Consider the following 72,089-nt stretch of genomic DNA (forward strand, 5'->3'; position numbering starts at 1 on the left):
CAACGGGACACAGCGGGGACACAGCGGGGGACACAGCGGGGGACACAGCGCGACACAGCGGGACACAGTGGGGGACACAGCAGGACACAGCATGGACACAACGGTACACAGCTTGGGACAGAGAGGTGACACAGGGGGACAAAGCGGGACAAAGCGGGGACACAGCAGGACACAGCGGGACACAGCGAGGACACATCGGGACACAGGGGGGACACAGTGGGGGACACAGCGGGACAAAGGGGGGACTCAGCTGGACACAGCGTGGTATACAGCGTGACAGAGCGGGGACACAGGAGGAACACAGCGGGACACTGTGTGACACATCGGGGACACAGCGGGACACAGTGGGACACAGCGGGACACACCAGGGGACATAGCGATACACAGCGGGAAACACAGCGAGGACACAGCGGGACACAGCAGGGTACACAGTTGGTGATACAAAGGGAAACAGCGGAGACACAGCAGGAAACTGCGTGACACATCATGGACACAGCAGGACACAGCCGGACACAGAGGAGACACAGCGGGGGCACAGCGGGACACAGCGGTGTACACAACTGGGGACACAACAGGACACAGAGTGGGACACAGCGGGACACAGCGGGACACAGCAGGCACAGCGGGACACAGGGGGACACAGCAGGGACACAACGGGACATAGCCGGACACAGCGTGGACACAGCGAGAGACACAGTGGGAACACAGCGGGGAGCACAGCGGGACACAGCGGGGGACAGAGCGGGGACAGAGCTGGGACACAGCAGGACACAGCAGGGTCACAGCAGGACACATCGGGGGACACAACGGGACATAGCCGGACACAGCGTGGACACAGCGAGAGACACAGCGGAAACACAGCAGGGAGCACAGCGGGACACAGCGGGGGACAGAGCGGGGACAGAGCGTGGGACACAGCGGGACACAGCGGGGACAATACGGGACTAAGCGTGGGACACAGTGTGGACAGAGCGGGACAAAGGTTGACACAGCGGGACATCGCGGGACACAGCGGGACACAGCAGGGACACAGCAGGGACACAGCGGGGGAGACAGCGCGACACAGCGGGACACAGCGGGGGACACAGCAGGACACAGCATGGACACAACGGTACACAGCGTGGGACAGAGAGGTGACACAGGGGGACAAAGCGGGACAAAGCGGGGACACAGCAGGACACAGCAGGACACAGTGAGGACACATCGGGACACAGGGGGGACACAGTGGGGGACACAGCGGGACACAGGGGGGACTCAGCTGGACACAGCGTGGTATACAGCGTGACAGAGCGGGGACACAGCGGGGACACAGCGGGACACTGTGTGACACATCGGGGACACAGCGGGACACAGCGGGACACAGCGGGACACACCAGGGGACATAGCGATACACAGCGGGAAACACAGCGAGGACACAGCGGGACACAGCAGGGTACACAGTTGGGGATACAAAGGGAAACAGCGGAGACACAGCAGGAAACTGCGTGACACATCGTGGACACAGCAGGACACAGCCAGACAAAGCGGAGACACAGCGGGGGCACAGCGGGACACAGCAGTGTACACAACTGGGGACACAACAGGACACAGAGTGGGACACAGCGGGGCACAGCGGGACACAGTGGGACACAGTGGGGACAAAGCGGGAGACACAGCGGGGGACAGAGCGGGACACAGCGGGGACACAGCGGGGACTCAGTGGGACACAGTGGGACACAGCGGGGACACAGCAGGGACACAGTGGGACACAGTGGTACACAGCGGGGACACAGTGGGACACAGCAGGGGACACAGCGGGGCCACAGCGGGGCCACAGCGGGACACAGCGGGGACACAGTGGGACACAACAGGGACGCAGCGGGACACAGGGGGACACAGCGGGGACACAGCGGGACTCAGCAGGGACACAGCGTGGACACAACGGGACATAGCCGGACACAGCGTGGACACAGCGAGAGACACAGCGGAAACACAGCGGGGAGCACAGCGGGACACAGCGGGGGACAGAGCGGGGACAAAGCTGGGACACAGCGGGACACAGCGGGGTCACAGCAGGACACAGTGGGGGACACAACGGGACAGAGCAGGACACAGCGGGACTAAGCGTGGGACACAGCGGGACACAGCGGGACACAGTGGGGACACAGCGGGACACAGACGGACTCTTCGGTGAACACAACGGTACACATAGTGGGACCCAGCGGGACACAGCGGGACACAGTGGGGACAAAGCGGCAGACACAGCGGGGGACAGAGCGGACACAGCGGGGACACAGGGGGACTCAGTGGGGGACTTAGCGGGGGACAGAGCACGACACCACGGGACACAGCGGAACACAGGGGAACACAGTGGGGACACTGTGGGGAGACAGCGGGACACAGCGCAGGACACAGTGGGACACAGCGGGACTCATCGGTGAACACAACGGAACACAGCGGGGGACACAGTGGGGGACACAGTGGGACACAGGGGGGACTCAGTTGGACACAGCGTGGTATACAGCGTGACAGAGCGGGGACACAGGGGGGACACAGCGGGACACTTTGTGACATATCGGGGACACAGCAGGACACAGCGGGACACAGCGGGACACACCGGGGGACACAGCCCTACACAGCGGGAAACACAGCGAGGACACAGTGGGACACAGCAGAGACACAGCGAGAGACCCAGCGGGAACACAGCGGGGAGCACAGCGGGATACAGCGCGGAACAGAGCGGGGACAGAGCTGGGACACAGAGGGACACAGCGGGGTCACAGAAGGACACAGCGGGGGACACTATTGGACACAGTGGGACTAAGCGTGGGACACAGTGGGACACAGCGGGACACAGCGGGAACACAGCGGGACACAGCGGGACTCATCGGTGAACACAACGAAACACAGCGTGGGACACAGTAGGGGACACAGCGGGACACAGCAGGGACTCAGCTGGACACAGCGTGGTATACAGCGTGACAGAGCGGGGACACATCGGGGACACAGCGGGACATTGTGTGACACATCGGGGACACAGCAGGATACAGCGGGACACACCGGGGAACACAGCGCTACACATCGGGAAACACAGTGAGGACACAGCGGAACACAGTGGGGTACACACTGGGGACACAAAGGGAAAAAGCGGAGAAACAGCAGGACACTGCGTGACACATCGTGGACACAGCAGGACACAGGAGGCCACAGCGGAGACACAGCGGGGCCACAGCGGGGGACACAGTGGGGGACACAGCAAGGACACAGCGGGACACAGCGAGGACACAGAGGGACACAGCGGGGCACACAGTGAGAACACAGTGGGACAAAGCAGAACACAGCGAGGACACATCAGGACACCGAGGGGACACAGCGGGGGACACAGCGAGACACAGCGGGGGAAACAGCGAGGACACAGCGGGACACAGCGGGACACAGCGGGGGACACAGCGGGACACAGCGTGTCACAGCGGGGACAAAGCGGGACACAGCGGGGACACAGAGGGACACAGCAGGACACAGTGGGGACACAGCGGGACACAGTGGGACACAGCCAGGACACAGCAGGACACAGCGGGGACACAGCGGGACACAGTGGGGGACACAGCGCAACACAGCGGGACACAGCGGGGGACACAGCAGGACACAGCGCGACATAGCTGGGACACAGCGGGGACACAGTGGGGAGCACAGCGGGACACAGTGGGGGACATAGCGCGGACACAGCTGGGACACAGCGGGACACAGCGGGGTCACAGCGGGACACAGCGGGGGACACAGCGAGGACACATCGGGACACAGCGGGACACAGCGGGACACAGCGGAACACAGCGGGGAACACAGCAGGACACAGCCCGACACAGCTGGGACACAGCGGGGACACATCGGGGACACAGCGGGGAGCACAGCGGGACACAGTTGGGGACATAGCACGGACACAGCTGGGACACAGCGGGACACAGCGGGGTCACAGCGGAACATAGTGGGGTACACAGCGAGGACACAGCGGGACACAGTGGGGGGCAAAGCGGGAGAGAGCAGGGGACACAGAGAGGATACAGCGGGACACAGCGGGGACACAGAGGGGACTCAGCTGGGGACACAGTGGGGGACAAAGCAGGACACCACGGGACAAAGTGGGACACAGCGGGACACAGAGGGGACACTGCGTGGACACAGTGGGACAAATTGGGGGACACAGCGGGACACAGCGGAACACAGCGGGGGACACAGCCAGACACAGCGGGGGACAGAGCTGGGGACACAGCGAGACATAGCGGGGACAGAGCGGGGATAAAGCGGGTCACAGCAGGACACAGCAGGGACAGAGAGGGACACAGAGTGACACAGCGGGACACAGCATGACACAGCGGGACAGAGCGGGACACAGCGGGGACTCAGCAGGGAAACAGCGGGACACAGTGGGACACACAGCAGGCCACAGCATGGACACAGCGTGGGACAGAGCGGGGACACAGCGGGAAACAGCGGGACACAGCGAGAGACACAGCGGCAGACACAGTGGGGACACAGCGGGGGACACAGCAGGGGACACAGCGGGGACACAGCGCGGCCACATCGGGACACAGCGGGGACACAGTGGGACATAGCGGGGACACAGCGGGACACAGCGGGTCACAGCAGGGACACAGCGGGACATAGCGGGGACACAGCGGCGACACAGCAGGACATAGCGAGACACAGCGGGGACACAGCGGTACACAGCGAGAGACACAGCGGGACACAGCGGGGAGCACAGCGGGTCACAGCGGAGGACAGTGCGGGGACAGAGCTGGGACACAGCGGGACACAGCGGGGTCACAGCAGGACACAGCCGGGGACACAGTGGGACACAGGAGGACACAGCGGGGACACAGCGGGACACAGCGGTGTAAACAGCTGGGGACACAACGGGACACAGAGTGGGACACAGGGGAACAGCGGGACACAGAGGGACACAGTGGGGACAAAGCGGGAGACACAGCGGGGGACAGAGCGGGACACAGCGGGGACTCAGCGGGGGACATAGTGGGGGACAAGCAGGACACCACGGGCCAGAGCGGAACACAGCGGAACACAGTGGGGACACTGTGGGGACACAGCGGGACACAGCGGGTGACACAGCGGGACACAGCGGGACTCATCGGTGAACACAACGGAACACAGTGGAGGACACAGCGGGGGACACAGCAGGACACAGCGGGGACTCAGCTGGTCACAGCGGGGTATACAGCGTGACAGAGCAGGGACACAGGGGGGACACAGCTGGACACTGTGTGACACATCGGGGACACAGCGGGACACAGCGGGACACAGCGGGACACACCAGGGGACATAGCGATACACAGCGGGAAACACAGCGAGGACACAGCGGGAAACAGTGGGGTACACAGCTGAGGTTAAAAAGGGAAACAGCGGAGACACAGCAGGAAACTGCCTTACACATCGTGGACACAGCAGGACACAGCCGGACACAGCGGAGACACAGCGGGGACACAGCAGGACACAGCGGTGTTCACAACTGGGGACACAACGGGACACAGAGTGGGACACAGCGGGACACAGCGGGACACAGTGGGGACAAAGCGGGAGACACAGCGGGGGACAGAGCGGGACACAGCGGGGACACAGCGGGGCCACAGCGGGGCCACATTGGGACACAGCAGGGACACAGTGGGACACAGCAGGGACACAGCAGGACACTTGGGGACACAGCGGGGACACAGCGGGACACAGCACGGACACAGCGTGGACACAACGGGACAAAGCCGGACACAGCGGGACACAGCGAGAGACACAGCGGGAACACAGCGGGGAGCACAGCGGGACACAGCTGGGGACAGAGCGGGGACAGAGCTGGGACACAGCGGGACACAGCGGGGTCACAGCAGGACACAGCGGGGGACACAACGGGACACAGCAGCACACAGCGGGACTAAGCGTGGGACACAGCGGGACACAGTGAGACACAGCGGGACACCGCGAGGACACAGCTGGACACAGCGGGACACAGAGTGACACAGCGGGACACAGCGGGACACAGCGGGACACAGCAGGGACACAGCGGGAAACAGCGCGACACAGCGGGGACACAGCGAGAGAAACAGCGGGGGACACAGCGGGGACACCGCGGGGGACACAGCAGGGGACACAGCGGGGACACAGCGCGGCCACATCGGGACACAGCGGGGACACAGTGGGACACAGCGGGGACACAGCAGGACACAGCGGGACACAGCGGGGACACAGGAGGACACAGAAGGGCCAGAGCGGGGACACAGCGGGACATAACGGGACACAGCGGGGACACAGCGGTACACAGCAAGAGACACAGCGGGGACACAGCGGGGAGCACAGCGGGACACAGCGGGGGACAGAGCGGGGACAGACCTGGGACACAGCGGGACACAGCTGGGTCACAGCAGGACACAGCTGGGGACACAGCGGGACACAGCAGGACACAGCGGGACAAATGTGGGACACAGCGGGCCACAGCGGGACACAGCGGGAAACAGTGGGGACAAAGTGGGAGACACAGCGGGGGACAGAGCAGACACAGCGGGACACAGCTGGGGACATCGGGAACACAACGGGACACAGCGGGACACATCGGGGACACAGCGGGTACACAGCTGGGGACACAGCGGGGCATAGGGTGGACACAGCGGCGACACAGCAGGGACACAGCTGGACACAGCGCGATACACAGCGGGACACAGCGGGGACACAGCAGGGACACAGCTGGACACAGCGAGACATATCGGGGACACAGCGGGACACAGCGGGGGACAGAGCGGGGACAGACCTGGGACACAGCGGGACACAGCTGGGTCACAGCAGGACACAGCTGGGGACACAGCGGGACACAGCAGGACACAGCGGGACAAATGTGGGACACAGCGGGCCACAGCGGGACACAGCGGGAAACAGTGGGGACAAAGTGGGAGACACAGCGGGGGACAGAGCAGACACAGCGGGGACACAGCGGGTACTCAGCGGAGGACATAGCGGGGGACACAGCAGGACGCAGCAGGGAACACAGCGAGTGCACAGTGGGACACAGAGGGACACATAGGGGACACAGCGGGACACAGCTGGGACACAGCAGGGGAGAGCGGGGACAGAATGGGGCACAGCGGGACATATTGGGGACACAGCGGGGACACAGCGGGGGACACAGCGGGACATGGGGGGACACAGCGGGGACACAGCAGGGACACAGCTGGACACAGCGGGATACACAGCCGGTCACAGTGGGGACACAGCAGAGATACAGTGGGACACAGCGTGGAACACAGCGGGGACACAGCTGGGGACACAGCAGGACACAGGGTGGACACAGCGGCGACACAACAGGGACACAGCTGGACACAGCCCGATACACAGCGGGACACAGCTGGGGACATCGGGAACACAACGGGACACAGCGGGACACATCGGGGACACAGCGGGTACACAGCTGGGGACACAGCGGGGCATAGGGTGGACACAGCGGCGACACAGCAGGGACACAGCTGGACACAGCGCGATACACAGCGGGACACAGCGGGGACACAGCAGGGACACAGCTGGACACAGCGAGACATATCGGGGACACAGCGGGACACAGCGGGGGACAGAGCGGGGACAGACCTGGGACACAGCGGGACACAGCTGGGTCACAGCAGGACACAGCTGGGGACACAGCGGGACACAGCAGGACACAGCGGGACAAATGTGGGACACAGCGGGCCACAGCGGGACACAGCGGGAAACAGTGGGGACAAAGTGGGAGACACAGCGGGGGACAGAGCAGACACAGCGGGGACACAGCGGGTACTCAGCGGAGGACATAGCGGGGGACAAAGCAGGACACCACGGGACACAGCATAACACAGCGGAACACAGTGGGGACACTGTGGGGACACAGCGCGACACAGCGGGGGACCCAGCGGGACACAGCGGGACTCATCGGTGAACACAATGGAACACACCGGGGGACACAGCTGGGGACACAGCGGGACACAGCGGGGACTCAGCTGGACACAGCGTGGTATACTGCGTGACAGAGCGGGCACACAGCGTGCACATAGCGGGACACTGTGTGACACATCGGGGACACAGCATGACACAGAAGGACACAGCGGGACACACCGGGGGACACAGCACTACACAGCGTGAAACACAGCGAGGACACAGCGGAACACAGCGGGGTACACAGCTGCGGACACAAAGGGAAACAGCGGAGACACAGCAGGACACTGCGTGACACATCGAGGACACAACAGGACACAGCGGGACACAGCGGAGACACAGCGGGGACACAGCGGGGGACACAGTGGGGGACACAGCGAGGACACAGCGGGACATAGCGGGGAACACAGCGAGGACACAATGGGACACAGCGGGGGAGACAGCGGAACACAGCGAGGACACAGCGGGACACCGAGGGGACACAGCGGGGGACACAGCAAGACACAGCGTAGGAAACAGCGAGGACACAGCGGGACACAGCGGGTCACAGCGGGGACACAGCGGGACACAGCGGGGACACAGAGGGACACTGCGGGACACCCCGGGGACACAGCGGGACGCAGTGGGACACAGCGGGGACACAGCAGGACACAGCGGGGACACAGGGGTACACAGTGGGGGACACAGCTGGACACAGCGGGGTACACAGCAGGACACAGTGCGACATAGCTGGGACACAGCGGGAAAACAGCGGGGACCACAGCGGGACACAGTGGGGGACAAAGCGCGGACACAGCTGGGACACAGCGGGACACAGCCGGGTCACAGCAGGATACTGCGGGGGACACAGCGAGGACACAGCGGGACACAGCAGGACACAGTGGGGGACAAAGCGGGAGAGAGCGGGGGACACAGCGAGGATACAGCGGGACACAGCGGGGACACAGATGGGACTCAGCGGGAGACACAGTGGGGGACAAAGCAGGACACCACGGGACAAAGTGGGACACAGCTGGACACATAGGGGACACTGCGTTGACACAACGGGACAAATCGGGGGACACAGCGGGAAACAGCAGGGGACACAGCCGGACACAGCGGCGGACAGAGAGGGGGACACAGCGGGACACAGCGGGGACAAAGCGGGACACAGCGGGACACAGCAGGGACTGAGCAAGACACAGCGGGACACAGCGGGGACACAGCGGGACACAGCGGGACACAGCGGGACACAGCGGGGACACAGCAGGGACACAGCGGGGGACACAGCGGGACACAGCGGGACACAGCGGGGGACACAGCAAGACACAGCATGGACACAGCGGGACACAGCGTGGGACAGAGCAGGGACACAGCGGGACACAGCGGTACACAGCGGGGACACAGCGGGACACAGCGAGAGATACAGCGGGGTACACAGCGGGGACACAGCGGAGGACACAGCAGGGGACACAGCGGGCACACAGCGGAACCTTATCGGGACACAGCGGGGACAAGTGGGACACAGCGGGCCACAGCGGGAAACAGTGGGGACAAAGCGGGAGACACAGCGGGGGACAGAGCAGACACAGCGGGGACACAGCCGGTACTCAGCGGAGGACATAGCGGGGGACAAAGCAGGACACCACGGGACACAGCATAACACAGCGGAACACAGTGGGGACACTGTGGGGACACAGCGCGACACAGCGGGGGACCCAGCGGGACACAGCGGGACTCATCGGTGAACACAACGGAACACACCGGGGGACACAGCTGGGGACACAGCGGGACACAGCGGGGACTCAGCTGGACACAGCGTGGTATACTGCGTGACAGAGCGGGCACACAGCGTGCACATAGCGGGACACTGTGTGACACATCGGGGACACAGCATGACACAGAAGGACACAGCGGGACACACCGGGGGACACAGCACTACACAGCGTGAAACACAGCGAGGACACAGCGGAACACAGCGGGGTACACAGCTGCGGACACAAAGGGAAACAGCGGAGACACAGCAGGACACTGCGTGACACATCGTGGACACAGCAGGACACAGCGGGACACAGCGGAGACACAGCGGGGACACAGCGGGGGACACAGCGGGGGACACAGCGAGGACACAGCGGGACACAGCGGGGACACAGCGGGACAAAGCTGTATACACAGCTTGGGACACAGCGGGACACAGTGGGGACAAAGCGGGAGACACAACGGGGGACAGAGCGGGACACAGCGGGGACACAGCGGGGACTCAGCGGGGGACATAGCAGGGGAGAAAGCAGGACACCACGGGACACAGCGGAACCCAGCGGAACACAGTGGGGACACTGTGGGGACACAGCGGGTCACAGCGGGGGACACAGCGGGACACAGCGGGACTCATCGGTGAACACAACAGAACACAGCGGGGGACACAGCGGGACACAGTGGGGACTCAGCTGGACACAGCGTGGTATACAGCGTTACAGAGCGGGGACACAGGGGGGACACAGTGGGACACTGTGTGAGACATCGTGGACACAGCAGGACAAGGCGGACACAGCGGAGATACAGCAGAAACACAGCAGGACACAGCGGTGTACACAACTGGGGACACAACGGGACACAGGGTGGGACACAGTGGGACACAGCAGGACACAGCGGGACACAGTGGGGACAAAGCGGGAGACACAGCGTGGGACAGAGCGGGACACAGCGGAGACACAGCGAGGACTCAGCCAGACACAGTGCGACACAGCGGGGAAACAGCAGGGACACAGCGGGACACAGTGGGACACAGCGGGGACACAGTGGGACACAGCAAGAGACACAGAGGGGGACAAAGCAGGACATAGCGGGACACAGCGGGGACACAGCGAGGACTCAGCCGGACACAGTGGGACACAGTGGGACACAGCGGGACACAGCGGGACACAGTGGGGACAAAGTGGGAGACACAGTGGGGGATAGAGCGGAACACAGCGGGGACACAGCGAGGACTCAGCCGGACACAGTGGGACACAGCGGGGAAACAGCAGGGACACAGCGGGACACAGTGGGACACAGCGGGGACACAGTGGGACACAGCGAGAGACACAGAGGGGACAAAGCGGGACATAGCGGGACACAGCGGGGACACAGCGGTACACAGCGAGAGACAGCGGGGACACAGCGGGGAGCACAGCGGGACACAGCGGGGGACAGAGCGGGGACAAAGCTGGGACACAGCAGGACACAGCTGGGTCACAGCAGGACACAGCTGGGGACACAGCGGGACACAGCAGGACACAGCGGGACAAAGCGTGGGACACAGCCGGACACAGCGGGACACAGCGGGGACACAGCGGTGTACACAGCTGGGGAAACAACAGGACACAGTGGGGACAAAGCAGGAGACACAGCGGGGGACAGAACGGGACACAGCGGGGACACAGGGGGGACTCAGCGGGGGACATAGCAGGGGACAAAGCAGGACACCACGGGACACAGCAAAACACAGCAGAACAAAGTGGGGACACTGTGGGGACACAGCGGGACACAGCGGGGACACAGCGGGACACAGCGGTGTACACAGCTGGGGACACAACGGGAAACAGTGGGGACAAAGCGGGAGACACAGTGGGGGACAGACCGGGACACAGCGGGGACTCAGCGGGGGACATAGCAGGGGACAAAGCAGGACACCACGGGACACAGCAAAACAGAGCGGAACACAGTGGGGACACTGTGGTGACACAGCGGGACACAGCGGGGATTCAGCTTGACACAGCGTGGTATACAGCGTGACAGAGCGGGGACACAGGGGGAACACAGCGGGACACTGTGTGACACATCGGGGACATAGCGGGACACAGCGGGACACAGCGGGACACAGCGGGGGACATAGCAATACACAGCGGGAAACACAGCGAGGACACAGCGGGACACAGCGGGGTACACAGTTGGGGATACAAAGGGAAACAGCGGAGACACAGCAGGAAACTGTGTGACACATCGTGGACACAGCAGAACCAGCAGGACACAGCGGAGATACAGCGGAGACACAGCGGGACACAGCGGTGTACACAACTGGGGACACAACGGGACACAGAGTGGGACACAGCGGGACACAGCGGGACACAGTGGGACACAGTGGGGACAAAGCAGGAGACACAGCGGGTGACAGAGCAGTAAACAGCGGGGACACAGCGGGGACTCAGCGGGACACAGTGGGACACACCGGGGACACAGCAGTGACACAGCGGGACACAGTGGGACACAGCGGGACACAGAGGGGACACTGCGTGGACCCAGCGGGACAAATCGGGAGACACAGCGGGACACAGCGGGGGACACAGCGGGACATAGCAGGACACAGCGGGGACACAGCGGTACACAGCGAGAGACACAGCGAGGACACAGCAGGGAGCACAGCAGGACACAGGGGTGGACAGAGCGGGGACAGAGCTGGGACACACTGGGACACAGCTGGGTCACAGCAGGACACAGCAGGACACAGCAGGACACAGCGGTACAAAGCGTGGGACCCAGCGGGACCCAGCGTGACACAGCTGGACACAGCGGGGACACAGCGGGACACAGCGCTGTACACAGATGGGGACACACCGGGAGACAGAGTGGGACACAGCGGGCCACAGCGGGACACAGCGGGACACAGCGGGGGACAGAGCGGACACAGCGGGGACACAGCGGGTACTCAGCGGTGGACATAGCGAGGGACAAAGCAGGACACCACGGGACACAGCAAAACACAGCGGAACACAGTGCGGACACTGTGGGGACACATAGGGACACAGCGGGGGACCCAGCGGGACACAGAAGGACTCATAGTTGAACACAACGGAACACATCGGGGACACAGCTGGGGAACCAGCGGGACACACCGGGGACTCAGCTGGACACAGCGTGGTATACAGCGTGACAGAGCCGTGACACAGCGTGCACACAGCGGGACACTGTGTGACACATCGGGGACACAGCATGACACAGAAGGACACAGCGGGACACACCGGGGGACACAGCGCTACACAGCGGGAAACACAGCGAGGACACAGCGGAACACAGCGGGGTACACAGCTGGGTATACAAAGGGAAACAGCGGAGACACAGCAGGACACAGTGTGACACATCGTGGACACAGCAGGACACAGCGGGACACAGCAGAGACACAGCGGGGACACAGCGGGGGACACAGCGGGGGACACAGCGGGGGACACAGCGAGGACACAGCGGGACACAGCGGGGTACACAGCGCTACACAGCGGGGAACACAGCGGGACACAGCGGGACACAGCAGGGGACACAGCGAGAACACAGTGGGACACAGCGGGACACAGCGAGGACACAGCGGGACACCGAGGGGACACAGTGGGGGACACCGCGAGACACAGCGTAGGAAACAGCGAGGACACAGCGGGACACAGCGGGACACAGCGGGGGACACAACGGGACACATCGGGTCACAGCGGGGACACAGCGGGACACAGCGGGGACACAGAGGGACACTGCGGGACACCCGGGGACACAGTGGGACACAGTGGGGGACACAGCGGGACACAGCGGTACACAGCGGGGGACACAGCAGGACACAGTGAGGGACAAAGCGCAGACACAGCTGGGACACAGCGGGACACAGCCGGGTCACAGCGGGACACAGCGGGGGACACAGTGAGGACACGGCGGGACACAGCAGGACACAGCGGGGGACAAAGCGGGAGAGAGCGGGGGACACAGCGAGGATACAGCGGGACACAGCGGGGACACAGAGGGGCTCAGCGGGAGACACAGTGGGGGACAAAGCAGGACACCACGGGACAAAGTGGGACACAGCGGGACACAGAGGGGACACTGCGTTGACACAGCGGGACAAATCGAGGGACACAGCGGGACAAAGCGGGACACAGCAGGAGACACAGCCAGACACAGCCGGGGACAGAACGGGGGACACAGCGGGACACAGCGGGGACAAAGCGGGACACAGCGGGACACAGCGGGGACTGAGCGGGACACAGTGGGACACAGTGGGGACACAGTGGGACACAGCGGGACACAGCGGGGACACAGCAGGGACACAGCGGGGGACACAGCGTGACACAGCGGGACACAGCGGGGGACACAGCAAGACACAGCATGGACACAGCGGGACACAGCGTGGGACAGAGCAGGGACACAGCAGGACACAGCGGGACACAGCGGGGACACAGCGGGACACAGCGAGAGACACAGCGGGGGACACAGCGGTAATACAACGGGACACAGTAGGACACAGAAGGGACAAAGCAGGACACAGCGGGAAACAGCGGGACACAGTGGGGGACACAGCGGGACACAGCGGGACACAGCGGTGACAAAGTGGGAATCACAGCGGGGGAAATAGAGGGGCACAGTGGGGGACACAGCGGGACACAGCGGGGACTCAGCGGTGGACACAGCGGGGGACAAAGCAGGACACCATGGGACACAGCAGAACACAGCGGGACACAGTGGGGAAACAGCGGGGACACAGCGGGACACAGTAGGGATACAACGGGACACAGCTGGGACACAGCGGAGACACAGCGGGACACAGCGGGGGCCACAGCGGGACACAACGGGACACAGAGGGGGACACAGTGGGCACATAGAAGGTGACCCAGCTAGGAGACAACGGGACACAGCGGGACACAGCGCGACACAGTGGGGTACATAGCAGGGAACAGCAGGGACACACCGGGGGACAGCGGAGACACAGCAGGACACAGTGGGGACAGAGCAGGACACAGCGGGGACACAGCGGGACACAGTGGGGACACAGCGGGACACAGCGAGAGACAGAGCTTGTACACAGCGGGTAACACAGCGGGACACAGCGGGACAGAGCGGGGACACAGCGGGACAGAGCGGGGCACACAGTGGGACATAGCGGGACACAGCGGGACACAGCAAGGGACACAGCTGGGGACACAGCGGGACACAGTGGGGGATACAGGGAGGACACAGAGGGACACAACGGGACACCAAGGGGAACACAGCGGGACACAGCGGGACACAGCATGGACTTAGCGGTGGATACAGCGGTGGACGAAGCGGGACACCACGGGACAAAGCGGGACCCAGGGGGGCACTGCGGGGATACAGCAGGACAAAGCTGGGTACACAACGGGACACAGCAGGTGACACAGCGGGGACAAAGCGGGACACAACGGGGACACAGCGGGGACACAGTGGGAAACAGCGGGACACAGCGGGGGACAAAGCGGGAGACAGCGGGGGACACAGCCGGGGACACAGCGGCGACACAGCGGGACACAGCTGGGTACAGAGCCAGGACACAGCGGGAAACAACGGGGGACACAGCGGGACACAACGGGACACAGAGAGGGACACAGTGGGCACATAGAGGGGGAACCAGCGAGGAGACAACGGGACACAGCGGGACACAGCGGGACACAGTGGGGTACATAGCAGGGAACAGCAGGGACACACCGGGGGACAACGGGGACACAGCAGGACACAGCGGGGACGGAGCAGGACACAGCCGGGGACACAGCGGGACACAGCGGGGACACAGATGGACACTGCGGGACACCCCGGGGACACAGCGGGACAAAGTGGGGGACAAAGCGGGACACAGCGGGACACAGCGGGGGACACAGCAGGACACAGTGCGACATAGCTGGGACACAGCGGGGACACAGCTGGGACACAGCGGGACACAGCCGGGTCACAGCGGGACACAGCGGGGGACACAGTGAGGACACAGCGGGACACAGCAGGACACAGCGGGGGACAAAGTGGGAGAGAGCGGGGGACACAGCGAGGATACAGCGGGACACAGCGGGGACACAGAGGGGACTCAGCGGGAGACACAGTGGGGGACAAAGCAGGATACCACGGGACAAAGTGGGACACAGCGGGACACAGAGGGGACACTGCGTAGACACAGCGAGACAAATTGAGGGACACAGCGGGACACAGCGGGACACAGCCGAACACAGCGGGGGACAGAGGGGGGGACACAGCGGGACACAGCGGGACAAAGCGGGGACTGAGCGGGACACAGCGGGACACAGCGGCGACACAGCGGGACACAGCGGGACATAGCGGGACACAGCGGAGACACAGCAGGGACACAGCGGGGGACACAGCGTGACACAGCGGGACACAACGGGGGACACAGGAAGACACAGCATGGACACAGCGGGACACAGCGTGGGACAGAGCAGGGACACAGCGGGACACAGCGGGACACAGCGGGGACACAGCGGGACACAGCGAGAGATACAGCGGGGGACACAGCAGGGACACAGCGGGGGACACAGCAGGGGACACAGCGGGACCACAGCGGGACAACATCGGGACACAGCGGGGACATAGTGGGACACAGTGGGGACACAGCGGTACACAGCGAGACACAGCGGGGACAGAGCGGGACACAGCGTGAGACACAGCAAGAACACAGCGGGACACAGCGGGACACAGCAGGGAAAACAGCTGGGGAGACAAGGGGACATAGCAGGGAACACAGCGGGACACAGCAGGGACAAAGGGGGGGACACAGTGGGGGACAGAGCGGGACACAGCAGGGGACTCAGGGAAAACAAAGCGGGACACAGCGGGGAAAAAACGGAGACTCAGGGGTGGATACAGCGGGTGACAAAGCGGGACACCACGGAACACAGAGGGACACAGCGGGGACACTGCGGGGACACAGAGGGACACAGCTGGGGACACAACCGGACACAGCAGGTGACACAGCGGGGACATAGCGGGACACAGCTGGGGACAGAGCCAGGACACAGCGGTACACAGCGGGGGACAAAGCGAAGACACAGCAGACACAGTGGGACACAGGGGGACACAGCTGGACACAGCGGGATACAGCAGGAGACATAGCGGGGACACAACGGGACACAGCGCGGGACATAGCGAGACACAGCAAGGACACAGCGGGACACAGCGGGGACACAGCGGGGACACAGCGGAGACAAAGCGGGACACAGCGGGGGCCCCAGCGGGACACAACGGGACACAGCGGGGGACACAGTGGGGACATAGAGGGGGACCCAGCGATGGCACAACGGCACACAGCGGGACACAGTGGGACACAGGGGGACACAGCAGGGACAAAGCAGGAATCACAGCGGGGGATAGAGCGGGACACAGCGGGGGACAAAGGGAGGAAACAGCGGGCCACAGCGGGGACACAGCGGGGACTCAGCGGGCGACACAGCGGGGACAGAGCAGGAACACAGGAGGACACAGCGGGGACACAGCGGGACACAGCGGGGACACAGCGGGACACAGCAGAACACAGCCGGAATACAACGGGACACAGTAGGACACAGAAGGGACAAAGCAGGACACAGCGGGACACAGTGGGGGACACAGCGGGACACAGCGGTGACAAAGCGGGAATCACAGCGGGGGAAAGAGGGGGACACAGTGGGGGACACAGCGGGACACCATGGGACACAGCAGAACACAGCGGGACACAGTGGGGAAACTGCGGGGACACAGCGGGTCACAGTAGGGACACAGCGGGACACAGAGGGGACACAGCGGAGACACAGCGGGACACAGTGGGGGCCACAGAGGGACACAACGGGACACAGAGGGGGACACAGTGGGCACATAGAGGGGGACCCAGCGAGGAGACAACGGGACACAGCGGGACACAGCGGGACACAGTGGGGTACATAGCAGGGAACAGCAGGGACACACCGGAGGGACAGCGGGGACACAGCAGGACACAGCGGGGACGGAGCAGGACACAGCGGGGGACACAGCGGGGGACAAAACAGGACACCATGGGACACAGCAGAACACAGCGGGACACAGTGGGGAAACTGCGGGGACACAGCGGGTCACAGTAGGGACAAGCGGGACACAGAGGGGACACAGCGGAGACACAGCGGGACACAGTGGGGGCCACAGAGGGACACAACGGGACACAGAGGGGGACACAGTGGGCACATAGAGGGGGACCCAGCGAGGAGACAACGGGACACAGCGGGACACAGCGGGACACAGTGGGGTACATAGCAGGGAACAGCAGGGACACACCGGAGGGACAGCGGGGACACAGCAGGACACAGCGGGGACGGAGCAGGACACAGCGGGGGACACAGCGGGGACACAGCGGGACACAGCGGGGACACACTGGGACACAGCGAGAGACACAGCTTGTACACAGCGGGGAACACAGCGGGACACAGCGGGACAGAGCGGGGACACAGCGGGACAGAGCGGGACACAGCGGGACACAGCAAGGGACACAGCTGGGGACACAGCGGGACACAGTGGGGGATACAGGGAGGACACAGAGGGACACAACGGGACACCAAGGGGGACACAGCGAGACACAGCGGGACACAGCAGGGACAAAGCAGGGACTCAGCGGTGGATACAGCGGGGGACAAATCGGGACACCACGGGACAAAGCGGGAACCAGGGGGGCACTGCGGGGATACAGCGGGACACAGCTGGGGACACAACGGTTCACAGCAGGTGACAAAGCAGGGACAAAGCGGGACACAGCGGAGACACTGAGGGGACACAGTGGGAAACAGCGGGACACAGCGGGGGACAAAGCGGGAGACAGCGGGGGACACAGCAGGGGACACAGCGGCGACACAGCGGGATACAGCTTGGTACAGAGCCAGGACACAGCGGGACACAACGGGGGACACAATGAGGACACAGCGGACACAGCGGGACACAGCGGGGACACAGCTGGACACAGCGGGACACAGCGTGGTACACAACAAGGACACAGCGGACACAGCGGGACACAGCCGGATACAGCAGGAGACAAAGTGGGGACACAATGGGACACAGCCCGGAACACAGCGGGATACAGCAGGGACAAAGCGTGACACAGCAGGACACAGCGGGAAACAACGGGACACAGTAGGACACAGCGGGACACAGTGGGGGACACAGCGGGACACAGCGGGGACACAGCAGAACACAGCGGGACACAGCAGGGACACAGCGGGACACAGTGGGACACAGCGGGGACACAGCAGGACACAGCGGGGACACAGCAGGACACAGTGGGGGACACAGCAGGAAAAAGCGGAAAACAGCGGGGGACACAGCAGGACACAGCGCAACATAGCTGGGACACAGCAGGGACACAGCTGTGAGCACAGCGGGACACAGTGGGGGACACAGCGGGACACAGCGGGACACAGCTGGACACAGCGGAACACAGCGGGGGACACAGCAGGACACAGCGCGACACAGCTGGGACACAGCGGGGAGCACAGCGGGACACAGTGGGGGACAAAGCGCGGACACAGCTGGGACACAGCGGGACACAGCGGGGTCACAGCGGGACACAGCGGGACACAGCAGGGGACAAAGCGGGAGAGAGCAGGGGACACAGCGAGGATACAGCGGGACACAGCGGGGACACAGAGGGGACTCAGCGGGTGACACAGTGGGGGACAAAGCAGGACACCACGGGCCAAATTGGGACACAGCGGGACACAGAGGGTACACTGCGTGGACACAGCGGGACAAATCTGGGGACACAGCGAGACTCAGCGGGACACAGCGGGGGACACAGCTGGACAGAGCGGGGGACAGAGCGGGCGACACAGCGGGACACAGCGGGGACAAAGCGGGACACAGTGTGACACAGCGGGACACAGCAGGGACAGAGCGGGACACAGAGTGACACAGCGGGACACAGCAGGACACAGCGGAACACAGCGGGGACACAGCAGGGAACAGCAGGGGACACAGCGCGACACAGCGGGACACAGCGAGACATACAGCAGGCCACAGCATGGACACAGCGGGACACAGCGTGGGACAGAGCGGGGACACAGCGGGAAACAGCGGGACACAGCGAGAGACACAGCGGTGGACACAGAGGGGACACAGCGGGGGACAAAGCAGGGGACACAGCGGGGACACAGCGCGGCCACATCGGGACACACCGGGGACACAGTGGGACATAGCGGGGACACAGCGGGACACAGCGGGACACAGCGGGGACACAGCAGGAGACAGCGGGGACACAGCGGGGACACAGCAGGACATAGTGGGACACAGCGGGGACACAGTGGTACACAGCGTGGAGCACAGCGGGACACAGCGGGGAACAGAGCGGGGACAGAGCTGGGACACAACGGGACACAGCGAGGTCACAGCAGGACACAGCTGGGGACACAGTGGGACACAGCAGGACACAGCGGGACAATGCGTGGGACACAGCGGGACACAACAGGACACTGCGGGGACACAGCGGGACACAGCGGTGTACACAGCAGGGGACACAACGGGACACAGAGTGGGACACAGCGGGACACAGCGGGACACAGTGGGGACAAAGCAGGAGACACATGGGGGACACAGCGCGACACAGCGGGGACACAGCGGGGACTCAGCGGAGGACATAGCGGGGGACAAGCAGGACACCACGGGACACAGCGGAACATAGTGGGGACACTTTGGGGACACAGCGGGACACAGCGGGGGACACAGCGGGAAACAGCGGGACTCATCGGTGAACACAACGGAACACAGTGGGGGACACAGCGGGGGACACAGCGGGACACAGCGGGGAATCAGCTGGACACAGCGTGGTATACAGCGTGACAGAGCGGGGACACAGGGGGGACACAGCAGGACATTGAGTGACACATCGGGGACACAGCATGACACAGAAGGACACAGCGGGACACACCGGGGGACACAGCACTACACAGCGTGAAACACAGCGAGGACACAGCGGAACACAGCGGGGTACACAGCTGCGGACACAAAGGGAAACAGCGGAGACACAGCAGGACACTGCGTGACACATCGTGGACACAGCAGGACACAGCGGGACACAGCGGAGACACAGCGGGGACACAGCGGTACACAGCGGGACATATCGGGGACACTGCGGGACACAGCGGGGACACAATGGGGGACACAGTGGGGGACAAAGCGGGATACAGGGGTGACAAAGCGGGGACACATCAGGGACACAGGTGGACACAGTGGGATACACAGCGGGACACATCAGGGAAACAGCGGGGGACACAGCGGTACACAGGGTGGACATAGCGGCGACACAGCAGGATAAAAAGTGGGACACAGCGGGACAAAGCGGGACACATCAGAGACACAGCGGAACACAAGGGGACACAGCCGGGTACACAGCGGGGGACACAGCGGGACACAGTTGTGACACAGCGGTGACACAGCAGGGACACAGCTGGACACAGTGGGATACACAGCGGGACACAGCGGGGACACATCAGGGACACAGCGAGACACAGCGTGGTACACGGGGGGACACAGGGGGACACAGCAGGGACACAGCGGGGACAGAGCGGGGGACACAGCCGGACACAGCGGGGACACAGCGGGGACACAGCAGGGACACAGTGGGGACACAGCGGGGACACAGAAGGACACAGCGGGGACACAGCGGGGAACACAACGGGACACAGCTGGACACAGAAGGGAAACAGCGGGACACAGCGGGGTATACAGCGGGACACAGCGGGGGACACAGCGAGGACACAGCGGGACACAGCGGGACACAGGGGGACTCAGAAGTGGGCACAGCGGGGGACAAAGCGGGACACCACGGGAAACAGCGGGACACAGCGGGACACAGCGGGACAGAGCGGGGGACACAGCAGGACACAGCGGGGAACACAGCGAGTAAACAGTGGGACACAGAGGGTCACATCGGGGACACAGCGGGACACAGCTGGGACACAGCAGAGGAGAGCGGGGACAGAACGGGGCACAGCGGGACACATCGGGGACACATCGGGGACACAGCGGAGTACACAGCGGGACACAGCGGGGGACACAGCGAGGACACAGCGGGACACAGCGGGACACGGGGGACTCAGAGGTGGACACAGCGGGGGACAAAGTGGGACACCACGGGAAACAGCGGGACACAGCGGGACACAGCGGGACACAGCGGGACAGAGCGGGGGACACAGCAGGACGCAGCAGGGAACACAGCGAGTGCACAGTGGGACACAGAGGGACACATAGGGGACACAGCGGGACACAGCTGGGACACAGCAGGGGAGAGCGGGGACAGAATGGGGCACAGCGGGACATATCGGGGACACAGCGGGGACACAGCGGGGGACACAGCGGGACATGGGGGGACACAGCGGGGACACAGCAGGGACACAGCTGGACACAGCGGGATACACAGCCGGTCACAGTGGGGACACAGCAGAGATACAGTGGGACACAGCGTGGAACACAGCGGGGACACAGCTGGGGACACAGCAGGACACAGGGTGGACACAGCGGCGACACAACAGGGACACAGCTGGACACAGCCCGATACACAGCGGGACACAGCTGGGGACATCGGGAACACAACGGGACACAGCGGGACACATCGGGGACACAGCGGGTACACAGCTGGGGACACAGCGGGGCATAGGGTGGACACAGCGGCGACACAGCAGGGACACAGCTGGACACAGCGCGATACACAGCGGGACACAGCGGGGACACAGCAGGGACACAGCTGGACACAGCGAGACATATCGGGGACACAGCGGGACACAACGGGAACACAATGGGGTCACAGTGGGGGACCAAGCGGGATACAGGGGTGACAAAGCGGGGACACATCAGGGACACAGCTGGACACAGTGGGATACACAGCGGGACACAACGGGGAAACAGCGGGGGACACAGCGGTACACAGGATGGACATAGCAGCGACACAACGGGATAAAAAGTGGGACACAGCGGGACACATCGGAGACACAGCGGAACACATGGGGACACAGCGGGGGACACAGCGGGACACAGTGGTGACAAAGCGGTGACACAGCAGGGACACAGCTGGACACAGTGGGATACGCAGCGGGACACAGCGGGGACACATCAGGGACACAGCGAGACACAGCGTGGAACACGGGGGGACACAGGGGGACACATCGGGGACACAGCGGGGACACAGCGGGGGACACAGCCGGACACAGAGGGGACACAGTGGGGACAGAGCAGGGACACAGAAGGACACAGCGGGGACACAGTGGGGACAGAGCAGGGACACAGAAGGACACAGCGGGGAACACAACAGGACACAGCGGGACACAGAAGGGACACAGCGGGACACAGCGGGGTACACAGCAGGACACAGCTGGGAACACAGCAAGGACAAAGCGGGACACAGCGGGACACAGGGGGACTCAGAGGTGGGCACAGCGGGGGACAAAGTGGGACACCACGGGAAACAGCGGGACACAGCGGGACACAGCAGGACAGAGCGGGGGACACAGCAGGACACAGCGGGGAACACAGCGAGTGCACAGTGGGACACAGAGGGACACATCGGGGACACAGCGGGACACAGCTGGGACACAGCAGGGGAGAGCGGGGACAGAACGGGGCACAGCGGGACACATCGGGGACACATCGGGGACACAGCGGGGGACACAGCGGGACATAGGGGGGGCAGAGCGGGAACACAGCAGGGACACAGCTGGAAACAGCGAATTACACAGCAGGACACAGCGGGGTCACAGCAGGGACACAGTCGGACACAGCGTGGAACACAACAGGACAAAGTGGGGACTCAGCTGTGACAGAGCGGGGACAGAGCGGGACACAGTGGGGACAGAGCGGGGGACATAGCAGGACACAGCGGGACACAGCGGGGACACAGCTGGGAAACATCGGGACACATCGGGGGACACAGCAGGGGACACAGAGAGACACAACGTGGGACACATCGGGACACAGCGGTACACAGCGGGGACACAGCGGGGGACACAGCGGCGAACACAGGGGGACACAGTCGGGGACACAGCGGGGACACAGCGGGACAGAGCGGCGACACAGCGGGGACTCAGAGAGGGACACAGCCAGACACAGCAGTGGACAGAGCAGGACACAGCGGGGGACACAGCGGGACACGGAGGGACACAGCGGGGACTCAGTTGGGACACAGCTGGACACAGCGGGATACACATCGGGACACAGCGGGGTCACAGCGAGGACACACCGAGACACAGCGAGGACACAGCGGGACACTGCGGGACACAGCGAGACACAGGGAGGACACCGCTGGGACACTCCAGGGGACAGCGGGTACACAGGACACAGCAGAGATACAGCGGGACACAGCGTGGAACACAGCGGGGACACAGCTGGGGACACAGCGGGACACAGGGTGGACACAGCGGCGACACAACAGGGACACAGCTGGACACAGCGCGATACACAGCAGGACACAGCTGGGGACATCGCGAACACAACAGGACACAGCGGGACACATCGGGGACACAGCGGGGACACAGCTGGGGACACAGCGGGGCACAGGGTGGACACAGCGGCGACACAGCAGGGACACAGCTGGACACAGCGCGATACACAGCGGGACACAGCGGGGACACAGCAGGGACACAGCGGGACACAGCGGGACACAGCGGGGACACAGTGGGACACAGCTAGAGACACAGCGGGACAGAGTGGGGACACAGGGCTACACAGCGGGGAACACAGCGAGGACACAGCGGGACACAGAGGGGACACAGCGGGACACAGCGGGTCACAGCGAGGACACAGCGGGACACAGCGAGGACACAGCGGGACACAGCATGGGACAGAGCGGGACACAGTTGGGGACATAGCGCCGACACAGCTGGGACACAGCGGGAGATAGCGGGGTCACAGCGGGACACAGTGGTGGACACAGCGAGGACACATCGGGCACAGCGGAACACAGCCGGGGACAAAGCGGGAGAGAGCGGGGGACACAGCGAGGATACAGCGGACACAGCGGGGACACAGAGGGAACTCAGCGGGGGACATAGTGGGGAACAAAGCAGGACACCACGGGACAAAGTGGGAAACAGCGGGACACAGAGGGGATATTGTGTGGACAAAGCGAGACAAATCAGGGGACACAGCGGGACACAGCGGGATACAGGGGGGACACAGCCGGACAAAGCGGGGGACAGAGCGGGGGACACAGCGTGCCAAAGCTGGACAAAGCGGGACACAGCGGGACACAGTGGGGACAGAGCGGGACACAGATTGACACAGCGGGACACAGCGGGACAAAGCGGGACACAGCGGGACACAGCGGGACACAGCAGGGACACAGCAGGGACACAGAAGGGGACACAGCACAACACAGCGGGACAAAGCGGTGGACACAGCAGGACACAGCATGGACACAGCGGGACACAGCGGGGACACAGCGGGGACACAGCGGGGGACACAGCAGGGGACACAGCGGGGACACAGAGGGGCCACAGCGGGACACAGCGGGGACACAGTGTGACACAGCGTGGAAACAGCAGGACACAGCGGGACACAGCGGGACACAGCGGGGACACAGCGGGACACAGCGGTGTACACAGCTGGGGACACAGCGGGACACAGCTGGGGACACAACGGGACACAGCAGGTGACACAGCGGGGACAGAGCGGGACACAGCGGGGACAAAGCAGGGACACAGTGTGAAACAGCGGGACACTGCGGGGGACAAAGCGGGAGACAGCGGGGGACACAGCAAGGGACACAGCGGGACACAGCGGGACACAGCTGGGGACACAGCCAGGACACAGCGGGACACAGCGGGGGACACAACGAGGACACAGTGGACACAGAGGAACACAGCGGGGACACAGCTGGACACAGCGGGATACAGCAGGAGACACAGCGGGAACACAACAGGACACAGCGCGGGACACAGCAGGGAAACAGCGGGACACAGCGGGGACACAGCGGAGACACAGCGGGACAGAGTGGGGCACACAGCGGGACATAGTGGGACACAGCGGGACACAGTAGGGGACACAGGTGGGGACAAAGCGGGACACAGTGGGGGATACAGCGAGGACACAGAGGGACACAACGGGACACCGAGGGGACACAGCGGGACACAGCGGGACACAGCAGGGACAAAGCGGGGACTCAGCGGTGGATACAGCGGGGGACAAATAGGGACACCACGGGATACAGCGGGCCACAGCGGGGACACTGCGGGTACACAGTGGGACACATCAGGGGACACAACGGGACACAGCAGGTGACACAGTGCGTACACAGCGGGGACACAGCGGGGAAACAGTGGGAAACAGCGGACACAGCGGAGGACAAAGCGGGACACAGCTGGGGACACAGCCAGGACACAGCGGGACACAGCGGGGACACAGCTGGACACAGCGGGACACAGCGGGGGACACAGCAAGAACACAGTGGGACAGAGCGGAACACAGTGAGGACACAGCGGGACACCGAATGGACACATCGGGGCACACAGCGAGACACAGCTGGGGAAACAGCAGGACACAGCGGGACACAGCGGGACACAGCGGGGGACACAGCGGGACACAGCGGGGGACACAGCGGGACACAGCGGGTCACAGCAGGGACACAGCGGGACACAGCGGGACACAGCGGGGGACACAACGAGGACACAGCGGGACACAGCAGGGACACAGCTGGACACAGCGGGATACAGCAGGAGACACAGCGTGGACACAATGGGACACAGCGCGGGACACAGCAGGACACAGCAGGGAAACAGCGGGACACAGCGGGGACACAGCGGAGACACAGCGGGACACAGTGGGGGCCCCAGCGGGACACAACGGGACACAGCAGGGGACACAGTGGGGACATAGAGGGGGACCCAGCGAGGACACAACGGGACACAGCGGGACACAGCGGTACAAAGTGGGGTACATAGCGGGGAACAGCAGGGACACACCAGGGGACAGCGGGGACAGAGCAGGACACAGCGGGGTCAGAGCAGGACACAGCGGGGGACACAGTGGGACACAGCGGTGACACAGCGGGACACAGTGAGAGACACAGCTTGTACACAGCGGGGAACACAGTGGGACACAGCGGGACAGAGCGGGGACACAGCGGGACAGAGCGGGGCACACATCGGGACATAGCGGGACACAGCGGGACACAGCAGGGGACACCGCTGGGGACACAGCGGGACACAGTGGGGGATACAGCGAGGACACAGAGGGACACAACGGGACACAGCGTGACACAGCGGGACACAGCGGGACACAGCAGTGACAAAGCGGGGACTAAGCGGTGGATACAGCGGGGGACAAAGAGGGACACCACGGGATACAGCGGACCACATCGGGGACACTGCGTGTACACAGCGCGACACAGCAGGGGACACAGCGGGACACATTGGGGTACATAGCGGGGAACAGCAGGGACACACCGGGGGACAGCGGGGACACAGCAGGACACAGCGGGGTCAGAGCAGGACACAGCGGGGGACACAGTGGGACACAGCGGTGACACAGCGGGACACAGTGAGAGACACAGCTTGTACACAGCGGGGAACACAGCGGGACACAGCGGGACAGAGCGGGGACACAGCGGGACAGAGCGGGGCACACAGCGGGACATAGCGGGACACAGCGGGACACAGCAGGGGACACCGCTGGGGACACAGCGGGACACAGTGGGGGATACAGCGAGGACACAGAGGGACACAACGGGACACAGCGTGACACAGCGGGACACAGCGGGACACAGCAGTGACAAAGCGGGGACTAAGCGGTGGATACAGCGGGGGACAAAGAGGGACACCACGGGATACAGCGGACCTCATCGGGGACACTGCGTGTACACAGCGCGACACAGCAGGGGACACAGCGGGACACATTGGGGTACATAGCGGGGAACAGCAGGGACACACCGGGGGACAGCGGGGACACAGCAGGACACAGCGGGGACAGAGCAGGACACAGCGGGGGACACAGCGGGGACACAGCGGGACTAAACGGGGACACAGCCGGACACAGCGAGAAACACAGTGGGTACACAGCGGGGAACACAGGGGGACACAGCTGGACAGAGCGGGGACACAGCAGGACACATCGGGGCACACAGCGGGACATAGCGGGACACAGCGGGACACAGGAAGGGAGACAGCTGGGGATACAGCGGGAAACAGTGGGGAATACAGCGAGGACACAGAGGGAAACAACGGGACACCGAGGGGGACACAGCGGGACACAGCGGGCCACAGCGGGACACAGCAGGGACAAAGCGGGGACTCAGCGGTGGATACAGCGGGGGACAAATCGGGACACCACGGGACACAGCTAGACACAGGGGGGACACTGCGGGGACACAGCGGGACACAGCAGGTGACACAGCGGGGACAGAGCGGGACACAGCGGGGACACAGCTGGGGACACAGCGGGACACAGGGTGGACACAGCGGCGACACAGCAGGGACACAGCTGGACACAGCGTGATACACAGCGGGACACAGCGGGGACACAGCAGGGACACAGCGGGACACAGCGGGACACAGCGGGGACACAGTGGGACACAGCTAGAGACACAGCGGGACAGAGTGGGGACACAGGGCTACACAGCGGGGAACACAGCGAGGACACAGCGGGACACAGAGGGGACACAGCGGGACACAGCATGGGACAGAGCGGGACACAGTTGGGGACATAGCGCCGACACAGCTGGGACACAGCGGGAGATAGCGGGGTCACAGCGGGACACAGTGGTGGACACAGCGAGGACACATCGGGCACAGCGGAACACAGCCGGGGACAAAGCGGGAGAGAGCGGGGGACACAGCGAGGATACAGCGGACACAGCGGGGACACAGAGGGAACTCAGCGGGGGACATAGTGGGGAACAAAGCAGGACACCACGGGACAAAGTGGGAAACAGCGGGACACAGAGGGGATATTGTGTGGACAAAGCGAGACAAATCAGGGGACACAGCGGGACACAGCGGGATACAGGGGGGACACAGCCGGACAAAGCGGGGGACAGAGCGGGGGACACAGCGTGCCAAAGCTGGACAAAGCGGGACACAGCGGGACACAGTGGGGACAGAGCGGGACACAGATTGACACAGCGGGACACAGCGGGACAAAGCGGGACACAGCGGGACACAGCGGGACACAGCAGGGACACAGCAGGGACACAGAAGGGGACACAGCACAACATAGCGGGACAAAGCGGTGGACACAGCAGGACACAGTGAGAGACACAGCTTGTACACAGCGGGGAACACAGCGGGACACAGCGGGACAGAGCGGGGACACAGCGGGACAGAGCGGGGCACACAGCGGGACATAGCGGGACACAGCGGGACACAGCAGGGGACACCGCTGGGGACACAGCGGGACACAGTGGGGGATACAGCGAGGACACAGAGGGACACAACGGGACACAGCGTGACACAGCGGGACACAGCGGGACACAGCAGTGACAAAGCGGGGACTAAGCGGTGGATACAGCGGGGGACAAAGAGGGACACCACGGGATACAGCGGACCACATCGGGGACACTGCGTGTACACAGCGCGACACAGCAGGGGACACAGCGGGACACATTGGGGTACATAGCGGGGAACAGCAGGGACACACCGGGGGACAGCGGGGACACAGCAGGACACAGCGGGGACAGAGCAGGACACAGCGGGGGACACAGCGGGGACACAGCGGGACTAAACGGGGACACAGCCGGACACAGCGAGAAACACAGTGGGTACACAGCGGGGAACACAGGGGGACACAGCTGGACAGAGCGGGGACACAGCAGGACACATCGGGGCACACAGCGGGACATAGCGGGACACAGCGGGACACAGGAAGGGAGACAGCTGGGGATACAGCGGGAAACAGTGGGGGATACAGCGAGGACACAGAGGGAAACAACGGGACACCGAGGGGGACACAGCGGGACACAGCGGGACACAGCGGGACACAGCAGGGACAAAGCGGGGACTCAGCGGTGGATACAGCGGGGGACAAATCGGGACACCACGGGACACAGCTAGACACAGGGGGGACACTGCGGGGACACAGCGGGACACAGCAGGTGACACAGCGGGGACAGAGCGGGACACAGCGGGGACACAGCTGGGGACACAGCGGGACACAGGGTGGACACAGCAGCGACACAACAGGGACACAGCTGGACACACCGCGATACACAGCAGGACACAGCTGGGGACATCGGGAACACAACGGGACACAGCGGGACACATCGGGGACACAGCGGGGACACAGCTGGGGACACAGCGGGGCACAGGGTGGACACAGCGGCGACACAGCAGGGACACAGCTGGACACAGCGCGATACACAGCGGGACACAGCGGGGACACAGCAGGACACAGCGGGACACAGCGGGACATATCGGGGACACAGCGGGACACAACGGGAACACAATGGGGTCACAGTGGGGGACCAAGCGGGATACAGGGGTGACAAAGCGGGGACACATCATGGACACAGGTGGACACAGTGGGATACACAGCGGGACACATCGGGGAAACAGCGGGGGACACAGCGGTACACAGGGTGGACATAGCGGCGACACAGCGGGATAAAAAGTGGGACACAGCGGGACACATCGGAGACACAGCGGAACACATGGGGACACAGCGGGGGACACAGCGGGACACAGTGGTGACAAAGCGGTGACACAGCAGGGACACAGCTGGACACAGTGGGATACGCAGCGGAACACAGCGGGGACACATCAGGGACACAGCGAGACACAGGGTGGAACACGGGGGGACACAAGGGGACACAGCGGTGACATAGCGTGGACAGAGCGGGGGACACAGCCGGACACAGCGGGGACACAGCGGGGACACAGCGGGGACACAGTGGGACACAGCGGGGACACAGAAGGACACAGCGGGGACACAGCGGGGAACACAACGGGACACAGCGGGACACAGAAAGGACACAGCGGGACACAGCGGGGTACACAGCAGGACACAGCTGGGGACACAGCAAGGACACAGCGGGACACAGCGGGACACAGGGGGACTCAGAGTTGGGCACAGCGGGGGACAAAGCGGGACACCACGGGAAACAGCGCGACACAGCGGGACATAGCGGGACAGAGCGGGGGACACAGCAGGACACAGCGGGGAACACAGCGAGTACACAGTGGGACACAGAGGGACACATCAGGGACACAGCGGGACACAGCTGGGACACAGCAGGGGAGAGCGGGGACAGAACAGGGCACAGCGGGACACATCGGGGACACATCGGGGACACAGCGGGACAGAGGGGGGACAGAGCGGGGACACAGCAGGGACACAGCGAATTACACAGCAGGGCACAGCGGGGTCATAGAAGGGACACAGTCGGACACAGCGTGGAACACAGCGGGACACAGTGGGGACTCAGCGGGGACAGAGCGGGGACACAGCGGGACACAGCGGGACACAGCGGGTACAGAGCGGGGGACACAGCAGGACACAGCGGGACACAGCGGGGACACAGCTGGGAAACAGCGGGACACATCGGGGGACACAGCAGGGGACACAGAGAGACACTACGTGGGACACATCGGGACACAGCGGTACACAGCAGGGACACAGCGGGGGACACAGAGGCGAACACAGGGGGACACAGTCGGGGACACAGCGAGGACACAGCGGGACAGAGCGGCGACACAGCGGGGACTCAGAGAGGGACACAGCGGGACACAGCGGGACACAGCGGGACAGAGCGGGACCCAGCGGGGGACACAGCAGGACACAGTGTGGGAAACAGCGGGACACAGCGGGGGACACAGCGGGACATAGCGGGAGACACAGCGGGACACAGCAGGGACACAGCGGGACACAGCCGGGACACAGCGGGACAGAGCGGGGACACAGCGGGGACACAATGGCACACAGCGGGATATACAGCGGGACACAGCGGGGACATAGCTAGGACACAGCAGGACACAGCGAGACACAGCCGGACACAGCGGTATACAGCGGGGAACACAGCGGGACACAGAAAGGACACAGCGGGACACAGCGGGGTACACCCCGGGACACAGCTGGGGACACAGCAAGGACACAGCGGGACACAGCGGGACACAGGGGGACTCAGAGGTGGACACAGCGGGGGACAAAGCGGGACACCACGGGAAACAGCGGGCCACAGCAGGACACAGCGGGACAGAGCGGGGGACACAGCAGGACACAGCGGGCAACACAGCGAGTACACAGTGGAACACAGAGGGACACATCGGGGACACAGCGGGACACAGCTGGGACACAGCCGGGGAGAGCGGGGACAGAACGGGGCACAGCGGGACACATCGGGGTCACAGCGGGGACACAGAGGGGCACACAGCGGGACATAGGGGGGACACAGCGGGGACACAGCAGGGACACAGCTGGACACTGCGAATTACACAGCAGGACACAGCGGGGTCACAGCAGGGACACAGTCGGACACAGCGTGGAACACAGCGGGACACAGTGGGGACTCAGCGGGGACAGAGCAGGGACACAGCGGGACACAGCGGGGACAGAGCGGGGGACACAGACGGACACAGCGGGGTACAGAGCAGGACACATCTGGGACACAGTGAGGACACAGCGGGACACAGCTGGACAGAACGGGACACAGCGGGACACAGTGGGGACACAGCGGGGACACAGCCGCTGACACAGCGGGACACAGCGGGACACAGCGGGGGACACAGCGGGACACAGCGGAGAACAAAGCGGGATACAGCGGGGACAAATCAGGACATAGTGGGGACACAGCGGGGACACAGCGGGATACAGCAGGGACAAAGCGGGACACAGCGGGGACACAGCGGGGGGCACACCGGGGGACACAGTGGGGGACACAGCGGGGAACACAGGCGGACACAGCGAGGACACAGCGGGACACAGCGGGGATACAGCGGGACACAGCTGGACACAGCGGGATACACAGCGGGACACAGCGGGGACACAGCAAGGATACAGCAGGACACAGCGGGACACAGAGGAACACAGCGGGGACACAGCGGGACACAGTGAGGACACAGCGGGGGAGAGCGGGGACACAGCGGGACACAGCGGGGACACAGCCAGGGAGAGCATGGACACAGCGGGACACAGGGGGGACACAGACGGGACACAGCAGAGGACACATCGGGGACACAGCTGGGCACACCGTGGGACACAGCGGGGACACAGTGTGACACAGCGGGACAGAGCGGGAGACACAGCAGTACACAGCGGGGGACACAGTGGGACATATCGGGGACACTGCGGGACACAGCGGGGACACAATGGGGGACACAGTGGGGGACAAAGCGGGATACAGGGGTGACAAAGCGGGGACACATCAGGGACACAGGTGGACACAGTGGGATACACAGCGGGACACATCAGGGAAACAGCGGGGGACACAGCGGTACACAGGGTGGACATAGCGGCGACACAGCAGGATAAAAAGTGGGACACAGCGGGACAAAGCGGGACACATCAGAGACACAGCGGAACACAAGGGGACACAGCCGGGTACACAGCGGGGGACACAGCGGGACACAGTTGTGACACAGCGGTGACACAGCAGGGACACAGCTGGACACAGTGGGATACACAGCGGGACACAGCGGGGACACATCAGGGACACAGCGAGACACAGCGTGGTACACGGGGGGACACAGGGGGACACAGCAGGGACACAGCGGGGACAGAGCGGGGGACACAGCCGGACACAGCGGGGACACAGCGGGGACACAGCAGGGACACAGTGGGGACACAGCGGGGACACAGAAGGACACAGCGGGGACACAGCGGGGAACACAACGGGACACAGCTGGACACAGAAGGGAAACAGCGGGACACAGCGGGGTATACAGCGGGACACAGCGGGGGACACAGCGAGGACACAGCGGGACACAGCGGGACACAGGGGGACTCAGAAGTGGGCACAGCGGGGGACAAAGCGGGACACCACGGGAAACAGCGGGACACAGCGGGACACAGCGGGACAGAGCGGGGGACACAGATGGACACAGTGGGATACACAGCGAGGACACAGCGGGACACAGAGGGTCACATCGGGGACACAGCGGGACACAGCAGGGACAAAGCGGGGACACAGCAGTGGGCATAGCTGGACACAGCTGGACACAGTGGGACATAGCGCGGGACACAGCAGGACACAGCGGGGGACACAGACACAGGGACACAGCGAGGACACAGCGGAATGCAGCGGGAACACTGCGGGGACACAGCAGCGGAGACAGCGGGACACAGCAGGACACAGCGGGACACAGCGGGGGACACAGCAGGGGACAGAGCGGGTGACACAACGGGACACAGCGGGGGCACAGCAGGACAAAGTGGGGACACAGCGATGACACAGAGGGATACAGTGGGGACACAGGGGGACACAGCGGGGACACATCAGGACACAGCGGGGACACAGCTGGACACAGCGGAACACAGCGGGGGACACAGCGGGAGTATCAGTGGGGAACACAGCGGGACACAGCGGGACAAAGCGCGACACAGCGAGACACAACGGGGACACAGCGGGGACACAGAAGCGGACACATCGGGACACAGCGAGACAGAGCGGGACACAGCGGGGTACACAGCGGGACACAGAGGAGGACACAGCGGGACACAGCGGGGACACAGCTGGACACAGTGGGGACACCGCGGGGACACAGCGGGGGACACAGCGGTACACAGCCGGGGACTCAGCGGGGAAACAGCAGGAACACAGCGGGGGACACAGCGCGGGAAACAGTGGGGAAGACAGAGGGACACAACGGGGACACAGTTGGACACAGCGGGATACACAGCGGGACACATCGGGGACACAGCGAGGTCACAGCGAAGACACAGCGGGACACAGCGGGACACAGCGGCGGACAGGGCAGGACACAGCGGGTGACACAGCAGGACACAGTGGGCAACACAGCGGGACTCAGCGGGGGACATAGAGGGATGCATCGGGGACACCGCGGGGACACAGAAGGAACACAGCAGAACAGACCGGGGGACACAGCGAGACACAGCGGGGACACAGCGGGACACAAGGAGACACAGCAGGACACAGCGGGGACACAGCGGGGGAGAGCGGGGACAAAACGGGATACATCGGGACACATCGGGGACAGAGTGGAGAAACAGCGGAGGACACAGCGGGACACAGGATGGACACAGCGGCGACACAGCGGGATACAGCGGGGACACAGCGGGACACAGGGGGGACACAGCGGGGTACACAGCAGGGAGCACAGCAGAACACATCGGGGAAACAGCGAGAACACAGCGGGACACAGAGTGGACACAGTGGTGACACAGCCGGGACACAGCAGGGACACAGCTGAGACACAGCAGGATACAGCGTGGACACAGCGGGGACAGAGCGAGGACACAGCCGGACACATCGGGACACAGCAGGACACAGCGGAACACAGCGGGGACACAGCATGACACAGCAGGGGACACAGCGGGACAAAGCAGGGTACACAGCCCGACAAAGAGGGACACAGTAGGGATACCGCAGGACAGAGCGGGGGACATAGCGGGACACAGCGGGACACAGCGGGGACACAGCAGGACACAGCGGGACACATCGAGACACAGCGGGGAAAAAGCGGGGACACTCCAGGGGACAGCGCGGACACAGTGGGGGACAGCAGGGACACAGCAGATCACAGCGGGACACAGCGGGACAGAGCGGGGCAGCGTGGACAAAACAGGACACAGCGGGACACATTGGGGACACAGCAGGGTCACAGCGGGGGACACAGTGGGACACAGTGGGGACACAGCGGGGACACAGCTTGACAAAGCGGGGACACAGCGTTGGACACAGCTGGGGAAACAGTGGGGAACACAGCTGGACACTGTGGGGACACAGTTGGACACAGCGGGGTACAGAGCAGGACACATCGGGGAAACAGCGAGGACACAGCGGGACACAACGGGACACAACGGGACACAGCGGGACACAGCGGGGACACAGCGGGGACACAGCAGCTGACAGAGCGGGACACAGTGGGACACAGCGTGGGATACAGCGGGACACAGTGGAGAACAAAGCGGGACACAGCAGGGACAAATCAGGACACAGTGGGGACACAGCTTGGACACAGCGGGATACAGGGGGGACAAAGCGGGACACAGCGGGACACATTGGGGGAAACAGCAGGACACAGTGTGGACACTGCGGGGACACAGCAGGGACAGAGCAGGGACAGAGCAGGACACAGCGGGGACACAGCGGGACACAGCGGGGGACACAGCAGGACACAGTGTGGACACAGCGGGGACACAGCGGGGAAACAGCGGGACACAGGGGGGACACAACGGGGGACACAGCTGGACACAGCGGGATACACAGCGGTCACAGTGGGGACACAGCAGGGACACAGCGGGACACAGTGTGGAACACAGCGGGACACAGCGGGGACACAGCGGGGACACAGCGGGGACAGAGCGGGGACAGAGCAGGACACAGCGGGGACACAGCGGGACACAACGGGAAACGGCGGGGACACAGCGGAGACACAGCGGGGACAGAGCGGGGACACAGGAGGACACAGTGGGGACAGAGCGGGGGACACAACGGGACCCAGCGGGACACAGCAGGGACACAGCGGGATACAACGGGGGACACAGCGGGACACAGCGGGACACAACGGAACACAGCGGGGACACTGCGGAGACACAGCAGGGAAACAGCGGGGGACATGGCGGGATACAGCGGGGGACACATCGGGGACACAGCGGGGGACACAATGGGAAACAGCGGGGACACAGCGGGCATACATCGGGGACACGGCGGTACACAGCGGAGGACACAGCGGAGAACACAGCGGAACACAGCGGAGGACAGAGCGGGGGACAGAGCGGGACACAACGGGGACTCAGCTGGACACAGCGGGGGACACAGCTTAACACAGCGGGGTCACAGCGGGGACACAGCGGGACACAGCGGGGGACACAGCGCTACACAGCAGGGAACACAGCGAGGACACAGCGGGACACTGCGTGGGAAACAGCGAGAACAGAGTCTGACACAGCGGGACACAGCGAGGACACAGCGGGACACAGCGGGGACACAGTGGGGGACACAGCGGGACACAACGGGGGAAACAGCGAGGACACAGCGGGACACAGGGGGGACAAAGCAGGGACACAACGGGGGACACAGCGGGACACAGCGGGGACAATGCGGGTATCACAGTGGGGGATAGAGTGGGACACAGCGGGGGACACAGGGAGGACACAGCGGGGGACACAACGGGGGACAAATCAGGACACCACAGGACATAGCGGAACACAGCGGGACACAGTGGCGAAACTGCGGGGACACAGAGGGACACAGCGGAGGACACAGCGGAACAGCGGGGGACAGAGCGGGGGACAGAGCGGGACACAACGGGGACTCAGCTGGACACAGCGGGGACACAGCGGGACACTGCGTGACACATCGGCGACACAGCGGGACACAGCGGAACACAGCGGGGGACACAGCACTACACAGGGGGAACACAGCGAGGACACAGTGGGACACAGCGTGGGACACAGCGAGAACAAAGTGCGACACAGCGAGGACACAGCGGGAAAGAGCGGGGACACAGCGGGGGACACAGCGGGACACAATGGGGGAAACAGCGAGGACACAGCGGGACAAAGGGGGGACACAGCAGGGACACAGCGGGGGACACAGCGGGACACAGCCGGAAACAGCAGGGGACACAGCGGGACACAGCGGACACAGAGCGGGGACACAGGGGAACACAGCGGGGACACAGCGGGACACAGCGGGGACACAGCGGGACACAGCAGGAAACAGCGAGACACAACGGGACACAGTGGGGACATAGGGGGACACAGCAGGACACAGCGGGGACAAAAAGGGACACAGTGGGGGACCCAGCGGGACCCAGCGGGGACACAGCGGGGACACAGCGAGGACACAGCGGGACACAGGGGGCACACAGCAGGGACACAGCGGGGGACACAGCGGGACACAGAAGGACACAGCGGGGTACACAGCGGGACACAGCGAGGACACAGCGGGACACAACGGAGGACACAGTGGGGAAAAATCAGGACACAGTGGGACATAGCGGGGGACACTGCAGGACAGAGCGGGGGACACAGCGGGGGACACAGCAGGAGACAGTGGGGACACTGCGGGGACACTGCGGGACACAGCGGGGGACGCAGCGGGACAAAGCGGGACAGAGCGGGGAAAACAGGGTGACACAGCGGAGACACAGCGGGGACACAGCCGGACACTGCGTGACACATGGGGGACAGCGGGACACAGGAGGACACAGCGGGACACAGCGGGGGACACAGCGCTACACAGCAGGGGGACACAGCGAGGACACAGCTGGACACAGCGGGGGACACAGCGGGACAAAGCGAGGACACAGCGAAGACACAGCGGAACACAGGCGGACACAGCGGCCACAGAGCGGGGGACACAGTGGGGACACAGCGGGAGACAAAGCGGGTACACAGCGGGACACAGCGGGGACACAGCGGGACACAGCGCGGACACAGCCGGTCACAGCAGAACACAGCGGGAAACAGCGGGGTCACAGCGGGACACAGCGGGGGACACAGCGGGACACAGCAGGACACAGCGGAACAAAGCGAGGGACACAGCTGGACACAGCAGGGACACAGCGCTACACAGCGGTGTACACAGCTGGGGACACAACGGGACACAGAGTGGTACACAGCGGGACATAGGGGGACACAGTGGGGACAAAGCGGGAGACACCGCGGGGGACAGAGCGGGACACAGTGGGGGACAGAGGGAGGACACAGCGGGGACTCAGCGGGGGACATAGCGGGGGACAAGGCAGGACACCACAGGACACAGCGGAACACAGCCCAACACAGTGGGGACAATGCGGGGACACAGCGGGACACAGCGGGGGACACAGCGGGACACAGCGGGATTCATCGGTGAACACAGCGGGGGACAGAGCGGGGTCACAGCGGGACACAGTGGGGACTCAGCTGGATACAGCGTGGTATTCAGAGTGACAGAGCGGGGACACAGCGGGGACACAGCGGGGGACACAGCGTGACACATCGGGGACACAGCGGGACAAAGCGGGACACAGCGGGGGACAGAGTGCTACACAGCGGGAAACACAGCGAGGACAAAGCAGGACACAGCGGGGTACACAGCTGGGGACACAAAGGGAAACAGCGGGGACACAGCAGGACACTGCGTGACACATCGTGGACACAGTGGGACACAGCAGGACACAGCGGAGACACAGCGGGGAGACAGCGGGGGACACAGCAGGGGACACAGTGAGGACACAGCGGGACAGAGCGGGACACAGCGGAGACACATCGGGACACAGCGGGGGACAAAGCGGGGACACAGCGGGACACAGAGGGACACAGCGGGGGACACAGTGGGGGACACAGCGGGGGACACAGTGGGTCCCAGCGGGGGACACAGCGAAGACAAAGCGGGACCAAGCTGGACACAGCGTCGATACAGCGGGGACTCAGCGGGACACAGCGGGACATAGCGGGAAACAGCGGGGACACAGCGGTACACAGCGAGAGACACAGCGGGGACACAGCGGGGAGCACAGCGGGACACAGCGGGGGACAGAACAGGACACCACGGGACATAGCGGAACACAGGGGTACACAGTGGGGAAACTGCGAGGTCAGAGCGGGACACAGCGGAGGACACAGCGGGACACAGCGGGACTCAGCGGGGAACACAGCGGAACACAGCGGGTGACACAGCCGTGGACACATCAGGACACAGCGGTTGACACAGCGAGGACATAGAGGGACTCAGCGGGGACACAGCAGGGACACAGTGGGAGACACAGCGGGTGACACAACAGGACACAGATGGACAAAGCGGGACACACCGCGATCACAGCTGGGACACAGCGGTGGACACAGCGGGACACAGCGGGACACCGCAGGGGACACAGCGGGACACAGCGGCAGACAAAGCAGGACGCAGCGGGGGACACAGCGGGCAACACAGCGGGGCACAGCGGGGGACACTGCAGGACACAGGGGGGGACACAGCAGGGACACAGCGGGGTACACAGCTGGGGACACAACAAGACACAGCGGGGGACACAGCGGGACACAGCGGGACACAGTGGGACACAGCAGGGACACAGCGGGAGACACAGCAGTGGACAGAGCGGGACACAGTGGGGACACAGCGGGGACTAGTGGGGGACACAGCGAGGGACAAAGTGGGTTACCACGGAACACAGCGGAACACAGCGGGACTCACCGGGGACACTGAGGGGACACAGCGGGACACAGCGGGGGACGCAGCGGGACACAGCGGGACACAGCGGGGTACACAGCGGGAGACAGTGGGGACACTGAGGGGACACTGCGGGACACAGCGGGGGACACAGTGGGACAAAGCGGGACACAGCGGGGAACACAGCGTGACACAGCTGAGAAACAGCGGAGACACAGCAGGAAACTGCGTGACACATTAGGGACACAGCGGGACACAGCAGGACACAGCGGGACACAGCGGAGATCACAGCGCTACACAGCGGGGCACACAGCGAGGACACAGTGGGACACAGCAGGGAACAAAGCGAGGTACACAGCAGGACACAGCGAGGACACAGAGGAACACAGGGGTCACAGCGGTGACAGAGCGGGGGACACAATGGGGGACACAGCAGGACACTGCGTGACACATCGAGGACACAGCGGGACACAGCGGGGGACACAGCCGGGGACACTTCAGGACACAGTGGGGGAAACAGCCGGGACACTGCAGGACACAGCGGGGGACCCAGAGAGGACACAGCGGGACACAGAGGGGACACAGCGGGGCTCAGCAGGCGAAACAGCGAGGGACAAAGTGGGACACCATGGAACACCACGGAACACAGCGGGACACACTGGGGACACTGCGGGGACACAGCGAGACACAGCGGGGGACACAGCGGGGACATAGCCGAACACAGTGGAGGACACAGCCAGGACACAGCGGGACACAGTGGGACACAGCGGGGGACAAAGAGGGAGATAGCGGGGCACCGAGGGGACACAGCAGGGGACACAGCGAGACACAGCGGGGGAAACAGCGAGGACACAGCGGGACACAGCGGGACACAGTGGGACACAGCGGGGACACAGCAGGACACAGCGGGGACACAGCAGGACACAGTGGGGGACACAGCGGGACACAGCGGAACACAGCGGGGGACACAGCAGGACACAGCGCGACACAGCTGGGACACAGGGGGACACCGTGGGGAGCACAGCGGGAAACAGTGGGGGACATAGCGCGGACACAGCTGGGACACAGCGGGACACAGCGGGGTCACAGCGGGACACAGCGGGGGACACAGCAAGGACACAGCGGGACACAGCGGGGGACAAAGCAGGAGAGAGCGGGGGACACAGCGAGGATACAGCGGGACACAGTGGGGACACAGAGGGGACTCAGCGGGGGACACAGTAGGGGAAAAAGTAGGACACCACGGGACAAAGTGGGACACAGCGGGACACAGAGGGGACACTGCGTGGACACACCGGGACAAATCAGGGGACATAGCGGGACACAGCGGGGGACACAGCCGGACACAGCGGGGGACAGAGCGGAGGACACAGCGGGACACAGCCGGGGACAAAGCGGGACACAGCAGGGACAGAGCGGGACAAAAAGTGACACAGCGGGACACAGCGGGACACAGCGGGGACACAGCAGGTACACAGCGGGGGACAAAGAGCGACACAGCGGGACACACCGGGGGACAAAGCAGGACACAGCATGGACACAGCGGGATACAGCATGGGACAGAGCGGGGACATAGCGGGAAACAGCGGGACACAGCGGGGACACAGCGGGACACAGCGAGAGACACAGCGGGGAGGAAACGGGGAGCACAGCGGGACACAGCGGGGGACAGAGCGGGGACAGAGCTGGGACACAGCGGGACACAGCGGGGTAACAGCAGGACACAGCTTGGGACACAGCGGGACACAGCAGAACACAGCGGGACAAAGCGTGGGACACAGCGGGACACACCGGGACACAGAGATACACAGCGAGGACACAGCGGGACACAGCGGTGTACACAGCTGGGGACAAACCGGGACACAGAGTGGGACACAGCGGGACACAGCGGGACACAGCGGTACACAGCGGGACACAGTGGGGACAAAGCTGGACACACAGCGGGGGACAGAGCGGACACAGCGGGGACACAGCGGGGAGTCAGCGGGGGATATAACGGGGGACAAAGCAGTACACCACGGGACACAGCAAAACCCAGTGGAACACAGTGGGGACACTGTGGGGATACAGCGGGACACAGCGGGGGACACAGCGGGACACAGCGGGGAACACAGCGAGGACACAGCGGGACACAGCGGGGGACACAGCGAGAACACAGTGGGACACAGCGGAACACAGTGAGGACACAGCGGGACACCGAGGGGACACAGCGGGTGACACAGCGAGACACAGTGGGGGAAACAGCGAGGACACAGCGGGACACAGCGGGTCACAGCGGGGACACAGCGGGACACAGCGGGGACACAGAGGGACACTGGGGGACTCAGCGGGGACACAGCGGGACACAGTGGGGGACACAGCGGGACACAGCGGGGGACACAGCAGGACACAGCGGGACATAGCTGGGACACAGCGGGACATAGCTGGGACACAGCGGGACACAGCGGGGGACACAGCGCTACACAGAGGGGAACACAGCGGGACATAGCGGTGGAAACAGCGAGGAAACAGCGGGACACAGCGGGACACAGCGGGGACACAGCAGGACACAACGGGGGACACAGCGAGGATACAGCGGGATACAGCGGGACACAGCGGAGGACACAGTTGGGGACACAGCGGGGACAAAGCGGGTATACAGCGGGACACAGCGGGGACACAGCGAGGATACAGCTGGACACACCGGGGACACAGCCGGACACAGTGTGGGACAGAGCGGGATACAGCGGGACACAGCGGGGGACACAGCGGGAAACAGCGGGGACACAGCGGGGACAAAGCGGGGAGCACAGCGGGACACAGTGGGGGACATAGCGGGGACACAGCTGGGACACAGAGGGACACAGTGGAGTCAAAGCGGGCCACAGCGGGGGACACACCGAGGACACAGCGGGACACAGCGTCACACAGCGGGGGACAAAGCGGGAGAGAGCGGGGGACACAGCAGGACACATCGGGACACAGCGGGACAAAGCGGGACACAGCAGGGGACATAGCGGGACAGAGCGGGACACAGCGGGTACACAGAGGGGACACAGCGAGACACAGCGGGAAACAGCGGGACACAGGCGGGACACAGCAGGGACACAGCGGGGGAAACAGTGGAACACAGCGGGGGACACAGTGAGGAGAAAGAGGGAACCAGCGGGACACAGCGTCGATACAGCGGGGACAAAGCGGGACACAGCGGGGTACACAGCTGGGGACAAAACGGGACACAGAGGCGGACACAGCGGGACACAGCGGGAAACAGCAGGGACAAAGTGGGAATCACAGCGGGGGATAGAGCGGGACACATCGCGGGACACAGGGAGGACACAGCGAGACAGAGCGGGGACACAGCAGGGACTCAGCGGGGGACAAAGCGGGGACAGAATGGGGACACAGGGGGACACAGTGGGGACACAGTGGAACAAATCGGGGACACAGCGGGACACAACAGGACAGAGCGGGGACACAGTGGGACACAGCGGGGACACAGCACGACACAGCGGGGACAAAACGGGACACAGTGTGGGACACAGCGGGACACAGCGGGGACAAAGCGGGAATCACAGTGGGGGATAGAGCGGAACACAGAAGGGGACACAGGGAGGACACAGCGAGGCCACAGCGCGGGACAAAGCAGGACACCACGGGACATAGCGGAACACAGCGGGACACAGTGGCGAAACTGCGGGGTCACAGCGGGACACAGCGGAGGACACAGCGGGACACAGCGGGACTCAGCGGGGAACACAGCGGAACACAGCGGGGGACAAAGCGGGGGACAGAGCGGTACACAACAGGGACTCAGCTAGACACAGTGGGGGACACAGCGTGACACAGCGGGGTCACAACGGGGACACAGCGGGACACTGCGTGACACATCGGCGACACAGCGGGACACAGCGGGGGACACAGCGGGACACAGCGAGGGCACAGCGGGGGACAGCGGAGGACACAGCGGGGGACAAAGTGGGACACAACTGGGGAATCAGCGAGGACACAGCGGAACACAGGGGGGACACAGCAGGGACAAAGCGGGGGACACAGGAGGACACAGCGGGTCACAGAGTGGGACACAGCGAGAACACAGTGCGACACAGCGGGACAGAGCGAGGACACAGCGGGAAACAGCGGAGACACAGCGGGGGACGGTCACAACTGGGGAAACAGCGAGGACACAGCGGGACACAGGGAGGACACAGCAGGGACAAAGCGGGGGACACAGAAGGACACAGCGGGACACAGCAGAGGACACAGCGGGGAAATATCGGAACACAGCGGGCAACACAGCGTGACAGCGGAGACACAGCGGGGACACAGCGGGACACTGCGTGACACATCGGGGACACAGCGGCACACAGGAGGACACAGTGGGACACAGCGGGGGACACAGCGCTACACAGCGGGGGACACAGCAAGGACACAGCGGGACACAGCTGGGGACACAGCGAGGTACACAGCGGGACACAGGGGGACACAGGGGGACACATCGGTGACAGAGCTGGAGACACAGCGGGGGACACAGCGGGACACAGTGGGACACACGGGGAACACAGCGGGACACAGCAGGGGACACAGCGAGGACCCAGCGGAATACAGCGGGTGACACAGCGGTGGACACATCAGGAGACAGCGGAGACACAGCGAGGACACAGCGGATAACACAGAGGGTGACACAATGGGACACATAGGGACACAGCGGGACACACGGCGATCACAGCTGGGACACAGCGGGGGACACAGCGGACACAGGGGGACACTGCAGGGGACACAGCGGGACACAGCGGGACACTGCGTCGATACAGCGAGGACACAGCGGGACACAGCGGGGAATACCGCTGGGGACACAAAGGGAAACAGCGGGGACACAGCAAGACACTGCGTGACACATCGTGGACACAGCGGGACACAGCAGGAAACAGCGGGGGACACAGTCGGGGACACTTCAGGACACAGCGGGGGACACAGCCGGGGTCACTGCAGGACACAGCGGGGGACACAGCGAGGACACAGCGGGACCCAGTGGGACACTGGGTCAATACAGCAGGGACACAGCGGGACACAGAGGGGTATACAGCTGGGGACACAAAGGGAAACAGCGGGGACACAGAAGGACACTGCGTGACACATCGTGGACACAGCGGGACACAGCGGGACACAGCGGGGGACACAGCCGGGGACACTTCAGGACACAGCGGGGGACACAGCCGGGGACACTTCAGGACACAGCGGGGGACACAGCGAGGACACAGCGGGACACAGCGGGGACACAGCAGGGACACAGCTGGGTACACAGCTGAGGACACAGCGGAGGAAAAGCAGGACACAGAGAGACACAGACAGCGGGACAAAGCGGGACACAGCGGGACACAGTGGGACACAGCAGGGACACAGCGGGGACTCAGCGGGGGAAACAGCGAGGGACAAAGTGGGACACCACGGAACACAGCGGAACACAGCGGGACACACCGGGGACACTGCGGGGACACAGAGCGACACAGGTGGGGACACAGCGGGACACAGAGGGACACAGTGGGGGACACAGCGGGGACACAGCGGAACGCAGCGGGGGACACAGCCAGGACACAGCGGGACACAGTGGGACACAGAGGGGGACAAAGCGGGAGATAGCGGGGGACACAGTAGGGGACACAGGGGGGACACAGCGGGGACACAGCGGGACATAGTGCAGACCCAGCGGGACCCAGCATGGACACAGCGGGTCACCTCGGGACACAGCGGGGACACAGCAGGGACACAGCGGGACACAGTGGGACACAGCGGGGACAAAGCGGGACACAGCGAGAGACACAGCGGGGGACACAGCGGGGACACAGCGGTGACACAGCGGGACATAGCGGGACACAACGGGGACACAGCGGGACACAGCGAGAGACACAGCGGGGACACAGCGGGGAGCACAGCGGGACACAGCGGGGGAAAGAGCGGGCACAGAGCTGGGACACAGCGGGTCACAGCGGGGTAACAGCAGGACACAGCGGGGGACACAGCAGAACACAGCAGGACACAGCGGGAGAAAGCGTGGGATACAACGAGACACAGCGAGACACAGCGGGACACAGCGGGGACACAGCGGGACACAGCGGTGTACACAGCTGGGGACACAACGGGACACAGAGTGGGACACAGCGGGACACAGTGGGGACAAAGCAGGAGACACAGCGGGGGACAGAGCGGGACACAGCGGGGACTCAGCGGTGGAAACAGCGAGGGACAAAGTGGTACACCACGGAACACAGCGGAACACAGCGGGACACACCGGGGACACTGCGGGGACACAGTGCGACACAGGTGGGGACGCAGCGGGTCACAGCGGGGGACACAGCGGAACACAGCGGGGCACACAGCCAGGAAACAGCGGGACACAGTGGGACACAGCGGGGACACAGCGGGACCCAGTGCGGACACAGCGGGACCCAGCTTGGATACAGCGGGGACTCAGCGGGGAACATAGCAGGGGACAAAGCAGGACACCACGGGACACAGCGGAACACAGCGGAACATAGTGGGGACACTGTGGGGACACAACGGGACACAACGGGGGACACAGCGGGACACAGCGGGACTCATTGTTGAACACAAGGGAACACAGCAGGGGACAGAGCGGGCGACACAGCGGGACACAGCGGGGACTCAGCTGGACACAGCGTAGTATACAGCGTGACAGAGCGGGGACACTGCGGGGACACAGCGGGACACTGTGTGACACACCGGGGACACAGCGGGACACAGCGGGACACAGCGGCGGACACAGCGCTACACAGCGGGAAACACAGCGAGGACACAGCGGGACACAGCGGGGTACACAGCTGGGGACACAAAGGGAAACAGCGGAGACACAGCAGGACACAGGGTGGACACAGCAGGGACAAAGCGGGGGACACAGGAGGACACAGCGGGTCACAGCGTGGGACACAGCGAGAACACAGTGCGACACAGCGGGACAGAGCGAGGACACAGCGGGGAACAGCGGGGACACAGCGGGGGACACAGGGGGTCACAACTGGGGAAACAGCGAGGACACAGCGGAACACAGCGAGGACACAGCGGGATACCAAGGGGACACAGAAGGACACAGCGGGACACAGCGGAGGACACAGCGGGGAAAAATCGGAAGACAGCGGGCAACACAGCGTGACACAGTGGAACACAGCGAGGACACAGCGGGACAAGGAGGGGACACAGCGGTGGACACAGGGAGACACAGCGGGGGAAAGAGCAAGGACACAGCAGGACACAGAGGGGACACAGCGGGACACAGCGGGTCACAGCGGGGACACAGCGGGACACAGCGAGGACACAGCGGGACACAGCGTGGGACAGAGCGGGACACAGTTGGGGACATAGCACCGACACAGCTGGGACACAGCGGGAGATAGCGGGGTCACAGCGGGACACAGCGGTGGACACAGCGAGGACACAGCGGGCACAGCGGAACACAGCCGGGGACAAAGCGGGAGAGAGCGGGGGACACAGCGAGGATACAGCGGACACAGCGGGGACACAGAGGGAACTCAGCGGGGGACATAGTGGGGGACAAAGCAGGACACCACGGGACAAAGTGGGACACAGCGGGACACAGAGGGGACACTGCGTGGACAAAGCGAGACAAATCAGGGGACACAGCGGGACACAGCGGGATACAGGGGGGACACAGCCGGACAAAGCGGGGGACAGAGCGGGGGACACAGCGGGCCAAAGCTGGACAAAGCGGGACACAGCGGGACACAGTGGGGACAGAGCGGGACACAGATTGACACAGCGGGACACAGCGGGACAAAGCGGGACACAGCGGGACACAGCGGGACACAGCAGGGACACAGCAGGCACACAGAGGGACACAGCGTGGGACATAGCGGGGACACAGCGGGACACAGCGGGACACAGCGGGGACACAGCGGGACACAGCAAGAGACACAGTGTTGGACACAGCGGGGACACAGCGGGGGACACAGCAGGGGACACAGCGGGGACACAGAGGGGCCACAGCGGGACACAGCGGGGACACAGTCTGACACAGCATGGAAACAGCAAGACACAGCGGGACACAGCGGGGACACAGCGGGACACAGCGGGACACAGCGGGGACACAGAGTGGGACACAGCGGTGTACACAGCTGGGGACACAAAGGGACACAGAGTGGGACACAGCGGGACATAGCGGGAGACACAGCGGGAGACAGAGCAGGACACAACGGGGAAACAGCGGGGACTCAGCGGTGCACAGTGGGACACAGCGGGGACCCAGCGAAACACAGCAAGAGACACAGCGGGGAACAAAGCGGGGACACAGCAGGAGACACAGCAGGGGACACTTCGGGACACAGCGGTGACAAGTGGGACACAGCGGGGACACAGCGGGCCACTGCGTAACACAACGGGGACACAGCGGGACTCAGCAGAACACAGAGGGGACACAGCGGGACATATCGGGACACAGCGGGGACACAGAGGGACACAGCAAGAGACACAGCGGGACACAGCAGGACACAGCGGGTCTAAGCGTGGGACACAGCTGGACACAGCGGGCACACAGCGGGACACAGCGGTGTACACAGCTGGGGACACAACGGGACACAGAGTGGGACACAGCGGGAAAGAGCAGGACACAGTGGGGACAAATCGGGGACTCAGCGGGGGACATAGGGGAGGACAAATCAGGACACCACGGGACACAGCGGAACACAGCGGAACACAGTGGGGACACTTTGGGGACACAGCGGGGGACACAGCGGGACACAGCGGGGACTCAGCTGGACACAGCGTGGTATACAGCGTGACAGAACGGGCACACTGTGTGACACATCGGGGACACAGTGGGACACAGCGGGACATAGCGGGACACAATAGGGGACACAGCGCTACACAGCGGGAAACACAGCGAGGACACAGCGGGACACAGCGGGGTACACAGGTGGGGACACAAAGGGAAACAGCGGAGACACAGCAGGACACTGCGTGACACATCGTGGACACAGCAGGACACAGCGGGACACAGCGGAGACACAGCGGGGACACAGTGGGGACACAGGGGGGGACACAGCGGGGGACACAGCGAGGACACAGCTGGACACAGCGGGGGACACAGCGAGAACACAGTGGGACACAGCGGAACACAGCGAAGACACAGCGGGACACCGAAGGGACACAGCGGGGGACATAGCGAGACACAGCGGGGGAAACTGCGAGGACACAGCGGGACACAGCGGGACACAGCGGGGGACACAACGAGGACACAGCGGGACACAGCGGGGACACAGCTGGACACAGCGGGATACAGCAGGAGACACAGCGTGGACACAATGGGACACAGCGCGGGACACAGCAGGACACAGCAGGGAAACAGCGGGACACAGCGGGGACACAGCGGAGACACAGCGGGACACAGTGGGGGCCCCAGCGGGACACAGCGGGACACAGCGGTACAAAGTGGGGTACATAGCGGGGAACAGCAGGGACACACCAGGGGACAGCGGGGACAGAGCAGGACACAGCGGGGGACACAGCGGGACACAGCGGTGACACAGCGGGACACAGTGAGAGACACAGCTTGTACACAGCGGGGAACACAGCGGGACACAGCGGGACAGAGCGGGGACACAGCGGGACAGAGCGGGACACACATCGGGACATAGCGGGACACAGCGGGACACAGCAGGGGACACCGCTGGGGACACAGCGGGACACAGTGGGGGATACAGCGAGGACACAGAGGGACACAACGGGACACAGCGTGACACAGCGGGACACAGCGGGACACAGCAGTGACAAAGCGGGGACTAAGCGGTGGATACAGCGGGGGACAAAGAGGGACACCACGGGATACAGCGGACCACATCGGGGACACTGCGTGTACACAGCGCGACACAGCAGGGGACACAGCGGGACACATTGGGGTACATAGCGGGGAACAGCAGGGACACACCGGGGGACAGCGGGGACACAGCAGGACACAGCGGGGACAGAGCAGGACACAGCGGGGGACACAGCGGGGACACAGCGGGACTAAACGGGGACACAGCCGGACACAGCGAGAAACACAGTGGGTAAACAGCGGGGAACACAGGGGGACACAGCTGGACAGAGCGGGGACACAGCAGGACACATCGGGGCACACAGCGGGACATAGCGGGACACAGCGGGACACAGGAAGGGAGACAGCTGGGGATACAGCGGGAAACAGTGGGGGATACAGCGAGGACACAGAGGGAAACAACGGGACACCGAGGGGGACACAGCGGGACACAGCGGGCCACAGCGGGACACAGCAGGGACAAAGCGGGGACTCAGCAGTGGATACAGCGGGGGACAAATCGGGACACCACGCGACACAGCTAGACACAGGGGGGACACTGCGGGGACACAGCGGGACACAGCAGGTGACACAGCGGGGACAGAGCGGGACACAGCGGGGACACAGTGGGGACACAGTGGGAAACAGCGGGACACTGCGGGGGACAAAGCGGGACACTACGGGAAACAGTGGACACAGCGAGACACAGCGGGGACACAGCGTGGACACAGTGGGGGACAAAGAGGGACCCAGCAGGGGACAAAGCGAGTTCACAGCGGGACATAGCGGGACACATCGGGGACACAGCGGGGACACAGACCGGTACACAGCGGGACACAGCGGGGGACACAGCGGATCAAAGAGGTGACACAGCGTGGACACAGTGGGAAAAGCAGGACACAGGGTGACTGGTACACAGCGGGACACAGCGGGGACACAGCGGGGACACTACATGGGACAGCGGGGACACAGTGGGACCCAGCGGGGGACAGCAGGGACACAGCAGTACACAGCGGGAAACAGCGGGACACAGCGGGGAAACAGCGGGGGACAGCGAGGAAACAGCGGGACACAGAAGGGACACAGCGGGGACACAGCGGGAAACAGCGAGGACCCAGTGTGTGACAGCGGGTACACAACAGAACACAGCGGGACACAGAGGGGACACAGCGGGTACAGAGCGGGGACACAGCAGGGAAACAGATTGGACACATCAGGGGACAAATCGGGGGAATCAGTGGGGAACACAGCGGGACACAGCGGGGACACAGTTGGACACACTGTGACAGACAGCGGGACACATCGTGGACACAGAGGGAAACAACGGCACAAAGCGGGACACAGCGGGACACAGCAGGGGACACAGCGGGACAAAGCGGAGGACACAGCGGGACACAGCAGGGACACAGAATGACACAGTACGGACACAGCAGGAACACAGCGGTACACAGCGAGGGAAACAACCGGGGACACAGCAGGACACACCGTGACACAGCGGGACACAACGGGAGACTCAGCGAGGACACAGCGTGACACAGCGGGGACACAGTGGCTACTCAGCGGGGGACAAACCTGGACACCATGGGAAACAACGGGACACAGCGGGGACACAGCGGGGACACAGCGGGGGCCACAGCGGGCCACAGCGTTAGATGCAGCGAGGACACAGTGGGACACAGCGGGACACAGCGGGGACACAGCAGGGACACAGACCGGGACACAGAGGGACACAGCGGGGGACACAGGGGACACGGCGCGGACACAGCGGGGACTCAGCGGGGGACACAGTGGGGGACAAACCGGGACACCACGGGAAACAGAGGGACACAGCGGGAGAAAGCAGGGACACAGCGAGGACACAGCGTGGGACACAGCGGGACACAGCGGGGGACACAGCTTGGAAACAGCGGGACACAGCGGGAAACAACGAGGACACAGCGGGTACACTCCAAGGGACAGAGGGTACAAAGGACACAGCGGAGGACAGCAGGGACACAGCGGGACACAGCGGGGGACACAGCAGGACACAGCCGGGGACACAGCGGGAAACAGCGGGGGACACAGCAGGACACAGTGGGAACACAGCGGGGACACAATGGGATACAGCAGGGACACAGCGGGAAACAGGGGGGACATAGCGGGGACACAGGTGGACATAGCGGGATACACAGCGGGTCAGAGTGGGGACAGAGCAGGGACACAGCGGAATACAGCGGGACACAGTGCATAACACAGCGGGACACAGCGGGGACACAGTGGGGATAGAGCGGGGACACAGGAGGACACAGTTGGGACAGAGCGGGGGACACAACGGGACACAGCGGGGGACACAGCGGGACACATCGGGGACACAGTGGGATACAGCGGGGACACAGCGGGATACAGCGGGACACATTGGGGACACAACGGGACACAGTGGGGACACAGGGGGGGACACAGTGGGGAACACAGCGAACACATCGGGGACACAGCGGGGACACAGCGGGGCACACAGCGGGACACAGGGTTGACAGAGCAGGGACACAGCGGGGCACACAGCGGGACACAGGGTTGACAAAGCGGGGACACAGCAAGTACACAGCTGGACACAGTGGGATACACAGCGGGACACATCGGGGACACAGTGGGAGACACAGCGGGACACAGGGTGGACACAGCGGCCACACAGCGGGATAAAAAGCGGGACACAGCGGGACACGTCGGGGACACAGCGGGGGACACAGCGGGGGACAAAGCGGGACACAGTGGAGACAGAGCTGGGACACAGCAGGGACACAGCTGGACACAGTGGGATACACAGCGGGACACAGCGGGGACACATCAGAGACACAGCGAGACACAGCGTGGAACACGGCGGGACACAGGGGGACACAGCGGGGACACAGCTGGGACAGAACGGGGGACACAGCGGGGATACAGCGGGTACACAGGGGGGACACAGTGGAGACACAGCGCGGACACAGAAGGATACAGCGGACCACAGCGGGGGACACAACGGGACACAGCGGGACACAGAAGGGACACAGCAGGACACAACGGGGTACACACCGGGACACAGCGGGGGACACAGCGAGGACACAGCGGGACACAGCGGAACACAAGGGGACTCAGAGGTGGACAGAGCGGGGGACAAAGCGGGACATCACGGGAAACAGCGCGACACAGCGGGACACAGGGACACAGCGGGACAGAGCGGGGAACACAGCAGGACACAGCGGGGAACACAGCGAGTACACAGTGGGACACAGAGGGACACAACGGGGACACAGCGGGACACAGCTGGGACACAACAGGGGAGAGCGGGGACAGAACCGGGCACAGCGGGACACATCGGGGACAAGGCGGGGGACACAGCGGGACATAGGGGGGACACAGCGGGAACACAGCAGGGACACAGCTGGACACAGCGGGATACACAGCAGGACACAGCAGGGACACACCAGGGACACAGTCGGACAAAGCTTGGAACACAGCGGGACACAGTGGGGACTCAGCGGGGACAGAGCGGGGACACAGCGGGACACAGCGGGGACAGAGCGGGGGACACAGCAGGACACAGCGGGACACAGCGGGGGACAGCGGGGGACACAGATAGGACACAGAGGGACACAGCGGGTACAGAGCGAGGACACAGCAGGACACAGCAGGGACAGAGAGGGGGACATAGTAAGACATAGCGGGACACAACAGGGACAGAGCAGGACACAGCAGGGGACACAGCAGGGGACACAGCAGGACACAACGGGGGACACAGCAGGACACAGCGGGACACAGCGGGACACAGCGGGGACACAGTGGGGGACACAGCGGGGGACACAGCCGGGGACACAGCGGGACATAACTGGGGACACAGGGATGACACAGCGGGGACACAGCGGGGACTCAGCGGGGGACACAGCGGGGGACACAGCGGGGGACAAACCGGGACACCATGGGAAACAGCGGGACACAGTGGGACACAGTGGGGACACAGCGGGGACACAGTGGGGGACAAAGCGGGACACAGCGGGGGACACAGCGAGGTCACAGCGGGACACATCGTGGACACAGCGGGGACACAGACCGGTACACAGCGGGACACTGCGGGGGACACATCTGGACACAGCGGGGGACACAGCGTGGGACACAGAGGGAAATAGCGGTACACAGCTGGACACAGCCGGACAAATTGGGGACACAGCGGGGGACACAGCGGGACATAGCGGTACACAGCGGCACACAGCGGGAAAAAGAGGGGACACAGCGGGGGACACAGCAAGACACAGCAGGGACAAAGCGGGGGACACAGCAGTACATGTCCGGGACACAGTGGGGACACTACATGGGACAGTGGGGACACAGTGGGACACAGCGGGGGACAGCAGGGACACAGCAGGTCACAGCGGGACACAGCGGAACACAGCAGGGAAACAGCGGGGGACAGCGGGGAAACAGCGGGACACAGAGGGGACACAGTGGGGACACAGTGGGTGACAGCGGGGATACAACGCAACACAGCGGGACACAGAGGGGACACAGCGGGGACACAACGGGGACATAGCGGGGACACAGCAGGGACACATCAGGGGACACAGCGTGGGAATCAGTGGGGAACACAGCGGGACACAGCGGGGACACAGTTGGACACAGTGTGACAGACATCTGGACACATCGGGGACACAGCGAGGACACAGAGGAACACAGCGGGACAAAGCGGGTCACAGCGTGACACAGTAGGGGACACAGCGGGATACAGCGGAGGACAGAGCGGGACCCAGCGGGGACACAGAAGGACACAGTGGGGACACAGCAGGGACACAGCGGTACACAGCGGGGGAAACAGCCGGGGACACAGCGGGACACAGCGGGACAGAGCGGGACACAGCGGGACACAGCGGGGACACAGCGGGGGACACAGCGGGGGACACAGCGGGACACAACGGGGGACACAGCGAGGACACAGCATGACACAGCGGGGACACAGTGGTTACTCAGAGGGAACACAGCAGGGGACAAAACGGGACACCACGGGAAACAACGGGACACAACGGGACACAGCAGGGACACAGCGGGGACACAGCGCGGGACACAGCAGGACACAGCGGGGGACACAGCGAGGACACAGCGGGACACAGCAGGACATATCGGGTACACAGCGGGTTCACAGCGGGACACGCCCCGGACAAAGCGGGGACTCAGCGGGGGAAACAGCGGGGGACAAACCGGGACACCACGAGAAACAGCGGGACACACTGGGACACAGCGGGGACAAAGCTGGGGACACAGCGGGACACAGCGGGGGACACAGCGAGGACACAGCGGGACACAGCGGGACACATCAGGGACACAGCGAGACACAGCGGGGACACAGCGGGGACACAACAAGGGACACAGCGAGGATACAGCGGGACACAGCGGGGACACAGTGGGGACTCAGTGGGGGACACAGCGGGGGACAAACTGCGACACAACGGGAAACAGCGGGACACAGCGGGACACAGCAGTGACACAGCGGGGACACAGAGAGACACAACGTGGGACACAGCGGGACACAGCGGGACACAGCGATACACAGCGGGGACAGAGCGGGGGACACAGTGGCAGACACAGGGGGACACAGTGGGGGACACAGCGGGAACTCAGAGAGGGACACAGCGGGGGACAAAGTGGGACACCACGGGAAACAGCGGGACACAGCTGCATACAGCGGGGAAACAGCGGGGAGATAGCGGGGACACAGCGAAGGACACAGCGGGATACAGCAGGGGACACATCGGGGACACAGCGGGGGACACAATGGAACTCAACGGGGACACATCGTGACACAGCAGGATAGAGCGGGGGACACAGCGGGACACAGCGGGACACAGCGGGACACAGCAAGGGACACAACAGGACACAGTGTGGGAAACAGCGGGACACAGCGGGGGACACAGGGGGACATAGTGTGGGACACAGTGGCACACATCGGGGACACAGCGGGGACACAGCGTGACACAGCGGGGAAACAGAGTGGAACAGCGGGGACACAATGGGACACAGCGGGATATACAGCGGGACACAGCAGGGACACAGTGAGGACACAGCAGGACACAGCAGGACACAGCGGGACAGACCTGGGGACACAGCAGAACACAGCGGCAGACACAGCGGGACACAGTGGGGGACACGCGGGGATACAGTGGGACACAGCGGGACACAGCGGGACACAGGGGGGAAACAGCCAGACACAGCAGTGGACAGAGCAGGACACAGCGGGGGACACAGCAGGACACAGAGGGACACAGCGGGGACACAGCTGGGATACTGCTGGACATAGCGGGATACACAGCGGGACACAGCGGGGTCACAGCGAGGACACACCAAGACACAGCGAGGACACAGCGGGACACTGCGGGACACAGCGAGACACAGCGAGGACACAGCTGGGACACTCCAGGGGAAAGCGGGTACACAGGACACAGCGGCGGACAGCAGGGACACAGCGGGACACAGCGGGGGACACAGCAGGACACAGCGGGGGACACAGCAGGACACAGTGGGGACACAGCGGGATACAGCGGGGGCACCGCGGGACACGGGGGGAAACAGCGTGGGACACAGCTGGACACCGCGGGATACACAGCGGGTCACAGTGGGAACACAGCAGGGACACAGCGGGACACAGCGTGGAACACAGAGGGACATAGCGGGGACACAGCGGGCACAGAGCCGGGACAGAGCAGGACATAGTGGGGACAGAGTGGGGGACAAAGCGGGACACAACGGGAAACAGCGGGGACACAGCGGAGACACAGCGGGGACAGAGCAGGGACACAGCAGGACACAGTAGGGACAGAGTGGGGTACACAACGGGACACAGCGTGACAGCAGGGACACAGTGGGACACAACAGTGGACACAGCGGGACACAGCGGAACACAGCGGGGACACAGCGGGGAACACAGCGGGGGACAAAGCGGGACACCACGGGAAACAGCGGGACACAGCGGGACACAATGGGGACACTGCGGGGACACAGCAGGGACACAGCACAGGACACAGCGGGATACAGCGGGGGAAACATCGGGGACACAGAGGGGGACACAATGGGAAACAGCGGGGACACAGAGGGCATACACCGGGGACACAGCGGGACACAGCGGGGACACATCGGGGGAGAGGGGGACACAGCGGGGGACGCAGCGGGACACAGGGGGGATACAGTGGCGACACAGCAGGAACACAGCTGGGCACAGAGGGATACACAGCGGGACACAGCGGGGCACAGCAGGGACACAGCATGACACAGAGGGGAAAACAGCGAGTACACAGCGGGATGTAGCGGGACACAGTGGGGTCAATGCGGGACACAGCGGGGAAACAGCGGGGCACACAGCGGGGAAAACAGCGGAACACATCGGGGACACAGCGGGGACACAGCAGGGGACAAAACGGGACACAGTGGCGACACAGCGGGAACACAGCAGGGACACAGCTGGACACAGTGGGATACACAGCGGGACACAGCAGGGACATAGCAGGGACACAGCGGGACACAACGAGGACACAGCGGGGACAGAGTGGGGACACAGCGAGGACACAGCGAGACACAGCAGGACAGAGCGGAACACAGCAGGACAGACTGGGGGACACAGCAGGACACAGCGGGGGACACAGCGGGACACAGCGGGGGACACAGCGAGTACACAGCGGGACACAGCGGGACACATCGGGGACACAGCGGGAAACAGCCGGGACACAGCAGGGGACAGTGGGAACACAACGGGACACAGCCCGACACATCGGGGACACAGCGGGGACACAGCTGGGGACACAGCGGGACACAGGGTGGACACAGCGGCGACACAGCAGGGACACAGCTGGACACAGCGCGATACACAGCGGGACACAGCGGGGACACAGCAGGGACACAGCGGGACACAGCGGGACATATTGGGGACACAGCGGGACACAGCGGGGCAACAGCTGGGGACACAGTATGGGACACAGCGGAACACATCGGGGACACAGCGGGGACACAGCGGGGCACACAGCGGGACACAGGTTTGACACAGCGGGGACACAGCGGGGCACAGCGTGGAACACAGAGGGACATAGCGGGGACACAGCGGGCACAGAGCCGGGACAGAGCAGGACATAGTGGGGACAGAGTGGGGGACAAAGCGGGACACAACGGGAAACAGCGGGGCCACAGCGGAGACACAGCGGGGACAGAGCAGGGACACAGCAGGACACAGTAGGGACAGAGTGGGGTACACAACGGGACACAGCGTGACAGCAGGGACACAGTGGGACACAACAGTGGACACAGCGGGACACAGCGGAACACAGCGGGGACACAGCGGGGAACACAGCGGGGGACAAAGCGGGACACCACGGGAAACAGCGGGACACAGCGGGACACAATGGGGACACTGCGGGGACACAGCAGGGACACAGCACAGGACACAGCGGGATACAGCGGGGGAAACATCGGGGACACAGAGGGGGACACAATGGGAAACAGCGGGGACACAGAGGGCATACACCGGGGACACAGCGGGACACAGCGGGGACACATCGGGGGAGAGGGGGACACAGCGGGGGACGCAGCGGGACACAGGGGGGATACAGTGGCGACACAGCAGGAACACAGCTGGGCACAGAGGGATACACAGCGGGACACAGCGGGGCACAGCAGGGACACAGCATGACACAGAGGGGAAAACAGCGAGTACACAGCGGGATGTAGCGGGACACAGTGGGGTCAATGCGGGACACAGCGGGGAAACAGCGGGGCACACAGCGGGGAAAACAGCGGAACACATCGGGGACACAGCGGGGACACAGCAGGGGACAAAACGGGACACAGTGGCGACACAGCGGGAACACAGCAGGGACACAGCTGGACACAGTGGGATACACAGCGGGACACAGCAGGGACATAGCAGGGACACAGCGGGACACAACGAGGACACAGCGGGGACAGAGTGGGGACACAGCGAGGACACAGCGAGACACAGCAGGACAGAGCGGAACACAGCAGGACAGACTGGGGGACACAGCAGGACACAGCGGGGGACACAGCGGGACACAGCGGGGGACACAGCGAGTACACAGCGGGACACAGCGGGACACATCGGGGACACAGCGGGAAACAGCCGGGACACAGCAGGGGACAGTGGGAACACAACGGGACACAGCCCGACACATCGGGGACACAGCGGGGACACAGCTGGGGACACAGCGGGACACAGGGTGGACACAGCGGCGACACAGCAGGGACACAGCTGGACACAGCGCGATACACAGCGGGACACAGCGGGGACACAGCAGGGACACAGCGGGACACAGCGGGACATATTGGGGACACAGCGGGACACAGCGTGGCCACAGCTGGGGACACAGTATGGGACACAGCGGAACACATCGGGGACACAGCGGGGACACAGCGGGGCACACAGCGGGACACAGGTTTGACACAGCGGGGACACAGCGGGGCACACAGCGGGACACAGTGTTGACACAGCGGGGACACAACAAGTACACAGCTGGACACAGTGGGATACACAGCGGGACACATCGGGGACACCCTGGGGGACACAGCGGGACACAGGGTGGACACAGCGGCCACACAGCCGGATAAAAAGCGGGACACAGCAACACACAGCGGGACACATCGGGGACACAGCGGAACACAGCAAGACACAGTGAGACACAGCGGGGACACAGCGGGGACACTCCATGGTACAGCGGGGACACAGTGGGACACAGCGGGGGACAGCAGGGACACAGCAGGTCACATCGGGAAACAGCGGGACACACCGGGGAAACAGCGGGGGACAGCGGGGAAACAGCGGAACACAGAGGGGACACAGCGGGGACACAGCGGGACACAGTGGGTGACAGCAGGGACACAACGGAACACAGCGGGACACAGAGGGGACACAGCGGGGACACAGCGGGGACACAGCGGGGACACAGCGGGGACACAGCAGGGACACATCAGGGGACACAGCGTGGGAATCAGTGGGGGACACAGCGGGACACAGCGGGGACACAGTTGGACACAGTGTGACAGACAGCTGGACACATCGGGGACACAGCGAGGACACTGAGGGACACAGCGGGACAAAGCGGGACACAGCGTGACTCAGCAGGGGACAGAGCGGGACACAGCGGGGGAAACAGCCGGGGACACAGCGGGACACACCGGGACACAGCGGGCAGAGCGGGACACAGTGGGGACACAGCGGGGGACACAGCGGGGAACACAGCGGGACACAACAGGGGACACAGCGAGGACACAGCGTGACACAGCGGGGACACAGTGGTTCCTCAGCGGGGAACACAGCGGGGTACAAACCGGGACCCCACGGGAAACAACGGGACACAGCAGGACACAGCGGGGACAAAGCTGGGGACACAGCGGGACACAGCGGGGGACACAGCGAGGACACAGCAGGACACAGCGGGACACATCAGGGACGCAGCGGGGAGACAGCCTGGGACACAGAGGGACACAGCAAGGACACAGCGGGACATAGCAGTGTACTCAACGGGACACAGCGGGGGACACAGCGCGACACAGAGGGAACACAGCTGCACACAGCGGGATACACAGCGGGACACAGCGGGGACAGAGCGAGTGCCCAGCGGGACACAGCGGGACACAGTGGGACAGAGCGTGGGACACAGCGCGACACAGCGCGGGACACAGCGTGACACAGCCGGGGACACATCAGGACACAGCGGGGGTCACAACGAGGACACAGCGGGACACATTGGGGACATCGCGGGGACAGAGCCGGGACAAAGTGGGGACACAGGACACAGGGTGACACAGCGGGAAACAGCGGGGACAAAGCGGGGGACACAGCGAGCCACAGCTGGGACACTGTGGGGACACTCCAGGGGACAGCGGCGACACAGCGGGACACAGTGGGGGACAGCAGGGACACAGCGGGTCAGAGCAGGACACAGTGGAACACAGCGGGGGACAGCGGGGACACAGCGGGACACAGCAGGGACACAGTGGGGGACAGCGGGGACACAACGGGACACAGCGGGACACATCGGGTACACAGCAGGGTCACAGCGGGGGACACAGCGGGACACAGCGGGGACACAGCGGGGACATAGCGGGACACAACGGGGACAAAGCGGGGAACACAGCGTGGGATTCAGTGTGGAACACAGCGGGACACAGCGGGGACACAGTGGGACACAGCGGGATACACAGCGGGAAACAGCGGGGACAATCCAGGGGACAGCGGGAACACAGCAGGACACAGCGGGATACAGCAGGGACACAGCGGGGTACAGCAGTACACAGCGGGGACACAGCGGGACACAGCGGGGGACATAGCGGGGACACAGCGGGACACAGCGTGGGACACAGCGGGACACAGCATGGGACACAGTGGGACACAGCAGGGCACAGCGTGGACACAGCGGGACACAGCCGGGACACTCCGGGGGAGAGCGGGGACACAGCGGGACAGAGTAGGACACAGCGGGGACACAGCATGGACACAGCAGGTGACACCGTGGGACACAGCGGGAGACAGCAACGACACAGCGGGTCACAGCAGTACACAGCGGGGACACAGCGGGACATAGCGGGGGACACAGCGGGAGACAGCGGGTACAGAGCAGGACACAACTTGACACAGCGGGATACAGCAGGGATACAGCGAGGGACAGCGGGGACACCGTGGGACACAACGGAGACACATCGGGGGAATCAGTGGGGAACATAGCGGGACACAGCGGGGACACAGTTGGACACAGCTGGATACTCAACGGTACACATCGGGGACACAGCGAGGACACAGAGGGACACAGTGGAACAAAGCGGGACACAGCGGGACACAGCGGGGACACAGCGGGGACACAGCGTGGGACACAGCAGGACACAGCGTGGGACACAATTGGAAACAGCCGGGTCACAGCCGGACACAGTGGGTACACAGCGGGGACACAGCGGGAACACAGCGGGACACAGTATGGACAAAGCGGGGGACACAGCGGGACACACAGCGCTGGACACAGCGGGATTCACATCGCGACACAGCGAGGACACAGCTGGACACAGCGGGATAAAGAGCGAAACAAAGTGGGGACAAAGCGAGGACACAGCGGAACACAGCGGGACACAGTGGGACACAGCGGGACACAGCGGGAGACACAGCACAGCGGGACACAGCGAGGACACAGCAGGACACAGCGGGGATACAGCGGGACACAGCGGAGACACAGCGGGGTCACAGCGAGGACACAGCGGGGACACAGCGGGGACACAGCGGGTCACAACTAAGACACAGAGGGACACAGCAGGGACACAGTGGGGACACAGCAGGGAACACATCGGGACACAGCGGGACACAGCAGGGGAAAAAGCGAGGACACAGAGGCACACAGCAGGGACACAGCGGGGACACAGAGGGACACGGGGGAACAAGAAGGGGACACAGCAGGACACAGCGAGGGACACATCGGGGGACACAGCGGGACACAGCGGGAAACAGCGGGACACAGCGCTGGACACTGCGGGGGATATAGCGGGACACAGCGGGGGACACAGCGGGGACACAGCGGGAAACAGCGGGATACAGCGGGGACACAACGGGGACACAGCGGGGAACACAGAGAGAACACAGTGAGATACAGCGGGATACTGCGGGGACACAACGGGGACACAGCGGGTGACACAGCGAGGACACAACGGGACTCAGCGGGGGACAGAGGGAGGACACAGCAGGGACACAGCGGGACACAGTGGGGGACAGAGCGGGGACACATCAGGACCCAGCGGGGGACACAGAAGGGACCCAGCGGGGGACAGAGCGGGGACACATCGGGACATAACGGGGACACAGCGGGGACACAGCGAGGACAAAGCAGGACACAGCGGGACATAGCGGGACAGAGCAGGATACAGCGGGGACCCAGCGGGACCCTGAGGGGGACACAGAGGGGACACAGCGGGACACAGCGCGGGACACAGCGGGGCACAGCGGAGGACAGAGCGGGAACCAGCCGGGGACAGAGCGGGGAACACAGCGGGGACACAGCGGGACACAGCGGGGGACAGAGCGGGGACACATCGGGACACAGCGGGGGACGTAGCGGGGACACAGCGGGACACAGCGGGATACAGCGGGGGACACAGCGGGACAAAGCGGGGGACACAGTGGGACACATCGGGACACAGCGGGGACACAGCGAGGACACAGCGGGACACACAGGGAGACACAGCGGGACACAGCGGGGGACACAGCGGGGGACAGAGCGGGACAAAGCGGGACACTGCGAGACACATAGATGGACACAGCAGGACACAGCGTGGGCCACAGCGGGGACACAGCGGGGAAAGTGCGGGGACACAGTGGGACACAGCGGAGACACAGCGGGGACACAGCGGGACACAGCGGGACACTGCGTGGGACACAGCCAGGACACAGCCGGAAAGAGCGGGACACAGTGGGACTCAGCGGGAACACAGCGGGGGACACACCGGGGAAACAGCGGGACACAGCGGGACACAGCGGGGGACACAGCGGTACACAGTGGGTCACAGCGTGGGAAACAGCGGGACACAGTGGGGGACACTGCGGGGGACATAGCGCGACACAGCGGAGGACACAGAGAGAACACAGCGGGACACAGCGGGGGACACAGCGGGGGACACAACGGGACACAGCGGGGAACAGCGGGGGACACAGCGGGGGACAAAGGGGGGACACAGAGAGGACACAGCGGGACACAGCGGGACATAGCGGGACATAGCAGGACACAGCTGGGAACACAGCAGGGGACACAGAGGGACACAGCAGGGGACACAAGGGGGGTCACAGCGGGAGACAGCGGGGACACAGCGGATACACAGCGGGACACAGCGGGGGACTCAGCGGGACACAGCGTGGGACACAGCTGAACACAGCGGGGACCCAGCGGGACCCAGCGGTTGAGACAGAGGGAACACAGCGGGACACAGCATGGGACACAGCGGGGACACAGCGGGGGACTCAGAGAGACACAGCGGGGGACACAGTGGGACACAGAGGGGTCACAGGGGGAAACAGCGGGATACAGCGGGACAATGGGGGGGGACACAGCGAGGACACAGCGGGACACAGCGGGACACAGCAGGGGACACAGCGGGAACACAGCTTGGACACAGCAGGACACAGCGGGGACACATCGGGACACAGCAGGGGACACAGGGGGACACAGCAGCACACAGCGGGACACAGCGAGGGACACAGCGGGACACAGCGGGGGACACAGCGAGACACAGCGGGGGACACACCGGGGACACATTGGGACACTTTGGGGGACACAGAGGGGACACAGCGGGACACATCGGGACACAGCGGGGACACAACTAGGACACAGAGGGACACAGCGGGAGACACAGCGGGACACAGAGAGGTACACAGCGGGGGACAGAGCGGGGCAAAGCGGGACATTGTGAGACACATCGGTGGACACAGTGGGACACAGCATGGGCCACAGCGGGGACACAGCGGGGAAACAGCGGGGACACAGCGGGACACAGCGGAGACACAGCGGGGAAACAGCGGGGACACAGCGGGGGACACAGTGGGGACACAGCTTGGACACAGCAGGACACAGCGGGGACACATTGGGACACAGCGGGGGACACAGGGGGACACAGGGGCACACAGCGGGACACAGCGGGGGACACAGCGGGCACAGCGGGACACAGCGGGGGACAGAGTGCTACACAGCGGGAAACACAGCGAGGACACAGCAGGACTCAGAGGGGTACACAGCTGGGGACACAGCGGGAAACAGCGCGACACAGTGGGACACAGCGGGGACAAAGCGGGGACACAGCGGGACATAGCGGTGTACACAGCTGGGGACCCAACGGGACACAGAGTGGGACAGAGCGGGACAGATCGGGACACAGCGGTACACAGCGGGGACACAGCGGGGACACAGTGGGACACAGCAAGTGACACAGCGGGGACACAGCGGGGAGCACAGCGGGTCCAGGCGGGGGACATAACGGGGACACAGCTGGGACACAGCGGGACACAGCGTGGTCACAGCGGGAACACAGCGGGGACACAGCGGGACACAGGGGTACACACCGGGGACACAATGGGACACAGCAAGTGACACAGCGGGGGACACAGAGGGACATAGCAGAACACTACGGGACAAAGCCTGGGACACAGTGGGACACAGCGGGACACAGCGGGACACAACGGGGACACAGCGGGATATAGCAGTGTACACAGCAGGGAACCCAAAGGGACACAGAGTGGGACAGAGCGGGACAGAGCGGGACACAGCGGTACACAGCGGGGACACAGCGGGGACACAGTGGGACACAGCAAGTGACACAGCGGGGACACAGCGGGGAGCACAGCGGGTCCAGGCGGGGGCCTTAACGGGGACACAGCTGGGACACAGCGGGACACAGCGGGGTCACAGCGGGACACAGTGGGGGACATAGCGGGACATAGCAGGACACAGCGGGACAAAGCGAGGGACACAGCGTGACACAGCGGGACACAGCGGGACACAGCCGGTACACAGCGGGACTCAGTGGTGTACACAGCTGGGAACACAGCGGGACACAGCAGGGACACAGCGGGGACAAAGCGGGGGACACAGCGGGACACAGCGGGGGACACAGCGAGGACACAGCGGGACCCATCGGGGACACAGCGGGGACAGAGCCCGGGACACAGCGGGATACAGCGGGGGACACAGCGAGACACAGTGCAGACACAGTGGGAACTCAGCGGGACACAGGGGCGGACAAACAGGGACAGCACGGTAAACAGCGGGACACAGCGGGACACAGCCTGGGACACAGCGGGGACACAGCGGGGAAATAGCGGGGACACAGCTGGACACAGCGAGACACACTGGGGACACTGCGGGGACATTCCATGGGACAGCAGGCACACAGCGGGACACAGTGGGGGACAGCGGGAACACAGTGGGAGACAGCGGCGACACAACGGGACACAGCGGGACACATCGGGGATACAGCATGGTCACAGCGGGGGGCACAGCAGGACAAAGCGGGGACAAAACGGGGACACAGCGGGACACAGCTGGGTCAAAGCGGGGGACACAGCGGGGGAATCAGTGGGGAACACAGCGGGACACAGCGGGGACACAGAAGGACACAGTGGGGACACAGCGGGGACACAGTGAGACACAGCGGGGACACAGTGGGAAACAGCGGGACACAACAGGGGACACAGCAGGACACAGTGGGGGACACAGAGGGACACAGCTGGGGAAATAGTGAGGACAGAGCGGGACACATCGGGAAAACAGAGGGGACACAGCAGGGGACACAGCGGGAAATAGCGGGAACACAGCAGGGACACAGCTGGACACAGCGGGATACACAGCGGGACATAGCGGGTGACACAGAGAGGACACAGGGGGACACAGCGGGACACAGCGGGACAGAGCGGGGGACACAACGGGACACAGCGGGACACAGCGGGACACAGCGGGGGACACAGTGGAACACAGCCGGGGACACAGCGGGACACAGACGACACAGGGGCGACACAGCGGGGGACACAGCGGGACACAGCAGGGGACAGAGCGAGGATACATCGGGACACAGCGGGACAGAGCAGGGGACACAAAGGGACACAGCGGGACACTGCGGGGGACACAGCAGGGGACACAGTGGGAAAAAACTGTGGACAAAGCAGGACACAGCGGGGGACACAGCGAGAAACAGCGGGGGACACAGAGAGGACTCAGCGGGACACAGCGGGACACAGCAGGACACAGCGGGGACACAGCAGGGGACACAGCGGGACACAGTGGGACACAGTGGGGACACAGCGGGACACAGCGGGGGACACAGGTTGGACACAGCGGGACACAACGGGGGACACACCTGGACACAGTGACACAGCAGGGGACACAGTGGTGGACACAGTGGGGGACAAAGCGAGGACACAGCAGGACACAGCGGGACATAGCGGGTTCACAGAGGGACACAGTGGGGACACAGCTGTGGACACAGCGGGAAACAGCGGGGGACACAACGTGGGACACAGCAGGGGACACAGCGAGGGACACAGCTGGACATAGGGTACACAGCGGGGACAAAGCAGGTGACACAGCGGGACAAAGCAGGACACAGCGGCAAACAGAGGGGAACAGCGTGGGACACAGCGGGACACAGCGGGGCACACCGGGTAAAAGCAGGGGAAACAGCGAGGACACAGCATGAAACAGCGGGACACAGCAGGGATACAGTGGAGACACTCCGGGGGACAGCGGGGACACAGCGGGACACAGCGGTTTACAGCGGTACACAGCAGGACACATCGGGACACAGCGGGAAAGAGTGGGGACACAGCGGGGACACAGCAGGGGACACAGCAGGACAAAGCAGGACACAGCGGGAAACAGAGGGGAACAGCGTGGGACACAGCGGGACACAGCGGGGCACACAGGGGGACACAGCCAGGGACACAGCGGGACACAGTGGGGACAGAGCGGGGACAGAGCGGGATTCAGCACGGACAGAGCGGGACACAGTGGGGACACAGCGGGGGACACAGCGGGGAACACAGCGGGAAACAGTGGGGACACAGCTGGACACAGCGGGATACAAAGCGGGATAAAGCAAGGACACAGTGAGGACAGAGCGGGATACAGCGGGACACATCGGGACAAAGCGGGACACAGCGGGGACACAGCGGGGACACAGCAGGGGACACTTCGGGACACAGCGGGACACCGCGGGACACAGCGGGGGACACAGCGAGGGAGACAGTTGGATACATTCGGGGACACAGCGGGACACAGCAGGACACAGCGGGACACACCGGTGACACAGTGGGGACAAAAAGGGGAAAAGCGGGTACACAGCGGGACACAACGGGACACAGCGGTGCCACAGCGGAGGACACAGCGGGGACAGAGCGGGACAGAGGGGGACACAGAGGGAACACAGCGGGACACAGAGGCACACACCGTGGGACACAGCAGGACGCAGCGGGGTACCCAGCGGGACAAAGCCGGACACAGCGGGGGACAGAAGGGACACACCGTGGGAAAGCGGGGACACAGCGGGACACTGCAGGAGACAGCGGGTACACAGCAGGACACAGCAGGAACACAGTGGGACAGAGTGGGGGACATAGCGTGGTATACAGCGGGACACAACGGGGGACAACGCGGGACACAGCGAGACACAGCGGGGACAGAGCGGGGACACAGCGGGACAGAGCGGGTACAGAGCGGGGGACACAGCGGGACACAGCGGGGACACAGCGGGTGTCACATTGGGACACAACGGGGGACACAGCGGGACACAGCGGGGACACAACGGGGACACAGCGGGGACACAGCTGGGGAGAGCGGGGACACATGGGGGGACAGCAGGGACACAGCTGGACACAGCGGGGGACACAGCGGGAAACAGCGAGGACACAGCAGGACACAGTGGGGACACAACGGGGACACATCGGGACACAGCGGGGGAAACAGCAGGTGACAAAGTGGGACAAAACGGGGGACACAGCGGGACACAGCGGGAGACACAGTGGAACACAGCGGTGACACAGCCTGACATTGCCGAACAGAGTGGGGGACAGATTGGAACACAACGTGACACAGCGGGACACAGCGGGAGACAAAGCAGGACACAGCGGGGGACACAGCGAGACACAGTGGGGGACAGAGCAAGGACTCAGCGGGACACAGCGGCACACATCGGGGACACATGGGGGGACACAGGGTGACACAGCGGGACACAGTGGGGACACAGCGGGGACACAGCGAGACACAGCGGGGACACAGCGGGACAGAGCAGGGGACACAAAGGGACACAGCGGGACACAGCATGACACAGCGGGGGACACAGTGGAACACAGCGGGGGACACAGCGGGACACAGCGGGGGACACAACGTGACACAGAAGACACAGCTGCGACACAGCGGGAACACACCGGGACACAGCAGAACACAGCGGGACACAGCGGGGGACTCAGCGGGGACACAGCGGGGACACAGGAGGGGACACAGTGGGGGAAACAGTGGGGAACACAGCGGGACACAGCGGAGACACTGTTGGACATAGCGAGGACACAGCGGGACACAGCGGGACACAACGGGACACAGCAGGACACAGCGGGGACACAGCGGGGACACAGCAGGGACACAGCGGGACACAGCGGGGACAAAGCAAGACAAAGTGGGGACACAGCGGGATACAGCGGGGACACAGGGGGACACAGCGGGGACACATTGGGACACAGCGGGGCCACAGCTGGACACAGCGGGAAACAGCGGGGGACACAGCGGGGGAAGCAGTGGGGAACAGAGCGGGACAGATTTGTACACAGCGGGATACACAGCGGGACACATCAGGGACACAGCGAGGACACAGCGGGATACAGCTGGACAGAGCGGGACACAGCGAGACACAGCGGGACACAGTGGGTACCCAGGGGGACACAGCGGAGGACACAGCGGGACACAGCAGGAGACACAGCAGGACCTATCGGGGACACAGCAGGGACACATTGGTTACACAGCGGGGACACAGCTGAACACAGGCGGATACACAAGGGGCCACAGCGGCGACACTGCGAGGAAACAGCGGGACACAGCAGGACACAGCGGGGGACAGCGGGGGACACAGCGAGGACACAGCGGGACACAGCGGGTACACAGCGGGACACAGCGGGGGACACAGCGGGGGACACAGTGGGGGACACAGAGGGGAACACAGCGGGGAACACAGCGGGACACAGGGGGGACACAGCTGGACACAGCGGGATACACAGCGGGACCCAGCGGGGACCCAGCGAGGACACAGCGGGGGAATCAGTGGGGAACACAGCGGGACACAGTGGGGACACAGTTGTACACAGCGGGATACACAGCGGGACGCATTGGGGACACAGCGAGGACACAGCGAGACACAGCGGGACAAAGCAGGACACAGCGAGACACAAGGTGGACACACCGGGGACACAGCAGCGGACACACCGGGACACAGCGAGACACAGCGGGCCACAGCGGGAGACACAGCGGGACACAGCGGAGGACACAGCGGGGCACACAGCGGGGGACACAGCAGGGGACATAGGGGAGAACACAGCAGGACACAGAGGGGAAACACCTGGACACAGCAGGATACACAGCGGGACACAGAGGGGACACAGCGCAGACACAGCAGGACACAGCGGGGGACACAACGGTGGACACAGCAGTACACAGCGGGGGACTCAGCAGGGACACAGCGGGGACACAGCAGGGGACACAGCGGGGGAAACAGTGGGGAACACAGCGGGACACAGCGGGGACACTGTTGGACATAGCGAGGACACAGCGGGACACAGCGGGACACAACGGGACACAGCGGGACACAGCGGGGACACAGCGGGGACACAGCGGGGACACAGCAGCGGACACAGCGGGACACAACGGGACACAGCGGGAGACAAAGCGGGACACAGCAGAGAACAAAGCGGGACAGAGCGGGGACACAGCAGGACACAGTGGGGACACAGCGGGGACACAGCGAGATACAGCGGGGACACAGCAGGACACAGCAGGGACACAGCGGGGGATACAGCGGGGGACACAGCGGTGGACACAGAGGGGAACACAGCGGGACACAGCGGGGACACAGCTGGACAAAGCGAGATACACAGCGGGACACAGCGGGGACAGAGCGAGGACACAGTGGGACACATCGGGACACAGCAGGACACAGCGGAACACAGCGGGAACACAGCGGGGACACAGCGGGGACACAGCTGGACAAAGCGAGATACACAGCGGGACACAGCGGGGACAGAGCGAGGACACAGTGGGACACATCGGGACACAGCAGGACACAGCGGAACACAGCGGGAACACAGCGGGGACACAGCAGCAGACGCAGCAGGACACAGCGGGACACAGCGGGCGACACAGCGGGGGACACGTCGGTTGACACAGCGGGACACAGCGGGGACAAAGCAAGACAAAGTGGGGACACAGCGATGACACAGCGTTATACAGCAGGGACACAGTGGGACACAGCGGGAACACATTGGGACACAGCGGGGACACAGCTGGACACAGCGGGACACAGCGGTGGACACAGCGGGGGAAGCAGTGGGGAACAGAGCGGGACAGATTTTTACAAAGCGGGATACACAGCGGGACACATCGGGGACACAGCGAGGACAGAGCGGGACACAGCGGGACAAAGCGGGACACAGCGAGACACAGCGGGACACAGCGGGGTACATAGGGGGACACAGCGGAGGACACAGCGGGACACAGCGGGAGACACAGCAGGACCTATCGGGGACACAGCAGGGACACAGTGGGTACAGAGCAGGGACACAGCTGAACAGGCGGATACACAAGGGGCCACAGCGGCGACACTGCGAGGAAACAGCGGGACACAGCAGGACACAGCAGGGGACAGCGGGGGACACAGCGAGGACACAGCAGGAGACACAGCAGGACCTATCGGGGACACAGCAGGGACACATTGGTTACACAGCGGGGACACAGCTGAACACAGGCGGATACACAAGGGGCCACAGCGGCGACACTGCGAGGAAACAGCGGGACACAGCAGGACACAGCGGGGGACAGCGGGGGACACAGCGAGGACACAGCGGGACACAGCGGGTACACAGCGGGACACAGCGGGGGACACAGCGGGGGACACAGTGGGGGACACAGAGGGGAACACAGCGGGGAACACAGCGGGACACAGGGGGGACACAGCTGGACACAGCGGGATACACAGCGGGACCCAGCGGGGACCCAGCGAGGACACAGCGGGGGAATCAGTGGGGAACACAGCGGGACACAGTGGGGACACAGTTGTACACAGCGGGATACACAGCGGGACGCATTGGGGACACAGCGAGGACACAGCGAGACACAGCGGGACAAAGCAGGACACAGCGAGACACAAGGTGGACACACCGGGGACACAGCAGCGGACACACCGGGACACAGCGAGACACAGCGGGCCACAGCGGGGGACACAGCGGGACACAGTGGAGGACACAGCAGGGCACACAGCGGGGACACAGCAGGGGACATAGGGGAGAACACAGCAGGACACAGAGGGGAAACACCTGGACACAGCAGGATACACAGCGGGACACAGAGGGGACACAGCGCAGACACAGCAGGACACAGCGGGGGACACAGCGGTGGACACAGCAGTACACAGCGGGGGACTCAGCAGGGACACAGCGGGGACACAGCAGGGGACACAGCGGGGGAAACAGTGGGGAACACAGCGGGACACAGCGGGGACACTGTTGGACATAGCGAGGACACAGCGGGACACAGCGGGACACAACGGGACACAGCGGGACACAGCGGGGACACAGCAGGGACACAGCAGCGGACACAGCGGGACACAACGGGA

General features: G+C 64.2%; 1 protein-coding gene across 1 annotated transcript; it reads right to left on the reverse strand.

Annotated features, from left to right (window-relative positions):
* Nucleotides 1–3,053: 3,053 nt before the first annotated feature.
* LOC138835478 (keratin-associated protein 10-9-like) lies at nt 3,054–49,812 on the reverse strand. The gene is made up of 14 exons (XM_070033985.1): nt 49,737–49,812; nt 45,856–46,005; nt 44,868–44,966; nt 18,288–18,362; nt 16,686–16,741; nt 16,526–16,577; nt 14,951–15,001; nt 11,418–11,473; nt 10,387–10,506; nt 9,676–9,781; nt 8,691–8,767; nt 7,953–8,058; nt 5,306–5,372; nt 3,054–3,105 (listed from the first exon to the last, which is right to left on the reverse strand). The coding sequence occupies exons 1-14, from the start codon at nt 49,810–49,812 to the stop codon at nt 3,054–3,056; spliced, it is 1,143 nt and encodes a 380-aa protein (XP_069890086.1).
* Nucleotides 49,813–72,089: the final 22,277 nt, after the last annotated feature.

This window comes from Dipodomys merriami, unplaced genomic scaffold, assembly GCF_024711535.1.
Source record: "Dipodomys merriami isolate MVZ:Mamm:240054 unplaced genomic scaffold, mDipMer1.0.p SCAF_24, whole genome shotgun sequence".
NCBI classification, from domain to species: Eukaryota; Metazoa; Chordata; class Mammalia; order Rodentia; family Heteromyidae; genus Dipodomys; species Dipodomys merriami.

Excerpts from the sequence above, each read along its gene's own strand:
- LOC138835478 (XM_070033985.1), bottom strand. The coding sequence starts at position 49,812 with ATGTACCCCAATGTGTCCCGCTGTGTCCCCTGCTGTGTCGCGCTGTGT. Across the intron at positions 11,474-14,950 it reads GTCCCGCTTCGTCCACCGCT|CTGTGTACACCGCTGTGTCC; the intron begins GTATCCACCGCT and ends TTGTGTCCCCAG. Across the intron at positions 10,507-11,417 it reads TGTCCCGCTGTGTCCCCACA|TTGTGTACACCGCTGTGTCC; the intron begins GTGTCCCCACTT and ends TTGTGTCCCCAG.